The following is a 72,089-nucleotide window of genomic DNA, read 5'->3' on the forward strand; positions in this document are numbered from 1 at the left end:
ATGAAACAACAAAGTCATTGTATGGCAAGGCTGAAATAAGATAATCTACAGCTACTGCTCTGCAAGGTTTAAGAAAATTATAATTTGCAAATAACTTGAAAAACTCCAGAAAATGGACTTCAGCTTGAGGTGATTATGAAACCATAAACGAATATGATGTTCCTCTGTGACCTTGGGAAGGAAGGCTTTGCTAGGCTAGCATCAGTTTACTGCAGAGAAATGGATCTGATTCAGGAACATAAGGTATTAAAGCAAACTTTGTGGCTTTCAAAAAAGAGAGTCCTGTCTCTACATTTTTATTCTCATATTCTAAATATGTATTTGCACACTCAGATTGAGATTTTATTTTTAAATCATTGAGTCTTAGGCCTCATCAGGTCTGGGAACTACTGTGTTGCACAGGACTAGATGTGTAGGTGTCATTAACAATGATGGATGTTGCAGCTCTAATCCCAGCACCCTGAACTGAATATTTAGCTCACGTGGTCAAATCTTCCGTGGGCCTCTATTGTGTGCATGTTAAATTTATGTGCCAATTATTTGCACATGGGAAAACATTTATTTGTGGAAATATGAGCCCAGATTGTGTGGAAAAACTCACCCAAGTTCTTCTCACATCGCTCCCAATTTGGAATGAACAGGAGGTTCTGCCTCCAAATCCCATGGATCAATGTGAAGGCTTTGTGTCTTCACCCCACTTTTGGGGTCCCCTGACTCCCCTCTCCATCCACACACTGAAGAAATGCTGCAGCCAGCTATTCCCCTGCCCATTGCTGTCCCCCAAATCCTCTTTTAAATGCACCCTGAAATGAAGCTGCATTAATTTACTGCTGGAGATTAGAGGATGATCCACATCATGCTGGCTCCAGAACTTCCCATCCCTTCTCTTCTCCATGGCTGGATTCTGAGCTTCTTTCTTAGGGTCCTGGGCAGGGAAGGGTGGACACAAAACAGAGGCCCTTAATTTCTTTGATTTGAGAAAAAAATTGAAACCAACCACCTACTGCCATGCAGTCTAACTGGATAGTACAGTCCAGTGTCTCTCTTATTAAAAACTAAGTGAGATGAATGGCATTGAGTTGGAGGAAAGGGAGGGGGATCAGGCACATCTTCTTGGAGGAAGACAGTCTGAGTAATTCGTTTTCACCTTTTCTGGCGAATGAAGCAATTCAGGGTTAATGTACTGACAAAACAAAATCAAAACCAGAACTCACTGGATCTTTAAGTCATGCATCAGACTAGAGGTCAGCAATTAATTCCGAAGTAACAATTATAAGTTTTTATTAGTTGTTGGGCCTGATTAATTACTGCCCTGTGGGCTCTTTGTACAAGCTTCATCAGCACAGAGGGGCCACAGAGCAGACTTAAGGCCTGCCCCAATGTATATCATTGGCACAGCTCTTTGCCTGGTGCAGAGCTGCTGGGTCTGAGCTCCCAGGGAGACTTGGAATCCCTACATGAAAGGCATTTTAGCAGTGAAAGTATTAGATGAACAGATCATATAATTATACACTTTCACCATATTTAGGGCTGAATTCTGCCCTTAGTTACACCCCTGCAATTTCAGTGAAGTCAATGAGGCAGAATGAAAGCAGAATTTGGGCCTTTGTTTTTCCTCCCATTAACACACATTTTATCAGCTCCTTCTCAGACACGATGGGAGAGATACTTGGCCATGCTAAGGAGTGGGGCCAAGGAACTGTAGACATATCCTACCTGGTACATTTACACTCCAATAGAAGAGCCACAGCAAGGCAGCAGCTGGCCTGGGCCTGGCAAGGCTTGGGCTAGAAATTGTGGTGTCGATGTTCAGGCTCAGGTTGGAGCCCGGGCTTTGAAATCCTGCAAGGGGTCAGGGAGGGGTAGATCTCAGAGCCCAGATTCCAGCCTGAGTCTGAACTTCTACATTGCTTTTTCAGCCCTACAGCTTGAGCCCCGCAAGCCCACCTCAGTTCACACAGGCTCTTAAACGTGGTGTAGTGGGTTTTTTATGGCCATCTAGATGTACTCTGAGCACACTACTGTTGTATATTATATACTGTTGCAGGCCTGGAATGGGTTGGCAGTCAGGCCCAAGGTTAGGGGAAGTGGAGAGTCGGCTGACAGCTATCTATATATTTCTCTCCCACATCTATGCCAAAGAGTGAGACTATTTTAACATGGTTCAGAGGCCTATTAAGGCTGAGAGGGGAATATCGAGGACCATGATAACCTATTCTAGGTTTTTTTCCCTCCTGAAAATGCAACCCCCGAGAACAACTGCAAAGGGAGAGGAAGTGGTCCTGAGATTACGGCTTATTGGTGTAGAAAAACTCAGGATACCAATGCTGTCTAGGGCTTGGGACCAGAACTTTGAAGAGGCAAGGCTCTCCTCTCTCTTAGCAGGGGATTTACTGAGAGTTTCTCTGGAGAGAAGGGAAAATTTGATTTGAGGGCATATTTTTTTTGTGTTTGGATTTTAACCTTAGACTCTTCAGTGTGCTGTTCAAAACTTTGTCTACCAGATCTCAGCAAGAGTTTGGACTCCCAGCAAAGATGCCTAGGAGGAGAGGTGGTTTTCTTTAGCTTGAACTCTAACATTCAGTGTTTCTGTTTGTTTGAGACTTTGCCACCAGATCCCTGGGAAGAAAAAAATCCTTTTCCTTTAGGGGAGGATATTGTTTGTGGTGCTCTGTGGCTGTGTTAAAGAAAATGGTGATTGACAACCTGAGAGCAACCTTGTTATAGTTCCACAATCTCAACAGTAAAGCAAGCCACAATCAAAAGCTTCAAAGTCTGATTTTTTAAGGACTTATTTTCCCCTCCCCTAATAAATCATTATTTCCGAAACGGCCTCAGTGGGTATGTACAACTTAAATACTTCCTTGGAGAATCAGTTGCTTGGCTAGCTGCAGAGAAATGCAAAAGTTATTTAGTAACTTTGACTATTTAACTGAGCAATCTGTTGAGAAAAGATGCAACACCACTTGTGTTGATCTTGCTCTCTGAATGCCAGTAAGTCAGTTCAACTACTGGGGATCGTTATTCACTCCAACAACACTGTTTCTCAAACATTTCAGAAACCTGCTTCCAGCTTTTTCCATGGTCAGCTAAAAAGGGATGTTACTAAGACAATTTAAAACAATGAGTTAGTTGATCAATAAAATCAGTAGCTTTATTTTATAAGACTAATCAACTCGACTTGAGTTGACTGCAAAGGAGTTGTGAGAAGTTTGATTAAAAGTCAAACTATGAGCTGTTATCAACCAATCATTTGCTTGGATTAATGATCCAGTTACAGAATTTACTTTATGGCACAATTACATCTGTGTTAAACACAGGTAAGGGCTGTCTAATTTAGCTTAAAATATGTATAATCATAAGTATCTCAGTTAAACAAGGTCTAATTCAGCTGAGTATCATAGCAGAGGGTTGGTCTGTGTGTGTGTGTATATATATATATATATATGGTTCATCTATTGAAAGATGGTAATTGATATTATAGGCAAGCTATGCAATAACTTTACATTAATTGATATCTGACAGCTGAAAATGGAGCCGTAATTACAGTACAGTGGTAGAGGAAGAGAGAGATACAGAGAAGCAGCATGGTCTAGCAGTTAGAGTACAGGGCTGTGCATTAGAAGACTCATGCTCCATCTTGGTTCTGACTCTTGCTTATGATATGACCTTTGACCAGGTAGTTTGACACAGCTCTGTGGAGTAGCCACAACTCCATGGAGCACTGAAAGACATTCTGAATTTCTCCCAGAACTACCAGTGTGCAGGAGGAGCCTATTATACCCCTTCAAAATCATTCCCATCCCTTCAGCACACATGGAAGGGTTAGGCAGTATCCAGCCCTTTAAAAAAGAACTATTTGCCTCAGTTTTCCCACTTGTAAAATGAGGATAATAATACTAACAAAAGCTGCAGTACTTCACAGGGTGCTGTAAAGTTAATTAAGTAGGGCCAAATTTGAGGTAAACGTACTCTAAAGTCAGTGGAGTTACACTCATGTGAATCTAGAGTAAGTGAAAGCAGAATTTAGCTGTTTAATGTTTGTATGCTACTTTGATATCTTCAGATGGAGGATGATGTACAAATGCTGTCTTATTAATTTAATATGCATTTATGTAAACTGAAACATCTTTACAAAAGCAAAGCTAATTCAGTGCTGGGAATCTCAGTAACATTAAAATAATCTTCAATAATAGAACAGCATTACAGTCTATTTTACATATTGCATACAAAAAAACTATATTAAAAGAACATTAAGGGTGCAAAGTCAAACACTCAGTAGTTGGGAAATGCCAGAAGCAAGGTTGCTTGTGCACCTTAATTCAGCCCCCTTGTTTGATTGCATTACAGGATAGTTTTTAATTACACGATCACATACTATTTTTTCCCCACAGAGACCCCTGCCTCATTCAGTACATAGACTGGAAGAGGGATGTTACACTATAGCATCAGGGTATCCAAATGAATGAGAAGAGACCACATTGTCTAAAAATTCCATAACCTTTAACGTGGCCAGCACCCTCGCAGAGCAGCACCTGCCTCCCCTAGAGCTGAGGACAGGTGACTCCACTCCCCCATCCTCCAAAGAACACTTTGTATCAATTCTCATTTCCCAGGCTCTCTGTCATACCACACCCACCTGCAACCCAGCCAGCCGGGGAGGGGCTTACACTGTCTGCTCGCAGATACATTTGTCCCGGAATGTGGTGTCCTGCACTCCCACAATCAGGGCAGTAGTTCTAAGTCTATGACTCTGCAATAGTTGTCAGAGCTCCTGGAAAACATCAGTGTCAGAGTTCCTCCCTTTGCCTTCACCATTCTCTCTGCCAGCTATTCAGCCTCATTCGGCGCACAGGAAGGGTGGTGCTCAACTAATGAGCAGCTATTCAACATATCATTTGATTTAATTTCGTTTTGTCCTCATCATGCAATGTGTGGGTCTCGGCCGTATTTACGGCACACTGTTCAAACCCTGCTCTGAAGACAGAATTATTAACATTCTTAAGTGCTTTTTCTGTGGCACTCAGCACTACAGTAACTGAGAACTTCACAAACAATAATGAATTTATCTTCACAATACCCCTGTGAGGTGAGGCAGGTATCCCCTCCATTTCACCAACGGGGAGCTGAGACACAGAGACATTGATGTCAAAAGTAACCACTACTTTTGTGTGCCCAATTTGAGATGCCTGATTCTTCAGAGTACTTAGTATTACATAGCACTCTGTATGTTCAGAGCACAGTTCCCTCTGGTGTCAGTACCAAATCAGGCACCCAGTAAAAGGAGGACCACACAATTAGTGACCACCTGTGAAAAGTCTGGTTTAAGTGACTTGCCTGGCATCTCATAAGAACTGTGTGGCAAAGGCAGGGATAGAATCCAGCTCTTGAGGGCCTCATTCGATTGCCTAAACCATGATATAATTCTTTCCGTTCTTGCAGTCTCCTGCTTCAGTCACTACTCACCTTCCAACTTCTGCAACCAGTGAGGCAGGGGGCAAACAGGCATTGGGGAAGATTTTCAAAGGTACAAATGGCAGTTAGGCACCTAACTTCCATTGCTACCTTTGAAAACCTCCGCTAACAGTCTCGCTAAGGGCTTGATCCTGCCCCATTGAAGTCAACTGGAGTTTTGTGATTGACTTCAGTGAGTCAGACTCTTACCACACCACCCTGGTTCATTCTGTGAGCTCTGTTTATTCTGTGCACTGAAGGAACTTTTGAGTGCTTGACTTTGCAACCTTACTGTTCTTTTAGCATAACTTTTTGTGTGTACTTGCCTAGGTTTTTAAAAAAGCAGACTGAAAAAAACAGGGGTGCTGTAACAATTTTTATAGTGTGAGTCCTGAGGAAGGAAACCATGGAAACCATGTATTTGGTGTTTGTTATGACTACTTCAAGCCAGGGGGTGCAGGAGCACCCCCGTCTCCCTAGTTCCAGCACCACTGGAAAAAACAGAAATTGAATTGTACATATTGGCTACCACGTGGGTAATGAGCAGGATTAAACCTCTAGATCCACAGCATAGCTCTCTGCCACTTGAGCTAATATAGTAAATGATAGCAGTAGTAGGTTTTCATTCTCTGTGTGGACCAGTGGCTGTCACAGTTGTTTTCTGACAGCAGAGGAATGGCGGAACCCAGAAATTCTGGGTTCTAGTCCAGATTCTGAGGGTAGTGTACTCTAAATTTGGGTGGATTTTATGATGACAGCAAATTGTAGCCCCTTTTCCTCTCAAATGTGAAAGTGTTAGGATATGAGGTTAACCATAAGGGAGAGTAGTCTTATATTCTTTTCCTACTGGAACCTAGCTTATTCCCCAGTACGGGCTTGATAGGTTACAGAACGGCTGCGTTCCCACTGGAGAATTTGGATCTCCTCCTAAAAGTGAAAGATGCAGCTAAAAGACCCCTTTTTGCTACTCTTCATTCAGTACTAAAGCATTTCTCATTGTGATATATGACGTTATGTACAAAGATAAGCTATTGCTTTCAAAAATGATTATGGCAATAAAATGACTGCACTGATAATAAACCCTTTAGCAAGGATTAATAAAGTGACCCTTGCTGTTTTGGTAAAATCTAAGACCACAAGAACTGGAATTGACCAATAGTAAAGGAAGTTAAGATAATAGAAAAACTGGAAACAGTTTTTATTCTTAGTTCCATTTCCACCAAATTATTGTTAGGTTTGTTTGTGCCATATTTTTAACCCTAAGAATTTGATTATTTTTTAATTTGTTTCGTTGGCTGTTTTCCTTAAAACTCAGTGTGATTCTTTTTTGGCTCACATTAAGGAGCATCAATATTATATTCTGTAGAAAACTTATTTTTCCTCTCTTTCTGGCTCTCTAATGCTAACGGTCTTGTCAGTCAGTAAACAACACGGCCACCATAGAATAGTGAATGTGTTCTGGTTTTGCTTTCATACTGTATTTACTGTAATGTAAGGACCATGTTTCTCTGACCATTGCATATAGCCATAGCCCTAAAAGAGGAAAGCCCCATTTTTTTCTGCTGACAAATCTCTTTGAAAGATTGGATTTTGGGTTTGTTTTTTTAAAATATTACCACCCAGGAAAATACATAGATAATTAGGATATTTTTACAGGGGGGAAAAAAAGTAAAAGGGGAGGGGGGAAGCCTGATTTCTATCAACCTGACAACTGGAGTCACTTAGAAGTGGCACTTCGGTGATCAGCTTCAGTGGGGTGAGTCGTTTGATTCGTTATAAAATTCGTTATGCTAGTGTAGTGCTACCACCCACTTATATTTATTGTGCAGCTTTATTTTTGCTTGAGTAATATTTTTCCTGTGTTTATTTTAAAAGGTCTACATTTTGTGGTGACAGTCTCTCATTTTGCAAATTAACTGCTAGCAGATGTTGCTGTGTGGCACGAAGCACACACAGCAACATAAACCACTATAGTCTGCATACCGTTTTTGAAAAGTGTTGTGTTTGTTAGGCAAAATTCTTAATCTTCTATAAAATACTTAAAGTAGGATCTTATACTGAAAATAGATCAGTGTTGTTTAAAAAACTTTTAGATCTTTTTAATATTTGCATTACTGAAGCGTAATTGATATATACTTTCATTTGTGAAATACCATTTCATTCAAAAAGTGTCTTTCAGGAAAACTTAGGCTGCTGTTAAAGTAATTCTAGGCAGTGCAGGTAGTGATGCCTATAGATAAGTTTGACTGACATTTCCCATTATAAGTCTTTGTTTGAGTTGCTTATATCTTTACCAAACTTTAATTATTGGGGTTGAAATTTTTCTGTGCTGGGTATCTGCTTCAGGTTGAATTTTTTGAAATATTTCAGCCAAAACGGTGTAGCCATTTCAAGAATGAGATTAGGGGAAACATACGTTGTTTTGATCATGTTAAAAATTTGTACAACTGTTTAGTTGAGAAGCTCGGGTGCCTCCCTGGTTTGGAGCAAGGACTTACATTTCGGCAGACAGGTAGGTTGTCCTGGTGTGCAGGCTGTGCCTTTTGCCATCCCCAGGAAAATCCACCTAACCTTGACCAAGTTCTGAGTTTCTGAAAATCTCAGTTTGCACATGCTCAGTAGAAACTTGTTAGAGTTTGGCAGCTAACTAATCTACCTGCGCCATCTATACCTATAAATCAATTTATAAATTGTTCTTGTTTGTTGCTGTTACAGCTAATTCAAGACTGGCCTTGCGCATGCCTCATGCTGCAGTTTCCCTCCAGGAAAGCCTGAAGGTGCCACAGTTAAGAACACAGGAACTAAGTTTTAGCCACAAGAGTAAAAGCATACCTTAGATTAATTGATCACTAGATGTCACTATTGCTTTACAGAAATATGATTGCAAACAGCCTTTTCAGGCAGTGAAGCAGGAGATCCTTACAGGGAGAAATTGGGAAAGGACACTTACAGGTGACTGGTACATCTGTGTTTGCATCCATGTCAGCTTCTCTTCTATTTACTTTCCATCTTCCATTTTAAGGCTATAGTACTTTACATATAATCCACAGAGATCATTTTATCTACCACTGAAAAGCAGCCACCTTTGCTCTTAAGTGCAGCAACTATTTGCCAGCACACTAATGCTACACAGAGGTATAGGACAGGTAATGAATACTACTATCTTATATGAAATATTAAAACTAAGGGTAGGGAGAATGTAGATACTTGAATTGGAACTTTGTAAGGTACATTAGGGCTGATATTGCTATTCTTACAAAAAGTGCCATGGTTTCTATGTATTTACCACAAAGGGTGAGGATTTCTGTTTTCAGTCTTATTTGTAAGCCAACAGGTCCCACAACACAGTGCCATATGGCAGAGTGCTGGCACATTGGTTGGGTATTGATTAATGGCTTGAACCAAAGTCCATTGAAATGAATGTAAAGACTCCCATTGACCGCAGGGGGCTCTGGCTCAGGAGAGCTGTCTGTATCTACTGAGTCACCAACAAGAGGGTCTGACACACCTCCTGTACTTCTCCAATGCCCCGTCTAATTGCTGAGCCACCCCAGCTAAGCTTTGCTTAGCTTGTGATATCTTGTGGAATCACAGCATTGAGTGGGAGAGTTGCAGTGATTACCTGCAATATTTCAAGTAATATTTAGTTGATGCAAATACATTTAAAATGGATTTTCAGAGAAGTCTTTAGAAATACCTGTCATTTCATTATCTGCATGCAGCAAGTGGGACTCAATGAAGCTTCCCTTCCCATGAGTCCTGGTTTGATGCGGCAGTATTGGATTGAAAAAATAGACCTCGCATTTGAAATCAGAGTATTTCAGTGGTATGGAAAGGTAGGTTGTGCAGTTATATAATGTTTTAAATGTTGTTTAACTTAGCAGTTGATTTAACCACTGTTAAACAACCACTTCCTCCAGAAAAGTTTACAAATTTTTAGGATGATCTAACAATGGCTAAGACAACTGTTAAATTAAATACAATTAAAATATTATATGACTTAGGGCCAGAATTTCAAAGGCATTTAGGTACCTAAAGGGGCAGATAGGCACCCAACCTACACAGACACTTTTGTAAATTCCACTTGATGCCTAACACCCATTGAAGTAAATGGAAGTGAGGAGCCTAAACCTTCTTAGGTGCTTTTGAAAATCAGACTAGGCACTGATCTGTGGTTTCAGGTGCCTAAATACCTTTGAAAACCTGACCCACAGTGCCTGAGCCAAACCCACTAATAAAAATGGGATTGTTTCTTTAAGGGCCAGTTTTTTCATGAACTTCACTAAGCTTAGGACCAGGATCTTACAGCACAAAGACTTTGAAACTCTGATTTCCAGACCTTTTAAATAAGACAATTCATTCTTCATTTTTTGGTTTCATTTCTTTGTGAGATGAAATTTCACACAGAAAAGGAAATGCATAGACTTTTGTAAGATATTATTTTCCTTTGAAAATAACTATAAAAATATACTTTATATTAAATAATATTGTTAAAGCAAAGTATATCAATTAATATTAAAAGTTATTGAGAAACAGAAGCTGTCTCACACTGTTCTAACGCATGAATAGGACAAAGTGTCTCTTTCATTTCACCTAGTCAAGGTCTGACCATTTATACAATCAATAGTTGGCCTATAGTTGACCTTTTGTTGACTTATTTAATCATCTACTCTATTTCGAGAACAGGTTATAGGTATGCAGACATGAATCACTCACTAAAAAGGTCCTGTCATTAGCACTAAGACTTATACCTGATAATCTGCCTGTCACATAATATGCATACAGATGACAATCACTTACTGCTTTTATGATATAAGGCTGAAATTGCCTATAAATGAGGAAGAAAGCCATTATTTAATCAATAGAATTGCATCAATTGAGTAAAATGTGTCTCCAGTGTAAACAAATTGAATGTCTATGCGCTCTGTGAAAAGAAGACTAAATTACTTGCAGATCTCGCAGATAGAAAAAACACAGGAAGTGGACTAGCAGCCTGACACATTCAGGATTTTGGAATAGACAGGAAAGATAATTGCTCTGATAAAATCAGATTACTGACTTTGTTTTTGCGCAGTGTATATGCACCTTTATTTCTATAAAAAGTGAAAAAAATTTGCTGTTTTAAATTGTTTGCTGAATAGGTATTTTAGAAATGACTTTGGGCGATGCATGTTTTTTAATAATAAATGCATCAGTTGAACAAGTCAATGGCAAAACTCCTGTGGACTTTGGTAGGTTGAGGACTGAGCCTTACTACATCATGATTTGGCAAATGTAATGAATACCCAAGGTATTCATAGCAGCAGTGGAGGTCTGTCTAAGAAACATCAATGGCAGAGTTATCATACCCTCAGCACCCTAACAGCTTCCTCTTTGCAACCTAATACTTATATTGGTGACTACAGCAAATCACTTTTGCAGGAAAAAAATCCAAGTATCAAATTCCTAGAACTATTGTGACCCTTGCAATGGTTAATGGTTAGTCCTGTCTAGAAATATCTGTTTTGGAAATTGTGCAAACCACTTGAGATGCTGGAATATTAACATGTAGTTATTTTATATGCCCTCATGTTGTCTGAAGATTCAGTTGAAGGAAAACTTGAGGATGTTTTAGATGTATGTTTCTTATCTGTAAATATTTAAACTGTTGACTTGCTAAATTAAATGTCGATTGCATTTCCCTAACTGAATATAAGTGACCACCTGGAATGATATCACTCATATACATGACTTGATGGCCCTGGAGAGCAAGACCTTGTGTAAGTGAGTCTTCCTTACCCATTCAGAAATTGAGATAGTTCCATAAAGAAGCTTGTAAAGAGCAGCTCATCTGGGAATCAACTCTATCAACAAGATTTTCTGAAAGCCTCTATCATGACCCCCAGTCAGGGAGATGATTATTTAAGTCTGGAAGAAGAGTCACTGGAGGAAAGGCACATAAGGAGTCACGAGCAGCTTGGTTTTAGTATGTAGATCCCGAATCAGAAGGTTTCTGTGACAGCTCTTGTAACCAATGAATGCCTGGTCTGAGGTTAAAAGATTTAATAAACTCAGCATGTTGTAGGATTGGGCCCTAAATAAGACACAGAGCAGCAAGTGATGACAGACAAAGGGTAGTGGGAGGAGCAAGGGCTGCAGCACCAAAAGATTAGCTATTATTTAAGTATATTTAGCTATTTCCCCCTTCTTCCCCATTTTTTCTGAGTTGTTGAGATTATTTTAGCTATTATAGGGATTTTGTTAATAATCTGAGGAAGTAAAGTCCACTCAGAGGACAGGAATGATGGAGTCAGAAGCTTTATTTGCCATACAGATGTTATATACATTTCTGCCATTGCCAGTACCGTACTCAGTCTTGATACAACCAGCTTGTCTATTTATTATTAATTATTATTACTGTATTATTTTATTTTATTAATTTATATGTCAGTTGTGCCCACAGGCTCCAATCAGGGTCTAGGTCCCATCGTGCCAGGTTCTGTACAAAAAAGGGGTACGAGCCTTTTCAAAACGTTGGACTGCAGTTGTAGCAAATAGTTGAAAGTCAGTTAATTGTTCCTATGGGATGGTGATTGCGATACTCACCCTACCCAGATTTCCCAGTGAGATGAACACAGCAGGGTACAGGGAGACAGGACACATGGGATCTGTACCTGACTCTGCCACTGACTGTGGGACTCTGAGCAAGTGGCAGTTCGCTCTCTCCCACATACGAAAGCTCATGAGGAGGAAGGAATACTCCCTGAGGCTGACCTTGCAAAGATTCCACCAAGTAATTTCATTGTGGGGTAGGATTTGCCCCTTCTCTCTGCTGGAATGAGCAGGGGGTTCGGTCCCTAGAAGCTTCACATTCCTTGAGATCTGTGTGGATGTCTGGGGACCCACTGGTGGCCAAGGCAATCTACACTGGCTCTAGAGCTCCCTCCCCTGGTGCTGTCATGGACTCCCACACTCACTGCCCATAGCATGGAAGGGCTCCTAATCACAGTTATAGTAACTTTTAAATAGATTATCTGAGGGCTTGGTTGGGGCTGATGCTCACTCATCTCTCTCCTTTGCTCCTAGTTCACGCTCACATGCAGATCTCCAAATCCCTGGAGGGCCTTCTACAACGCTCAGCATGGGGGACAGTGCCTTAAAGGTGGCACCTTTCCTTTCTGTATTGGAGATCTGTGCATTGGGGGTCCCCTCTGCATGCGGATCTTGTGGGGAGGATATTCGGTTTGCCCATCTGTAAAGTGAATATGATAACACATGCGTGTTATGAGGCTTAATTTATTAGTGTCTGTAAAGTTGTTGTGAGATTCGTGGATGTAAGGTACTGGATCAACACATCCTGTCATGGCTTCAGAAAATGCCACAGGAAGATTACAGATAGATCCAGCTTCATTAGAGACCTGCTTTATGGGATACCATTTGCACTTGGAACTTCTTTACACTCCAGTTTAATGGTATGTTTATTTCTTTTAATGAAATGGGTTGCTCTGAATGTTTGTGTATATTTTCCAGTCATACTTGGAAAAATAAATTGCAAAAGGCTGTTTTGTTGAGTTTGAATCAAATATATGAATAACCGGTAAACAAAGTGACAATATCTTTGCGTTAACCTAAGAATCTGATTCCAATTACTTCTAAAGTTGAGTGCCAGTATCTTGTTTCTATTCTTTTATGATTTCAGGTAATTTGGTACCTTTTAACTGAGTTTAAAAAATAGCCTGCATTGTTAAATTCTGCAAAGCAAAGCACTCTGAAGAAGCAAGCTAGAGAAACCTGCACCTTGAGAGAGTATCATGTTGTATTGAGACTTCAGAAAGATTAGTTTTTAAAGAACTTCTTTATTTTTATTCTGAATATGATCCAGTTCTAGGGATTTAATTTTCTGCCACAGATCACTAATTTTGTATGTTTTCTTATTAAAGGATGAAAAGTTAAGGACTGAACCTGCAAAGCCTTTATCACACAATTTCTTCTTACTCACATAAGTAGTGCCATTGAAGGCAAGGCAAGACGTAGTTTCATCCCCAAAAAAAGGCTGGTTTTATAACACTATCTAGCTCTTATAGAGTGCTTGTCATCATTAGATCTCAAAGTACTTTACAAAGAGAGGTAAGCATCATTATCCCCATTTTACAGCTGGGCAAAATGCAGCACAGGAAGGTAAAGTGTCTTGCCCAACATCACCCAGTAGCAGAGCTGGAAACAGAAGTCAGTGGCAAAAGTGACGGCAGTGGTGCAGGACTGAGCTTACTGTCTGGGGTTTGTGGAAAAAGGAAGGCTAGTGATATATAGGGTCAAACAGCATTAGCAGATGAAACTGTAAGTTGTTTACGTTTCACTGCAACCCATCCAACCCTCTGTGTCCAGGGAATACACTGATCTTTCAGTTTTTGTTCAAAACCTCACCCCAGTTTTCCACCCAGACTCTGGAGAGTTTATTATTTCTGTACACTAGTCCCTAGACAGCTCCTGAGATTTGGAAACAGATAGATATATCTCTTGCAAAAATGCTGTGGAATATTTTGTGGGATTTTTATAAATTATATTTTTCTTTTTCTGTTTTTATTTATGGAGCAATTAAAACACTTAACTTTCCAGGAAATTAGTTTTTATATGTTCAAAGTCATAAATGAACGATAGAACATTGACTTGCAACTTATACAGGTGAAGAGTAACCACAGGAAATTGTCCCACGTGTATATGATATATGAAACAACCCTGCAAGACTGAAGTCTGATAGCATTGTGCAGTGGAAGGGCTCTGCAGGCATTTGGAACAATATATAATTGCAGATCCACTATCAAGTGCCATAAGGGTGAAACAGGAAGACTTGGCTTTATAATCTAAGAGCTCTCCTCTGAAAGGCTAATCCCTTGAAGGAAAATAAAATGTAAAAGGAAACATAACCTCTCAACTAGAACATTTACAGCGAGTCTGTATCTTACAAGGTAGCTATCAGACTGAATGATGTACTGTATAAGGGGAATAAGACACTTCAAAAATGCTGCTTTTTAGATGAAGTGACACTGCCCCCTACACCTTTTGTGTGGATAGAGGGAACTAGAGAGAAAAAGCCTGATTCTAGTCCCACTGAAGTCAATGGGAAAACTCCCATTGACTTCTGTGGGAGCAGGCACAGGCCCTAGGTCAGTAATGCAGCTTTGAAGAGCTCGCTTGGTGCTCTCCTCAATAGGAGATCACAGGAGCATGCATCTGGGGATTACAGAAGTATGTTCTCCTGCAGTTTAGAAGTTGTACTTTTAAAATATTCACTGCCACATAGTGGCCCTCAGTTTCCATGCAGAACTGCTGAAGTCAGTGGGAGTTGTGTGTGCAGATCAAGACCAGGAGTAGGTATGAGAGGTCAGATGTAGGTGCAATTCCCTGGGGCCTGGGATTTTATAATACCATGTAGTCAGGCTTCCTGGAGACAGAGAAACAGAAAAAAGGCTTCCCACTGCCAGAGTTTTAAAAATGAGATATTCAAAAGCTATACCCTACAGTCCAGGTTTCGAAAGGAAATTGATTGAAGGATGGCTTTGTGCTAATGATGCAGCCATAGTTCATGTACAGCAAAAACCATGCTTCCATCTAGCCACATGGAGAGTCAAGCTTCCCTTGAACAGTGCCAGACTCACCGCAGAAGGTGCGCTAGACCACGCTCACTCCCTGATGCAGTGGTTCTCAAACTGGTGGCAATCAGGCGTTATCCCGGTTTGTTGAAAGTATAACCTCAGAAAGAGAGTCCATTATAACTACACTGAGTAAAGTACAGAGGTGGTTCACCAAGTACTTCTGAGAGTTGGAAATGTGGATATATTAGGTCTTAAAATCTGAGAACTGCTGGTCTGGTGAGTAGCACATCAGAGTAGGAGTTAGGACTTGTGTGTGCTGTTGCCAGCTGTACCACTCATTCACTATGTGACCTTAGACAAGCCACTTAGGCCAAAATTGATCACAAATTTAGTGTGCCTTCATTTTTTGGTACTCAAAATGAGACACCTAGAGCCTAAGCTTCAGAGATTTTGATCACCCACAGTTCAAGCACCTCTGAATATCAGGCCCTTGTCATCTCAAATTGGACACCCAAAACTAGAAGATATCCTTGAAAACTGTCGGCTTAATCTTTTTGTGCTCCTGTTTTCCTGCTCCGTCCTATACAGCATTGTGAGGCTTAATTGATTGATGTCCGTAAAGCATTTTGAGATCTTTCAAGAGGTTGTACAAGTGCATATTATTTATTTTTATTAATCGTTATTATTGTCTTTTGGGGCAGTACGTTGTTCGGAGCAGCTGAGCCCATCCATGCTTCACTAATGGACTGGTCCTCTGACAATCCCTGTAGTGAAAGTATGGTACTGTGGTTTGAACTCTGTTCAGTGAGCAAGTGAATAACGCTTGCTCCCACACAAGGCTCGTAGCGCTTAAAGTGTGACACATCTTCCATAAATGACTTTAAAATGCAAGGTCCTGGTTTGTTTCTGTGTTCAGTTTATGCTGGTGTAACTCCATTTATGTCAACACAGTTACATTGGCTCAAAACTGGAGTAACACAATGATGAGTCAGGTCCCATGTGTGAAAAAGCTTGAAATTCATATGGCTGCATTAAATATTTGCACATTTTGCTGTGTTTCGATTACAGTTAAGGAAGAATCTGGAAGTTAACCAGTAGTATGACCAGCTAAGCAGGCATGGGATGAAAATGAACATGACTGAGGCTGAGGTCATGGTGGGCCAGTAGAGGTGCCACAGGGAAACTGGATGTGGAGATTAATGGAATATGACTAAACCAAACTGGCCAGTTCAAGTAGGTGGGTGGCTGGGTCATGGATAATGGCGAGCCTGAATTGGAGATACAGTCAAGACTGGGGAGTGCTGGAAGAATGTGGAATAAAATTTCCTGTGTTGTGTATGACAAGCATATGCCATTGAGACTGAAAGCCTGACTGTATAGCGCAATGGCATAACCCCAATACTGTATGGTGGACAAGCATGGGCACTGAAGGGAAAGCAGAATCAATGCTTACCGGTGTGTGAGATGAGATGTCTTTGCACAATAAAAGGAGGGGACAGATTGTGAAATGAAAGCATTAGGATGGAAGTCAAAGTCTGTGATGTTGCTGACAAAATCTAGGAAGCATGACTCGGCTGGTTTGGGCACATGCAGAGAATGTACCAAGAGGATGAATACAATATGGCAGGAAAGGGTGGCAGAAAAGAGACCCCGAGGAAGTAATAGATGGATTGCATCAAAGAAGACTGTAAGCAGGTGGACCTTAGTGCTGCCTCAGACAGATCCAGATGGTGGATGCTTGCATGACCACCTGGCCCCAGATTGATGGGATAAGGGGAAGAAGAAGAGGAGTCTGGAAGAAACTTAGAAGTCATACAACAGCTGAGTTGATTAAAAATAGGAAAAGATTAATTTAAATGAGATTTGAACCGACATATATAGGAAAGAAATAATTCAGTTTCTCTCTGGGTCCAAGAAACACCACTTCCTCCGAAACTTCCCAACAGTATATCAAAATAGAAAAATTAATGTTCCCATTCTGCCACTTTTATTTGTATTTTCTCTGTGATTAGTCCCAAGGATTTCAGTTTGAGTAAGGGTGACACAATTGGACCCTATATCAAGGCAAACATTTTTTTCCGTTAACTGATCATATTCAGAGACCAAGATGTTGCTTCTTTTCAAATGAACCCTGTCATTATCTATATTGTTCTATAGAAATTTCAGGAATCCTTGTCTTGTGTTCTCATTTCTTTTCTCTTCCTCAATCATAATTCAAAATAGATGATGATGATGATTTATTTTATGTATTACCACAGTGCCTAGGAGCCCCCATCACACAATGGGTCCCCATTGTGCTAGGTGCTTACAAATACAGAACAAGAAAATGGTCCCGGAGTATCTTGTTTGTGTTTGCATTGGTTATGCTAGCAAGACCAGTCAAATCAAAGGTTATCCCAAATTCTTCCGTGGTAGAACTCCATTTCCTGTACACCAGGGGTGAATTTAGCGCTTTGAGAGTGTATTTTCTTGACTCTTTTAATATATATATTTTTTGAAGCAATGTGACTTGCCAAGAGATGCCCTCTGGGCTGTCCATAAACACTGTTGTGATTACAGTCAAATAAATAAGAGCCCAACCAGTGAATGTGATACATTTTAGCTGGTAATTTGATAATTTATTTTTCATGAAAATGACCCTGTATAACAAATATTTCTCCAAGAGTGAATTCTGGTTCATCAAAGCCTGATTTGGTGCTTAGATAGGTTCAGGTTTCACAGGAGAATGAAAAGTTGATCAATGGGATGTAGTAGGAAGGTATTGCAGTGTGTTAGCTATAGCTGAGCCAACATAATAAATGACTCTCAGTATTTATTCCTGTCATCTATCACTGTAAACCATATCACTGTCAGCATTTCTACTATTTCTAGCTTGCATTTAACTTTCCAGTAGCTTGGGAACCTTTTCCACTGATAACCTGTTTGTCGACAAACAACAAAAAATGAAGATATTTAAAATAACAGAGAGCCAGTTTGTTGTTCCTTCCCCATGTGTATGCTGCAGTCTCCAGGGAGAGGAATGCAATGAAACAGTAGACCCTTCTTCTAGGGAGTCACACTGAGCTGCTGACAAGTTCTTCATGGGCTGTGGGCAATATACCACTATGCACTTGTGTCACACTGCAGGGCTTCCCATTGATGCTTATCCTTTTAGCTTGACCTCTGAACTCTGCTGCTTGCCACACTTACTGAAATAGCCGTTCAAGAATGAAAGCAGGGGCAAGGCCAATGGCATTTTCATGCACTGTACTTGCCTTAGCTAAAATTATTTGCCTTTCATAATAATAAATAATCTTTTATGGCTTTCTTATTTTGATTCAAAACCCAACGTCCAGCTATGTATCAAACTACAGAATGACGTTTGGTTTTCCTACTATCAGTTACGTGAGTGTTCAGCCTAACATCAGTTTCTGTCTATCAAGGTTAATCTAGAACCAACCCCTACACACTTTGCAAATATACAGATCCAGATCCTAATTGTGCAGTTTGGGCCCACCTGCAGTTTCTGTCTCTTGTAGAGCTGTCAAATTCATGGTCCATTTTGGTCAATTTCACAGCCATAGGATTTAAAAAATAGTAAATTTCATGATTTCAGCTATTTAAATCTGAAATTTCACAGTGTTTTAATTGTAGGGGTCCTGACCCAAAAAGGACTTGTGGGGCGGGGGGGTCGCAAGGTTATTGTGTGTATGGGGGTGTTGCTGTACGGCTACCCTTACTTCTGTGCTGCTGCTGGCGGCGGCGCTGCCTTTAGAGCTGGGCAGCTGGAGAGCGGTGGCTGCTGGCCGGGAGCCCAGCTCTGAAGGCAGAACTGCCACCAGCAGTGGGTAAAAGACCAGATTTCACGGTCCCTGATGCGTTTTTCATGGCCATGAACGTGGTAGTGCCCTACTCATACATTTTAGTGATTTTGACACAATGATATTGCACTGAAGAAAGATGAACATTCCAAGCAAGCTTCAAATAATCCAAGTAGCAGTGATTATGAGTCTGAGCACATGCCTTTTTGTGGGTAGCCTCAGACTCTCCTGGATGGTAATTTTCAGAAATACTATTATTGTTGTTTAATATACCATGTTAATCTTGAGCTCTACAGTGGTGATAATGACATGAGTTTGAAACCACCTCACCACTTCGTTTCCCATGTACAATGATGAGAGTGAATTGCTGAGGGAAAGCTTCACTTTAAAAGCCTCCAGGTATATTTATTTATTTTATTATTGGTTCACCGCAGCACTTAGAAGCCCCAGTCTCGGACCAGGAACCCCTTATGCTGGGGGCTGTATAAATTCAGAACAAAAGCAAAATAATTTTTCCGGTCTTGGGTGGAAAAACAATGCCAATGCCCTCTTCCACTTTTGTGTTTGATGCTCTGTCGTGATTGAGCAATGGTTTTCCCTTGTTGCCCTCCTGCCTGCCCCAAGTGATCTTCCAGCCAGCATCAAATCAAAGAGTAGAGCCAGAGAATAAAGAAGAAAGGCAGCTGAATCAGAGAACAAGCCTTTAGGATTCGAAGGATCACATCTTTCCAATGCAGGGCAAGCTCCTCAGCCAGTGTAAATCAGCATAGATCTGGTGACATCTATAGATGTCTGTGGAAGGTCTATGAGGGTCTGGCCTATTATTACAATCAGACAGGCCATCTCAAGGAGTTTCTAGGACAGGGGCTTTAAACTATGGAATGTGTCTTTCCTGTCTGGTATCTTGAATTTTTGGGATACTGTAAGTGAGTAACTCGGTGTCTGTGTCCTAGCTCTCTTTTCTACCTGAGTGAGTGATGGAGGCACACCCTTCATTTTAAGAGCTAGCAGTCCAATACCTTTATTGAAATTAGAATTGACCTAATTTTAAAAGAAATCAATTAAAATACCTAGGAAAGATTACTAAATAGCAGCTGAAAAAGGTGTCCTAAAATCTCACAGTAATATTCCTGTCTTTTATTTTCAAAAGCACCAAAGAGGTATAGGAGCATGAGTTCCATTGAAAGTCAATATGATTTTTGCTCCTAAATACTATAGGCAGATTTGATAATTTCCCCCATGTGCATGCTATGTTATTGTGCATGTAAAATGCTTAGTTTGGAAATGTAGTATGCAGAATTTAGACCAGGAAACAGATAACTTGGCCTACACAGTTAAATTCAATTATTAATGTCAATGTTGCCAACGCTTGTGATTTTATCACAAGTCTCACAATTTGGGGATTTTCTTGGAGCTGCTGGAATCATGATGTTACCTGAAAATCTCTGCATTCATTTTTTTTTAAAAGAAAATTTGTAGGCCTGATGGCTTAAGAGGAAAGCTTGAAAACATGAACTCTAAAGTGTCTAACTCCAGAAGGCAAATACCTCCCACCCGCTTTATTATTTTTTAAATCTCATGATTTTAAAGCCAATATCATAAATCAGGTGTGCGTGTGGGGGGGAACCTGCTTTGTGATTTTTGCATGATTGAAGTTGGTGATACTGTAAATTACAGTGAGGGACTGGCTCTCCTTTGCACTGTGACCCTTTTATACCTTTCTGGCAATGTGCAGTGTGTTAGTGTAAGTGACATTCAGGTCCAAAATGTCATTGTGCTGATTAAACATTCAGGTCACAGTGCTGAAATGAGGCCACTTCTTGTCCTTGCAACTTAAGTTAATGCTATAATCAAGTTACCTTAATTTGATTCTTGGTTCCATTAGAGTAGAAGTGCTCTACTGCACCAAACATTTCATCCCTTTTTGTGTTCTTCAGTGAAGTAGAAAGGTCTGCGCTTAAAACAGATAGATAATGGGCTGGATCATTCAAATGCTTATGAACATACATTGTCATAATGAAGTCAGTGGGGCTATTTCCATACATAAGTACCTGCAGGATTTATAACTTGCAACCTCAAACTGCTACAAACCTCCTTTCTAGTGGACAGATTCGTAACAGGTCGTCGTGTCGTGTCCTGTCGTGTGTTGTCGTCCGTTCCACCCCCCCACCCCACCCCGGGATCTGTAGGCTGTGAAGGAGCTGAAGGTATTATGATTAGACAGTAAATACATCATGAAGATTAAGCTGATAAATGATCAGTTCTGGCCCCAGGATTGAAATTCAAGTAAACTGTCTGCACAAAAATGTGTAACACCATATATAACAGACATTTATCTCTTTTCAGACCTTTCAGGGCTGTGCATGAGATGAAAGCAAGCAAATGGGTAATCAATTTTATTAGTGATTCCATATTTTTTACTCTGATAGGAATAATTTATAAGGAGGTAGTGTCTGGCTTGCGGTGTGTATTTCCCTATGCTAGATGGTGACAGCTTATAAGTGGGTGCCCTAGGTAAGGGTATACAAGCAGATTCCCCCCTCCCCCCTCCCACATTCTATGTAAGGGCCTGCCCAACCACATCCTTGTGCTGAGGGCTGGCTCCTTCTGGTGGCACTCAGAGGTATATTTTGCTCAAAATGGTCCATGGGGAATATACTGCACATGCTGAAGCCATGTAGTAGTGGGCACACTTCCCCTGTTCTATTCTATTCTAACAGGAAGCCTCATGAGGTGTACTTCAATGGCACAGCTGAGTCCCCAGAGAGTTATTTACATATAGCCTTAAATAGGAATTGCTAAAATATAGAAATCAGTCGATACAAGATCCAGAAATCTTTACTTCGTGATTTTGAAGACAAAATTTAGCAATTATGATGGCACATTATTCAACAAAGTTATTAAATCAAAATGTGACTTGCCTTGAGAGTGGACCCATCCATAAGATATTACCTTTAGGAATTCAACCATCTATGTACTTTTCAGTTTGTTCATATCCCCTCTGGTAATTTAAAAAACAATATGTTAGGAGGCTGAGTACCAGCAAACAAAGCTGCATGCTGACCTACGCATGGGCTAACAATAGAATCATAGAATATCAGGGTTGGAAGGGACCCCAGAAGGTCATCTAGTCCACCCCCTGCTCGAAGCAGGACCAATTCCCAGTTAAATCATCCCAGCCAGGGCTTTGTCAAGCCTGACCTTAAAAACCTCTAAGGAAGGAGATTCTACCACCTCCCTAGGTAACGCATTCCAGTGTTTCACCACCCTCTTAGTGAAAAAGTTTTTCCTAATATCCAATCTAAACCTCCCCCACTGCAACTTGAGACCATTACTCCTCGTTCTGTCATCTGCTACCATTGAGAACAGTCTAGAGCCATCCTCTTTGGAACCCCCTTTCAGGTAGTTGAAAGCAGCTATCAAATCCCCCCTCATTCTTCTCTTCTGCAGGCTAAACAATCCCAGCTCCCTCAGCCTCTCCTCATAAGTCATGTGTTCTAGACCCCTAATCATTCTTGTTGCCCTTCGCTGGACTCTCTCCAATTTATCCACATCCTTCTTGAAGTGTGGGGCCCAAAACTGGACACAGTACTCCAGATGAGGCCTCACCAATGTTGAATAGAGGGGAACGATCACGTCCCTCGATCTGCTCGCTATGCCCCTACTTATACATCCCAAAATGCCATTGGCCTTCTTGGCAACAAGGGCACATTGCTGACTCATATCCAGCTTCTCGTCCACTGTCACCCCTAGGTCCTTTTCCGCAGAACTGCTGCCTAGCCATTTGGTCCCTAGTCTGTAGCGGTGCATTGGATTCTTCCGTCCTAAGTGCAGGACCCTGCACTTATCCTTATTGAACCTCATCAGATTTCTTTTGGCCCAATCCTCCAATAAGCCATAAGTCTGCTTCTTAAACAATTTCTGGTTGCAGCAAACAGTGGTTGAAAATATAAATACATGATTGAATTCCTACAGGTAAAACCATCCAGATGAGACCCTTGGGGGGTTGGTTAATGGGGTGGCTCAGTAGTTTTGACAGTGCTTCTTTAAGAGGAGCCCATGTTGTTCAATCAAGCACTAGTCCTAGATATATTTTCTAAAGGTGAAGTTTGCCACTGCTCAGAGGGCCTGCAAATGGCCTATTTATTAGGCTGAAGTGGGACTTGATCAGTGCTTAGGCCTTCTGCTGGTGAATTTCACTGTAACTAGATAGACAAACTCTTTTGACAAGTTTTCAAATAGCCTCCAAAGCTATAGATGCACGTTTTGTGCAGGCATCCCTGTGCACTTAGAAAACCTGCAGTTTTACAAATAGGCATTTGCATGTACAAATTAAGTAGATAGACATACAGTTATCTGATTTACACATGTTAATGGCTGTACATCCATTATGTGTATGTTTCAAGAATATGGCTATGGATTGTACAAGAATGGACGGCTTTACTTTCCAACGTTAATTGTTATTATATTAAGACAGGAATTAGCTCCATTTTTCCACAATACTAATCAGTTCAGGCTTTTCTGAAAGAGCCTTGTGCACTACAGAAATTACTTCCAATTAAGTTAATTTGAAATAAGAAATGAAATTGTTAAGGCTTCACTTTTAGAACTACAGGATTTTAAAAAGGGTGACCATTTTAGCAGGCCAAACTTAGACCATCTTAAGGGCTGCTCTAAATTGTTCTGGGAGGCTAGATTGTTCCCCGTAACAGGGAAACAGAAACATGGGCTGTAGCCATTCCTCCTTCCAGCACTTGTCCTGAGTACACCGTGGCCAGATCCAGGAATAGGACCCCAAATTTCTTTTTTTGATCTCTAACAAACTTGTCCAATTTTTTCCCGTAGCTCAAAGGCAGCCCTTCAGCCCACACATTGACTCTAGCTGTATTCAGACCAGTACATTGTTATGTGCCTTATTTTATTTTATTTTATTTTATTTTATTTTATTTTAAATGCTGTGGTTGGCTTGGTTTCTTAGTGCTGCGGTGCTTTGTGTTGGCATATGGGAAATACAGGTTTGAAAACAACCTCAGGCATTCCCATTTTCATGGCAAATAAAGATGGTGGAGATTATGAACTTTATGCTTTTCTGTCAGGAGGGGGGTAATAGTATATTTATTATTAATTATTATTATCACTTGTATGCAATAGCACCCAATCATGGATCATGGCCCTGTTGTTCTTGACATTGTACAACCCCATAACAAAAAGATGAGAGCATTGCAATAGCTCAGCTTCTTGATTCTTATGAGCTGCCTCTTTTTCTCGCTGATGGACACTTTATAAAGTAGACAGCTCCATGATCACCAGTGTCTAGAAAGGACATTAGAGTTTCACAGCAGGATATTTGTAAAAGGGAAAGGGATGGTGTATCGGGAATTAAAAGGTCTGTAAAACTCGAGTCTCTCCCTCCTAAAGTGACCATTGCAAGTCAAGTGTATAGTCTGTGGTTTTCTGTCCTGACCACTGAGACCATACATTCAAACCAGTGCATTCGGAGAAGAGCCAATATTGGCCCAATATTCTGAATATTCTGAATGATTGTTCAGTTTGACCATGTTAATAACGCTTATCACTAGCTACTAACAAACTGTAATGCAAATGGGGTTTTGGCTGTGATCCAGCAAAGCTCTTAAACATGTGCTTAACTCCAAGCATGCTAGCAGTCCTTTTAAAATAAATAAGACTCTTCCCAAGCTTAAAGTTAAGTGTGTGCGGAAGTGTTTTACTAGATCAGGGCCTCGGTTATCATGAATATTTAGGAAAAGGCTGTTCCACACATATTATGGAATGAATAATAAAAGGGGTTCTTGAGTGAACAAAAGCATTCATTGTTTGCTATTAGGTTTTTGTTATTTTTCATTCATTATTCTCCTGGTTAAATGTTTTTCTTGGAGCAGAGGGACTTTAGTAAACAATCGTGCCTCAAAAGTACTGGGTAGGGAGAAGTGAATAAATGTGTAAACTTCCTAATAGCCTGGCCTTTGTTTGCATAAACTATTACGTGAATACTTACTAAAAAGGAATATATTCAAAGAAACCAGAATCAGTTAGTGAATAGTTCTGAAACAGGAAAAAAATACTAAGGCTGTGGCTACAGTACCAAAACATGTTTTTGTTTTTTTTTTTGATAGGATAACTAACGTGCATTAGCCATGTCACTGTAAACCCCTAGTGGAGACAAGGCACTTCTAGGTTTTACTGCAAGGTAGCTAGGTGAGGTCAGCATTATATCCCATACCTATGGTTGCCCTCTCCTAGTTTACTTCATGGTAAAACAATAGTGCTTTATCTCCACCAGATCCTTACAGCAAGACGGCTAATGCCATGTTATCCTGTGCTACAAATACACATGTTGGGCAATGAAGACAAACCCTAACCACAGCAGATCATTTATTTGCAACAATTAGTTCAACCAGTTCTAATTCTAAGAATTCAGTGGTACAGGTTGGATTGGTTGGATATTAATTTCTCAGATAGTAGCCAATTCCCTGTTATAGCTGAATTTTTAAAAGTAAGAACACAAATGAAACAAATACCCAACTACTGCTTGCAATAAAGATGTATTGTGTATGGGTTGTTCAGTTACATTTTCCAATTATTTTATCTCTCTATGTAAATCTTTTGCCATCAGTGGAAGAGGAAAGTATCACTTCTGAAGATAAACAGGATTTAAGTAGTACCGCTCTTCCCTGCTATCTTCAAATGAAGTGTCAATTTCCTTTTGGCAAACTCCTGTGGATAGATAAGAGACAGTGGTTGCCGGAACAAAGGGCTTTTATGACAAGGTGAGAAAGAGAAAGTTTCAGATTAATAGGAATTTCTATCTTTGCTGTACTTTTAATTTCAGTTTTAAGTCATAAAACAGATTTTCAGTGATACATGAACTCTGTAAACTAATGTCCTGTGGTATTCCGATTTCACCGCTCTGGCTCTCTAGCTTCAGAACCAATTCCATCAGCCGGAACAACCATTTACAATCAAGTTATTCTGACCACAAAAGCTCAGGCCTCTTGCCTATAATCATGAAATAGGAAGAGTTGTTTCAAGAAATGGATTTAAAATTAAAGGCTTAACATAGTAAGACCCATCTTATTTATGCCTAGATGACGAGTAACCATTGTTTTTTTTCCTGTTAGGGCTGCTTCCTTATGAGGGTGGGGAGTGGTAATTAGAAGCCTCTAGTGTGTTTTAAACATATATAAAAATTGTGGAACATTTCCCCTCAACTGGTTTACTCCCTTATTATCTTCTTCTACAAAAGCTCTTTAAATCTTCAAATTTCTTCTTTCCCCTTTGGGGGTTAGGTGCCTAGGCACTTACTGAGATTTTCAGAAGTGCTTATCTCCATCTTTAGCTGCCTGCACTAGATTGAAGCTGTTTGTTAGCTAATTAACAAATCTTTTTCTTTAAACGTCCATTTTTAAACTGTACGTGCCTCAGTGGCTTCAGGCCCCATTGCTTCAGAAGTTTTATCGGGAATGGTCATCTGAAAAGACATCTGAAAACTCCTGGATTTATATCTTTTTACCCCACCATGGAACACGCTGTGATGCTGGAGATGAAGTGGCACAAACCTGCAGCATTACACAGTGAGGATGGACAGTATTATTTCCATTTGCTCTTTCAGTGGAACACTGCCAGGTTAAACGGTGTTCATTTTTTAAATTTGGGAATGAGAAACGTGCAAAACTGCATTCGTCCCCCTCCCCAGGAGGCAGAGGAAGGGTCTGCCAAAGGCTTGTTGGAGCCCACCAAGCTTTTCTCCACTTTAAGCCAACCCAAGCTGGATGCTTCATGTCAAAGTCAACATCTTTCCACTTGAAGAGGAGTGGACAGGATTCCCTCCAGAGCCTGTCAATGCTTCTCCTAGAATTGCCCTGTGGGGATGCAGCTGAGTGATAGGAAACACTCTGTTCTCTGAGGGTTTAGCAAGCTGCCCCTCCACATCTTCAACCCTCCTGCTAGCACATTGCGCCTGAGACCAAGAAACAAACTCAGGCCTTTGTGTAGCACTCCAACGCACCACTTACGCAAACGGGCCAGCGCACTGACTTCTCATGCATTTGCCTCTTACAGAGGGACATTGACATTGGGGAAAACTTTCACTCTTAACAGATGTAGAAATGAAAATGTCAGGAACAGCCCCACATTTGGGAAACAACTTGGATCCAGGTTTCTAGCCTGGGCCCATTTCTATTATAAAGTATCTCATATATCTCATAGCTACATAGGACTTGCCATTCTGGACCAGACCCGTGGTCCTTCTGGTCAAGAATCCTGTCTCAGACAGAGGCAGAGCTGGTGGCTTCAGAAGAAGTGTGGCTCGGTGGACTAGATCCAGAGGCCCCCTGCTGGAGGTCTCATGGCCCTGCATCACCCTGTCCCAGAATAGAGCAGAGGGAAATCCTACAGACAACCTACAGTAACTACAGAGGAGTGGCCAATCAGAGGGGCTGATGGAGCAGCCAATCCGTGGCCAGAAGGGCCCTATATAAGACAAGCAGCAGAGAAGTTCAATTGCTGTGTGGAGCTTGACAAGGGAGGAGCAGGTGCCTGGCTGGCTAGACGAACAGCAGGACTGTGGATAGCTCACTGCAGAAAGCTCACCAGACAGAACTGAGCCCAGCGGAGGCTACCAAAGACCGAGTGCTTGGCTGGATGGATAGAATAGCAGAGCCATCAAAAAGTCAGTGCGGGCAGGTTGAGCCTAGGGGACTGAACATAAAACCTGGCCAGACCAGACTAGGGTACCGAGATGGACACTGCTGGTCTGGTAGCAGACTGAGCCCAGGGAGGGCTGCTGAAAAGGACACCTTTGGAGGGTACCAAGATGGGCCCCAGCTAGATATCTGAAGAAGGCAGTGCCTCTGGGAAGAAGCCTAAGAGATATGGTCCCATACCAGGGCTGTGATAAGAATTCGGGACTGTATACCCTGGAAGTGGGGACAACATGTGCTGGTTGGCCAGAGGGCTGAGCTGCCAAAGTCTAGCTGAGAGAACCACTGTCCGGTGGGGTGGGTGGGTGGGGGGGAGTTTTGCCATTGACTTCAGCAGGATTTCACCCGTAAGGCTGAAATTCTGACATCAGGTGCATTCCATTAATTGCTGAAGTGGTGAGGAAAATCTCATTCAAACACTAATATGTGAAATAATAAACAAAGGAGCGCAGTTAGGTTTTCTCTTTGTATAAATATTTTCCCCATGTTTGCTACCATGTAAATGATCCTTTTAAAGGACTCCTCAAAGTAAGCAGGTGCAATTTCCATTGAAGTCAACAGTTGTGTTGACTTATGCCAGGGTTAAAACTGTCGCTGAATGTTTGACTTACTATGTAACAACGTTATAATATGCTGTCATGTTTTGGCCTTTGAATTTATGAAGTGATGATATGATGTGCTTTACAAATTTACAAAGTCTTTACAAATCACACATTGTTTTTGTATCACACATTGGCAATGTTCCCCAAATGAAGCAAGCCAAATGGCTCTTGCACTGCATTTTCCATGCTGTTCTTCAAGCTTATGTCGAGGTGGGAAGCTCATCTTTGTTCTTCTATAGATATTGTACTTTCAAAGGGCTAGATTGAGCCACTGTGCAACTCATTGAGTATGGGGAAGTGCAAAGCTGCACCATCCCAAGAGGAGCCCTGGGAAGGACTCCAGGTGAACATTACTCCCCTCCCATGCCCTGCCAACATGACTAGCTTTTGGGGCCCAGGAGCAGAAGCTCATCCACTCCTGCCCTCTTTCCATCCCTTTCCTGCATGATCCAAGTTTTCAGGTTTTGTTCTGGAGACCAGGACTGGGTTCTTCTTTCAAGCAACTGCTCTATTTTTAAGCATAACTACCAAAATGTGGCTTTGTCATGTAACGCAACCACTTTGGAAAACTTTGAAACACAAAGAGGCACTCAGATACCATGGGGATGGGCAACCTTAGAAAAACTTGGTAGACAGGAACACCTAAATGGTTTAATTTTGTTTTTATTTTTTCCCTCCCCTGTAGTGTTGACAAGGGCAGAATGCAGAAAGGTATATTGGACAAGAGAAGCCAGATGGGAAATAATTTTTGCCACTGTTGTTGGCACCACATTTTAGAAAAATCCTTGTTACTGCTCAGAAGGCAGCCACAGGAGTTGTTATCCATCTACTGTGTTTGACTGCTGCACAGTGCTGATGATTCCTGTGGGTAGTTGTGTTTAACTGGATAAAAAACAAAACAAAAACTGCCCTCAGCTCAAAGCTGAAGTTTGGTCTTTTTTCATGGAAGGAATTTTGCTTCCTCTGAATTTGAAGATTGGCCAAGGTTATTTTCTGAGGTGAGGGTCTGACAAATTTCCACCAGATCCTTGTACTCCAGAAAGGTTTACTGAAAGGACTGTGGTGATGCTCTGTGGCATTCTGATTATTTTTCCTGGTGAAACTCACTGTATAATGTTACTGGAATTGCTAAAATAATAATAATAAATGATAAAAGGTTGCCTCCTATTTAACAAGTAACTGATAGAAAGAGGGACCGAGAAAGGCATAATACACCTAGAAAGAAAATTAAGTTTAGAATGACCTCTCTTGACCTTTACCATCAAACAAGAGGACTGAAGTTCTTAATGTCCGAGTCTAGTTAAATGTAATGCATACAATGTCTACTGTATTCTCTTGAGGGAATGCAGTGCCTGACTAGCACACTGTGTTCTCACGTTAAAATGTTCCGTCAGCATTGCTGTGGGCTGTGGGGGATATTAGCTCTGCCAGTCTCATTGCCTCTCCAGCTTAAAGAAGAGGCCAAAGATCACCATTTTCATTAATTCAGTCAGGAAGAGCGGAAAGTAAGAGTAAACCGAGTATTTGTTTTCACTGACTGTCCAAGCTATACTCAATAGTTTTCTTTTTCCTTTTTCACTGCTAAGAACAAAAGGAGAATAGGATTTTAGTGACTGGGTAAAATGACCTGTTACTTAAATTGGAAGGAATCATTTTACCACATTCAAGTATCTGCTGTTGTTTAAAGTTTATTTTTTTTTGGTGTTGTCACTAGAATTACATGACACAAAGAAAGTTTATCTGCCTGATTTGTAATTTATAAGCACATGCTCCTTATTGGTCATAGTTCATTATTCTCAGGAAGTTTGATTATTTTCTTATTCTAGTAGAATACAGAGGGCAGCTGAACACAGAAGACTGTTCAAGTTTGACGGCCTGAATTGCAAAGCTCTGGATGCCTGAGAGATCTCTTTCTCTCTGTGACCACGATCCCTATAACATGGAACAATTAAACCATTGGTCAATACGGGAAGTTGTGTGGTCATGGGGTACAAAACCCTCAGAGAAGCCAGATCCAGACTCTGAAGTTCACAGAAAGACAAAATCAGTATGGTCATTAACTTCACTACATTCCCCCATAGATTTACCAGTTAGCCCTAGCTTTCCCCCCAGCTCATCTATAAAAATCCCATTTTTATATATTCAAAATAGATTGCATAATTGTTTTAATTATCTTAAACCTGCCTTTCATTGGTAGGGATGGAAGAGAGAGAGAGAGAGATCCCTGTTCTTGTCTTTTACTCTGAGATGTGCTCAGATACTACAAGAGAAGAACCTGGTACTACAAGAGAAGAACCAGATACTACTAATGCAAGAACCTGGATAGATAACCAGACGGAGGAAAGGAGAAAAGTTTCACCTGCTTGTGTATATTACACACTAGCAAATGTGTAAGAGATTACAAGGTGTAAGAAATAGAGGACAAGGCTGGACTAGAAATTTCTGGAGGGTTGCAATAGCTAGCTTGTTGTATTATAGGATTCAGTAGTTCATGAAAGATATTGTGGCTGCTTCTTGTGGGTTTTCCCTGGGGGAAAACTCTTTTATGGTATTAGTTTTATAGTAAACTTGACCCTGCTTAGTGATAAATAGAAATAGTTTCCTTATATGGAGTGTGGCTGTAGCTGTGTCAGCAGGACGGGCTCTAGGCACCAGCAAAGCAAGCATGTGCTTGGGGTGGCACAATTCCAGCCCCCCCCTTTTCGTTTTGCTTGGTCTCGGAGCTTGGGGTGGCAAATTTTTTGCTTGGGGCGGCAAAAAACGTAGAGCCAGCCCTGCATGTCAGTCCCTGGATATTAGAGAGAGAGAAGAGGGGGTGCGGTAATCTCTTTTATTGGACCAACTTCTGTAGGTGAGAGAGACAAACTTTTGAGCCACACAGAGCTCTTCAGGTCTGGGAAAGTTACTCAGAGTGTAGCAAGCTAAATACAAGGTGGAACAAATAGTTTAGCATAAGTAGCTCGCTTGTATTGTAAGAGACCATCCGAAGTGAAGTGGCCAGTTAACACTCCTGAAGTCATAGGACAAAAATGGGGGGGAGGGAAGGAGTTCATGGGTTGCAGATTGTTACAGCTTGTAATAAACTGATTACAACAATCTGGAAAGTTTCTCTCTCTCTCACCATCAAAACTTGGTCCAATAAAAGAGATTACCTCACCCACATTGTCTCTCTAATATCCTGAGACTGACACAGCTCAATTCCACTGCATTTAGGCTCCTAAGGCATATTTGAAAATGGAACTTAGGCGCTTTTGAAATTTACCCTTAAACTAAATTCGAGATGTATTGTTTTCTTTCCAGCTTGGAGATTATAATGATAACCTAACATTTAGCTGATACCTGGCTGCAGCACAGCGGACAGTTGCAAAGCTCATTTCCTGAGTTGCATCTTTTTGTTTTCTTAACATTTAACAAGACTTTCTGACTCCCTCTTGATTGGATTCCAGATATTTCCTGCCATTTGAAGGAACCAAGAAATGTTGCCTTAGGGAGGTAGCCAACATAAATATAATTTTACATGGTGACGTAACAGCCAGCTTTTTGTTTCACAAAATTCAGATTGATTAAAAACCCGAAACTCTCCTCCCTGCAACCAATCTCTGGCCTGAAAACTCTTTCAAGCTTCCAATGATGTCAGTGATATCAGATTAATCAGTTAAACCCCATGTCCTCCAACTTCTTCATAGAGTCCAAGGCCAGAAGCGACCACTGTGATCATTTAGTCTGACTCCTGTATGACACAGGCCATAGAACTTCCCCCAAATAATTCACAGGACAGATCTTTTAGAAAAAATATCCAATGTTGATTTAAAAATGGTCAGTGATGGAGGATCCACTATGTCCCGTAGTAAATTGTTCCCGTGGTTAATTACTTTCACTGTTAAATGTTTGTGCCTTATTTCCAATCTGAATTTGTCTAGCTTCAACTTCCAGCCATTGGATCGTGTTATCCCATACTGTTGCCTGTGGGCAGACCCCTCCATCCACATGGAACACCACTGACTTAAGTGGGGCTTCACACAAGCAATTTCCCACATGCAACAAACTGCAGGATTGGGCTCTTAATTTGCCTCCTGTTCATGTAACGGTTTGTACCTGTCTTCCCAATTTAACAGTAGTTCCTCTCTTTCTTTCTCACCCATGCAATTATTATTTAATGAGCAACAATGGAACTGAAAGGTACTTGGCAAGCTGAAGTTATCACACTGGCTGGCAGCATGGCCCATCAAATAAGGCCCTATACTACTTTAGCACCATGGTGGTATATGGTACCCCACCACAACCTCTTCTGCCATGACAGCCTACTTTCTGCCAACCTTCCTCTAGATCAGATTGTCCCTTACAGGACCTTTTTCCCAGCATGCATATTCTGGGACTTGCCCTTTAAATTTGGCAGATTGCAGCAGCTGCAGCCCTAAGGTGGCCATTTTGCAATTGTCTGCTGCTTGCTGCATCTCTTGTTGTTCCAGCTGTTATATTGTCCCCTTATTGTTTCTGAGGAGATGGCACATTCTCACAACCAGGTGTCAGGAAACCTGGGTTCTATTCCCAGCTCTGTCACTGTCAAATAATAATACAGGTCGTCCTAAGTTCTCTACTTTAGGTTGACCATGAAGTCCACATGCTCATGTTGGTTTATATGATAACAGTGAAATCCTAAATGTCTAGACTATGACACTGTTACACTGTATTTCTGATATCCATATGTGATATTTGGCATTTAGTGTTATGCGGGAGCAAACCATATAAAAATGGCATGTCAGGATTGGAAAGAGCCTGTGTTTTAAAGCAAATCTCAGTGTCAGTATTTTCATAAGGTTACATGAAAGCCTCGCAAAAGATAACATGGAAATATGTGTAAGTCTAAATGTAGCTGAAAGTCATCCCCTGTATTGTTACTGTAAGTTACTGAGCACTGTCTGTGTATAAACAAGTTAGAAAAATCTTTTTAAATTGATGACGTCAAAATCAGCTACAATTCTTTTTCCATCATAGTTACTGACTTTTGTTGCTCGACTGGGGCATAAATTATTTGAAGGTCAAATTTCCTCTTAAGTTATCACAGTGTAAATCCAGAATTACTTCACTCAGCTCAATGGAATTATTCTGGAATTACATTAGTGTAAAATGAGAACAAAATCTCGTCCCGAAGCTGTGAGTAATGGTGGTATTGGTGGTAGCAGTTTAAATGAGGGAAGTGTCATGGTCAAGTTGTCAGGTCGAGAGAGAGACCAAGTGGAATCTATGAGAGAAACCAGTGTGGTTGGTTTCAGGGAAGAGGCCCTACTGAAAGAGTCAGGATCAAGGAGCATCACCAAGGGATTCACCCCTGAGAGGTTCAGCCAAAGGACTTGAATCCTGGAAGATATTCGGATTTTTTTCCCTATCCAGTGTAAGATTAATTTACAGTATTGGGGGGTCAAATTGGTGGCAAGCTGCCCAAAGCCAATTTATCTCCTTTTATCAAAAGAAAAATAAACTTTCATCTGCTTTTCTGATTTTTTGCCTTAATATGAAATCGGGGTAGTGCGAACCAAGTACAAAACTTGCTCCATGGCAATGAATTTTTATCTTTTTAAAAGTTATTCTCTGTTATATTGTCTATATATATTAAATCAGGTTGTTAGGATTACTCAGATTTACTAACTTTGACTTGACTTTGGTTTCAACCGAAAATTAAAAAGCTCAGTGAATTGTGGCTGCCAACCAATTATTTTCTAGTGGTCAGTGTTCAGTTACCTCTTGGCTCTCTCTGCAGCTTATGTTGATTTGCTGCTTGTAGGCCATCGTTTAATTCACTTGGTTTGAGTCTCTAATTAAGTTTTTTACAGCAATTTCTTGCAGCCCTGTTCATGCATTTTTTCTACAGTGCAAAAGCATTCTAGCTCAATGACACTTTGTTTTCTGATGCAATTTATTGGTAAAATGTGCTAGGACTGCAAAATCTACCCACTGACTTCCTCTCCCTGTGTGGCTGGTGTGAAACCGGACTTCTTTCAGGATGCCAGGATGCTCAGTCTACATATTATGGGTAGAGATGCTAACACTGCCTATTATTAAGGTTGCCTGACATTTCCCCTCAGAAGACTCTGTTTTCTGCTATCATATGTATATACATGGAATGGGAATTTTGCAAAGAATGTTTATATTCAAATTATTATTTTGTGCAGCAAATTTTGTGTTCTTGTTTGAGCAGAACACCACATAACTGGATGAAGCATAATGCAGCTTGACTTGATTTACTGTTCCTGAAAATCTGTAGACAAGAATAAAACCAACACTCTGTGTTATAAGAATTCAGGTTGCAGACATTTTCTACTCAGAGCAGCATAGATTAACATAGGCATCCCATTATTTGTTGGAAGCTCTCTCTCTCTGAATTCGTTTGGATTTGGTTGAGTTGGGCTGATTTGCTAATAGCTCTGTTGTTCCGCTTGTTTATGGAATTTTGTTACACTAATTCTTTATGATGTACAGCTGCAAAAGAAACATAGTAGAGGAAAGTACTGTTATTATTTGACAGACAGGGAAACTGAGGCAGAGAACAGTCAAATGTTTTGCTGGAGTTTACTCTGTTGATGACAGATGGGACTGGGACTTGAACCAAGAAGTTGTAATGCATAGTCCCTTGCTCTAAACATTAGACATCATTGCTATGAATTATACAAAGAGAAGTTTGGGGACCTGGGGGGCCCCTCTGAGGCATTTGTTTGTTGAAGAAATGAGAGTACACTACTGACAGTCACAGAAAGTGAATATTTTAAGGCTCATTTCATTAATGCAAGAATAGGAAAATCTAATTATGTTGTTCTTTAGATACGCTCCATATGAAAATCATGTCTACGTTTATATTTGGACTAGGTTCTATTCTGTTTATACAAAACTCCCATTGATAGGAGTGGGATTTCTGAGTAAGAAATAAGGATGGAATATTTTATTTTAAATCCACATTTGTCAGATAAAAGGGTTTATCATTTATTAGGATAACTATTTGTACTTTTAGCACAAATAATTTTTTTAAAAATTACAGATCTTTAAGAGAAAAGCATTGGATGAAGAAATATTGTTAAAAGAGCACATCTGTTGCAAATCCTTATTTGGGGGAAAAAACACATGTGTTTTTATTTTAAATTTGTGTGTTGTTATCCTTGTGTTAACTATTAGGTAAATAGAAGCATTGAGAATCCATTTTCCGGTGAAGTTTGGTTAGAAATATTTGTACACATTGTGTGGGAGATAATTTGAAAGCTAATTGGAGCTTTGTGATATGCCAATTCCCTGCAGATTCCTTAATTCAAAATACCTGCCTGTTGTGTACCAAATGCACGTATTTGTTTTGGATATGAAATCACTTTACTCTTCAATGTGCATTTTTGACATGCCTTCCTAGAGTATTGCATAACTCAGCACAGTGTCACATAATGTGCTCCAGCATACCAAACACAATCCAAGCAAGGGCTGAACTTTAAGGGAAAACATATTTGTTTGGGATTTATTAGTTACGTATATGCAGCCATAGTCAGTTTAGATACTGTGTTATGATGTAATATTGTAAAGTTAATGAGCTCCCTACTGAGTACAGGTTTCAGAGTAACAGCCGTGTTAGTCTGTATTCGCAAAAAGAAAAGGAGTACTTGTGGCACCTTAGAGACTAACCAATTTATTTGAGCATAAGCTTTCATGAGCTACAGCTCACTTCATCGGATGAATAGTGTGCATCTGATGTGGATGTGGAATCCACAGTATGCATCCGATGAAGTGAGCTGTAGCTCACGAAAGCTCATGCTCAAATAAATTGGTTAGTCTCTAAGGTGCCACAAGTACTCCTTTTCTTTCTACTGAGTACAGATGGGAACTTTTTTCTTATAAGGCTAGATGTGTGTATAAAATAGGGTGACATCTTGGCCCCATTGACATAATTGGTGAAACCCCCTTCCTTCACTGGACTAGGGGTTTCACCCCAAAGTTTTGGATTGGTCCCCTACGTTGCTTCCTACCCCTTCTCAAAGGTTCGTGGTAGAAGGGTGGTGAGCATGTATCTTAGGCCATGTCTACAATGGGACACTCAGGAAAGTTAAAGGGAGGTAACTAACGGCGTGAAGTCAATGTGCATAAGGGCGTGTCTACGCTTGCAGCCCTGCCGTGGCACAGCTGTACCGGCATAGTTGCACGGCTGCAGCTATGTGCTGAAGACACGCTATGCTGACCGGAGAGAGCTCCCCAGTCAGCATAAAAAACCCACCCCCATGAGCGGCAGAAGCTGTGTGCTTCTAGCACTTATGCCGGCGTCACTTATGTCGCTCTCGGGGTGGAATATTCACACCCCTGAGCAAGGTACGTTTTGCCAGCATAAGTGGTAGCATAGGCACGGCCTAAGTTAGAGCACATTCACTCTGTTAGGGTTGCCATCTGTCCGGGTTTTCCCAGGATTATCCCTTTTTTGAGCTGGCTGTCCCAGGAAATCTGTCAGCTGAGGCACCTCTCGGGCTGCTGCTTGGGGTGTACGTCTCTTTCTGCTCTGCGGTGCTGCTGCTCCTTCTCCCACCTGGCTGCTCCACTGCTCACCAGCAGGAGCTGTTATGCAGCAGCAGCTGCTGATTCTTGCCTGACCAACAAGCCTCTGAGGGCAGCAAAAAGAGCTCCAGACGGCAGCTCCACAGCACCCTCACCATGATGGCAGCTGCTCCGCAGGGCCCTGCTTCCCCTTCACTCTTCTATTCCCACACTCCTTCCGTGCTCCCCTTCGCTAGCTCAGGGATGTCCGTTTGTTTTGTACCTCAGAGGTGGCAGCCAACCCTTGTGTGGACACTCTCGTTCAGGAATGAAATGGCCTTAGTTCACTGTAACTTGGAGAGGATTAAGGGCTTGTCTACAGGGCACGGCAAAGGGCATGAGAGGGGTGTGATTTGTAGAATGCTCTAACGTGCTGCGGTGTTACTGCCCGGTGTAGGCCCTGAAAGGTACCTGGAGGAGGGTAGTAACAAGGTAGGTGCACATCCTTCCACTCCACCAGTGGGCCCTTTGAGATCCAAAGGTGGCCAGTGCTGGCTAGAGGAGGGAGAGTAGCTCTACTTCGCTCCCAGGAATGCTCCCTGAGGACTATCACGTAGGATCGGTTTAAATTGAATGGACTAAAAAAAAGGTTTGGATCCTTTTTCCAAAACTGGGTCCCCCGCCCCTCCCCCAAATCCAAACACGAAAAATCCAACCACTACCACAATAAAAAACAACACGCCCCACACCAATCACTCCAAACTAGCCCATCCAAATAATTTCCTCAGACCTTAGACTAAATAGGGGAAATTTCAGGCCAAAAGGAGTTTTGTCTTGTATTTTGAGAAAGGTAAATGGGACATCAGGCTTAGAATGAAAACAAAATTAAGAATTTATTACAATTACTTCAGTGAGGGTAGGGCTATGACATTGTCTCCTTTACTGTTCTACTACTACAAAAACCCTAACTCTACCCCAACCCTAGAATTCTGTTTTTAGCATCAGAGTCATTAGAGAATTCTGTTAAACCTCTAACTGCTGCAGGGGGAAAAAAAGGGAGCGGGGCGTTGGCCCAGAGTCTTCTCTCAAATATTTTTGCCCTTGGTGCAGAGGAGGAAGGTTAAAGAAAAAAATCTTTGTCTGTAGTCCTTGCGAAATAGGAACATTTTTTGTGCTTGTACAGACCCTCTTGGGAGGTGGGGAATAGTTTGATATCATAAAAATTCACAGGCACTTAAAATTTATTAATGTAACTGTTATCTTTACTCTCGCTTCGTTCTAAATCATATAAAAATCAGTGGTATGTACATGCTGTAGTATTAATAACTGTCAGATCAGGTATAAAGCTGAAAATGTTTTGACTGTTGGAAAGAGAACTGTGCAAAAAACTATCAGTTAAAGGGCAATCGTGTGTGGTGTCTCTAATGGTAAATTCTTCTGCGTGAGAGGACGCCTGTGCCAACGCTTGTGAATTTCAGTGGGGCTCCACAAGGGATCAGGGATGCTACGTGGAGTGAGTCACATGACTGGGGCCCAGCTAGAGAAAGTGAGTACATGCAATATCTGCTTGAAGACAATGGAGGTAGTTTATGGCAGGAGTCAGAGAACACTAGAGGGAACTAATCAGGGACGGAGAAGAGTAAGAAGATGGTAGAGCTATTACAATTTTATGAGTTTGCTTGGGTTAAAAATCCAGCTGATGTTTACTGACCACCTCACATACTTAAGTCAATATACAGCCCTGACAACGAGAGTGTGAAATCCTGTCCCCATCAAAGTCAATGGGAGTTTTGTCAGTGATTTTAATGGGGCTAGGATTTCACCCCAAGTCTCTCAGGGCTGGGTTTGTTTACATTTGTACTTAGACTTCCACGCAGTCACTCCTGAGATCCAGTGTTGTGTCACACCTCCCTGGGTTTCATGTTAAGATATAGGTTTATTCAAGCCCAACGTGGCAGAAGGGAAACTCTGAGTAAAAGTGGGAAAGTTACTTTTAAACATTTTGCATTATGTGCAGGGTAGTGAAAGTTCACCAGAGTTGGCTCATTTAATCCAGAAGACCAACCGTCACATTTTTTCATGATGAAACAAAAACCAATCATTCTTGAAACATTAATAACTACTCTGAGACAGCAAAGTGTGAGGACTTGTTGCAGATGAAGAGATGGTGGTCTTGACTGCGCTGATATGGCTACAAAGAGGATCACCCTCATGTATGGTTGATTGGTGAGGGACGACTGTCAACTAATTGACTGGTGCTCCTTCCTGAAATGACATGGCAGTATAAGACATACTGATTACTGCTGCAGCTGACATGCCTAGGAATGGCAACTTCTAGTGTCAGACCAGCACATTAGATACTTTAGTTTTTGAGAAAAACAAAGAGTGGATATACATTGAAAACTACAATCAAAGCATTTTTGTTTGCAGGATCTTTTTAGTCTAAACATTTTTTTCCCCAACACCATCTATCCCTGTTTAAGAAGTCTGACTACTAGATAAAAGGTTACAGCTGCACAACATAGGAACACAGGATTTGCCATATAGCTATTCCCAGAAGACTGTGAAGCGTCGCCGAAATGCCGCCGAGAAACGGCAATGCTTCTTGGTGGCGGGGTTTCCTGCGGGCGCAAAAAATGCCCCGGTGGGCGCTATGGCACCCACGGGCACCGTGTTGGGGACCCCTGCCATATAGGATCAGGCCTGAGGTCCATTTAATCTGATAGCCTGTCTCTAACAGTGGTCAATACCAGATGCTTCAGGAGAAGATTCAAGGACCCTGCAGTAGGCAGTTATGGGATAACCTGTCCATAGGGTAAATTTCTTCTGAACCCCCATTAGTTAGAGATTGGCTTATGCCCTGAATCATGAGAGTTTGCTACTAACAGTAATCATTGATGTTTAAAGATTATATAGAAGATTTTGGTAAAAGAATAGTTGAATGTGACTATTAAGTTTGGACTATATCTAATATTACATATTTAAAGGGATTTTTTGTTTTGTTTTTTAAAGTAAGTAGGGCCCAGATCCTTAAAAGTATTTAGGCTCCTAATTTCCACTGATTTCAGTGGAAGTTAGGAGCAGAATAATTGAGGATCTAGGCCTATGGCTTCTGTTTCTTAGTTTAAGCAGCAAAGCACTGAAAAATATCAATCTGTTTTTTCAGTAACTAATTTTTCTTTGTCTCCAAATTCTGTGTATTTGGATCTGTGCTTCACAGAGCTGTCTCTCCTTGTTACTTTTGCATAGTCATTGTTAATTTTATGGTACAGACTGGGACAAAGGAGAAAAATGGAGAGTCCAAGTCAATACGGTTGAATTAATTGAAAAATGCTCTTAAAATTAAATTTATTATGAATGAGAGAGATGCCAGAAGGGCCCAGTTAATGCTGTTGAAGAGTTGACAGCACCAGCTTGAGGGAGGCATAGGGAAGCCAAGTTCTCTGAAGACTTTGACAGCTCTGCCCTTGCATCTCTTTCATGAATTGTAACATGATCCTCATTGGCACTTCTTCAGCTGAGACCTGAAATTGTACCCAGATTTGATTCAGAAGCCAGTGTACTGAGCCCTAGTGTGACATCCTCTTGGTGTTTTTCATTTCTCAGGCCAGGTCTACATTACAGACCTATATCAGTATAACTATGTTGCTCAGGGGTGTGAAAAAATCACATCCCTGAGTGATGTGCAATAGAATCTCAGAGTTACGAACACCAGAGTTACGAACTGACCGGTCAATCACACACCTCGTTTGGAACTGGAAGTAAGCAATTAGGCAGAAGCAGAGACAACAATGAAACAACAAGCCCCCCACCCCATCAAATACAGTACAGTGCTGTGTTAAACGTAAATTACTAAAAAAAATAAAGGGAAGGCTTAAAAAAAGATTCAGCAAGGTAAGGAAACTGTTTCTATGCTTGTTTCATTTAAATTAACAGCATTTTTCTTTTGCATAGTTAGTTTCAAAGCTGTATTAAGTCAATGTTCATTTGTAAACTTTTGAAAGAACCATAACGTTTTGTTTTGAGTTACGAACATTTCAGAGTTATGAACAACCTCCATTCCCGAGGTGTCTGTAACTCTGAGGATCTACTGTAATTATACCGACCTAACTCCCTGTGTAGACAGCGCTGTGTTGGCGGGCGAGCTTCTCATGTTGACAAAGCTGCTGCCTCTCGGGGGAGGTGGATTAACTACGCTGATGGGAGAGGGTTTCCTGTTGGTGTAGGAGCATCTTCACTAAAGCGCTACAGCGGCGCAGCTGAACCGGTCGCAACAGTGCAGATAAGCGGGTTTGTCTTCATCTGAGAATCTGGATAGCTGTTTCTTGCCATTGTTGTTATCTTTGTGTCCAGGAGCAGCGAAGAGAGTAATAGAACAATCTTGACAATTGAAAGGCAGATGCCCTTAAAATGGGGGATGTCAGTGTTTTTCTCTTCCCACTCTTGCCATCTCTATTTTACTTGGATTATGGTCAGATATCAACTGGTCGTAAAGAGGAAGCCAAAAGACAGTTTCCTTTTTGTAACTGGTGTTCTTTGAGATGTGTTACTTATGTCCATTCCATTGTAGGTGTGTGTGCTCACCACATGCACCGGTGCCAGAAGTTTTTCCTTCAGTGGTATCCATAGGGGACTGGCTTTGGTGCCCTCTGGAATGGTGTGTGTATGCACCAATATAAGGGGAGCCACGGCTCCCCCCATCCTCAGTTCCGTCTTGTCGGAAACTCCAACAGTGGGGAAGGAGGGTGAGTCATGGAATGGACATGAGCAATACATCTCGAAGAACAACAGTTACGAAAAGGTAACTTTCTTTTCTTCTTCGAGTGCTTGCTCACGTCCATTCCATTGTAGGTGACTCCCAAGCAGTACCACCGGTGGCGGGTAGGAGTTCATGGATGTGCCAAATCCAGTGTCATCTCTGTATTGCTGGGTGATGGTGTAATGCGTCAGTAATGTGTGTACCAAAGACCATGTTGCGACCCTGCAGATGTCCTGAATAGGGACATGCACCAGGAAGGCAGCTAAAGACACCCGAGCCCTAGTCAAGTGGGCCTTCACTATCAGTGGAGGCACAGACTGCACCAGCTGGTAACAAGAATGTATGCAGGTGCTGACCCAATTTGAAATCCTCTGAGAGGACACCGGAAGGCCCTTCCTCCTGTCAGCTGTCACAATAAACCAGAGGAAGGGCTTGGTGCTCTCCAGGTAGAACACCAGGGCGCGCCAGACATCCAGAGTGTGCAGCCACCTCTCCTCATTGGCTGACTGAGGCGTCAGACAGAACACTGGGAGGAAGATATCCTGGTTGACATGGAAATGCGACACCACCTTAGGCAGGAAAGCCAGATGGGGCTGCAGCTGGACCTTGTCCTTGTGGAATACTGTATATGGAGGCTCCAAAGTGAGGGCTTTAATCTCGGAATGCACGCCTCACTGAGGTAATCACTGCAAGGAAAGCAACCTTCCATGACAAATGGGAAAGGGAGCAAACAACCATTGGCTCGAAGGGTCCCATTGGGGGACCAGGTCCTTGACTGGCAGGAAGAGACGCTCAAGGCCCTTAAGGAACCGGATTGACATTTAGTGTGAGAGTACTGATTTACCCTGGACGCAAGGGTGGAAGGCTGATATGGCTGCCAGGTGCACCTTGATAGAAGAGAAGGCAAGACCCTAGTGCTTTAAGTGAAGCAGGTAATCCAGGATGGACTGCAGAGATGATTCGGTTGGGGAGATGTTGCACTCCGATGTCCAGCAAGAGAAACGCTTCCACTTTGCCAGGTCAGTCACTCTGGTGGAGGGGTTTCTGCTTTTCAAGAGAACCTGCTGTACCTGACTAGAGCAGGCCTGTTCCTCTGGGTTCAGCTATGCAGCATCTAATCCGTGAAGTGGAGAGTGGTAAGGTTTGGGTGCAGGAGCTGACCGTGATCCTGTGAGAGTAGGTCTGGGCAGTTGGGCAGTGGCCACGGTGCGGCCATGGCCAGGTCCATGAGTGTGCTGAATCAGTGCTGGTGAGGCCACACCGGGGTGATCATAATGACTCGTGCCTTGTATCTCTTGATTTTTGAGAGGACTTTGCTGATGAGCGGAATTGGCAGGAAGGCGTACATCAGGTCTCCTGACCATGACAGGAGAAAGGCATCGGAAAGGGAGCCTGTGCCAAGGCCTTGGAGAGAGCAGAACTGACAACTCTTTCTGTTCTGTCTGACGGTGAATAGGTCCACGTGGGGAGCCCCCCACTTCCGGAAGAGCGCCTTGATGACCTCAGGGTGGAGTAACCACTCGTGGTGAGAAAAAAGGACCCACAGAGGTGATCCACCAGCGTGTTCTGGATGCCGGAGAGATGTGAGGCTTCCAGGTGGATCGCATGGTGATTTAAAAGTGCCACAGGTGGAGGGCCTCCTGGCAGAGAGCTGATGAGTATGCCCCTTCCTGTCTGTTGACATAGAACATTGAGACTGTGTTGTCCATCAGCACCTGCACCACCCAACCGGACGGCTGCGGAAGACACCGCAGGCAGACACCAAGTTGGATGGCCCTGAGCTCCCTGACATTTATATGTAACACGAGATCCTTTCTAGACCATGTTCCTTGAGTCTGCAACCGAGGTTGGACACATCCGATATCAAGGTGATCGTGGGTCATGGACTCTCAAACGGTACTCATTCCAGCACCAAGCTCGGATTGGTCCACCACTGCAGAGAGGTAAGTACCTTTGGAGGGACCGTGATGACCTTGACTGAGGTTGACCCCTGAACCTATGGGTCTGTTGTGGCTTAAACTACTTCCTTGCTGGCCCCGGCATGTACAGGCCCAGGGTGCGCAAGATAGCCCTGGAATCTTTCAGGCCATGCAATTTGCTGCCTGACTGTTCTGAAAACTGTGCCAGACCATCGAGCGGAAGATCCTGGATGGACTGTTGAACCACCATCGAAAGGCCCGATGACTGCAACCAGGATGCCCGCCTCACTGAAATTGCCGAGGCCATGGTTTGATGGACTGTCCTGGCTACTGCTCTGCCCTCATCCAGGATCACCAGCAATGCCTTCCTGGGTTCCTCTGGCAGTGCGTCTGAGAACTTGGCCATGGACTGCCAAATATTAAAATCACAGTGGCCAAGCAAGGCCTAGTGGTTGGCCATTCTCAGCTGGAGGCTGGATGTAGAATAAATCTTTGTACCAAAGAGATCGGCCCTCTTTGCCTCCTTGTTCTTGGGCATCAATCCCAGTTGGCCCTGTCTGTTGTGCTCATTGGCTGCCAACACAACCAGTGAGCTTGGGGCAGGGTGGGTATAAAGCTACTCATACCCCTTGGTGGGGATGTAGTATTTCCACTCTGCCCGCTTGGAGATGGGGGGGCAGCAAGGAAGGTGTCTGCCACAGGGCCTTAGTGATTTTTGCCACCCCCTTGTGCACCGGCAATGCCACCCTGGCTGGGGATGCCACCCTGAGTACGTCAAACAAGGAGTTTGAGGGCTCTGCCAACTCCTCGGCTTCCAGACCCAAGTTGGAGGCAACCTCTTTAAGAGCTCCTGGTGAGCTTTGGCATCGTCCTGGGGAACTGGGTGAGAGGGTCCCACTATCGCCTCATCAGCTGAAGATTAGGAGGAGGCAGGTATGGGCGGTATCTGCCAGCTCCGCTGCTTCTGCAGTGGGAGCCTCAATCGAGGCTGGCTGAACCTGGGGAGCCCCCTCTGACTCCATGTCTGAGTCCAGGGACGGGCAGGAGACTGTCGCTGACTGTTTGTCGGATGTCTCTGAGGCCAACCTATTTCCCAGTGATGGTTGCAGAAATCCCCAGGGGTTCCAGAGTTGCCAGGGGGCAGGCGGCTGGCCCTGTGGCCATACTGCCACTGGTGGCTCAGTGGGAAATGCCAATGCCCCGATGGGTGGCCCTGGTCCGTGGGCAGAATCTCCTCATCGCTGTCAGAACCCGAGGAGGGGGGTACATGTCTGGGGGACCAGGACAGTGCCGAGGCTGCCTGTCTACCCCGATCCTGTTAGCTCTAGCCCTGAACCTTTGCTGAGGCTCTGTAGGAGGGCGATGGCTACCGGTGCCACGATCCTGGTGACTGGTGGCGGCGTTCGGCAGATCTGCAATGGTACCCCAGCGATCGATGCCTTACGCGTAGAGAGCAGTGCCACTCCGTAGATTGGGAGCGGGAATGGGAGCAAGAAGACCGACGTGTCAGAGACCGTCGACGCGCTTGTAGTGAACTGAACCGGCGGTCTGGCAACCAGTGACGGGGCTCCGGGGGCTGCTGTCTCAACCTCTAGAGTGGCGCCATGCGCTGGGAGAGCGGCTCGGGTGCTCCCAGCACTGGGGCTCTGAGGCCTGGGGCTGTGCCTCTGCAGGTATGCGCCAACCCACTGGCGATCGCCACTTCAGGCCCAAGGAACACTGCCTGGAGTCCGTGGACCGATGCCGGCGACTCCGGCAGGCAATCCGACCCGCGTCCAGGGACTGGTGACGCTGCTCAGGTGAGCGTTGACGGGACACCCCCTGTGGCGAGGAGCGGTGCCGCACTGATGGGGACCATTGGAAGGGTCCCAAGCCTGGTTTACCCCTCAAACGGGGCACTTCCGTAGCCAGCGTGGGCGGCACTGGCAGGGACAGAATGTCTCTCGCAGCCTGAAAGAACTCCGGCATGGATAGCACTGCCAGGTGCCGAGTGCCTCTGCCACTCCCCAGAGTGGAGGATGGGTCTTGGAGTGGGCTCGACCACTCAGCTGGAGTCAGAGCCTGGCCACCATCCAGGGGGGAAGAGCTGCGCTTCATGGGTCTTTGCTCTCCTCTGGCCCTCTCCTTCCCTTTACGGGACGTACGAGAACATCCCCTCCCGGCCTTTCTTTGCTTTTTAGCCGGTACCGGGGATGGGGATCAGTGCCGGTCTGCAGCTGGTGCTGGCGGCGCACTCCAAACCAAGGCTTCGGTGCTAGGAGCAGAGTCCTATCTGGTCGGCTCTGAGGCTGGTGCCAGGGCCGATTCCATAAGGAGCACGAATGTCCTGCTCCTTTTTGGTCTGAGGTCTCAAACTCTTGCAAATGCAACACTTGTAGCTAATGTACCTTCCCCTAAGCAGTGGTGAGCTGTAGCCGGTTTGCACTGGTTCACTAGAACCGGTTGTTAAATTTAGAAGCCCTTTTAGAACCGGTTGTTCCCCGAGGAACAACCGGTTCTAAAAGGGCTTCTAAATTTAACCGGCCAAAAGTGTCGCCTTAAGCGCTGACTCCATGGGTGCTCCAGCCCTGGAGCACCCAAGGGGAAAATTTGGTGGGTGCTAGCTCCCCGCCCCACCCCCAGCCCACCTCCACTCCCACCTCCTCCCCTGAACGCGCCGCTCCACTCTGCTTCTCCGCCCCCCCAGGCTTCCCGTGAATCAGCTGTTCGCGCGGGAAGCCGGGGCAGGCGGCGGCTTCACGCTCAGGCCCAGGGAGGTAGAGCATAGGTGAGCTTGGGCGAGGAGGGTAACCCGGGGGAAGGTGCGCAGGGGAACTGCTCCCTGACCCAGCTCACCTCCGCCACCCTCGGCCTGAGCGGGAAGCCGCGGACTGCTTCTCAGTTCTCCTCGGCTTCCCGCCGAACAGCTGATTCGCAGGAAGCCGGGGGGTGGGGCGCAGAGAAGCAGAGCGGGGTGGTGGGTTCAGGGGAGGAGGTGGAGCGGAGGTGAGCTGGGGCCGGGCACGGGGTGGGGAGCTGCTGGTGGGAGCTCTTTACCCCCACCAATTTTTCCCCATGGGTGCTCCAGCCCCGGAGCACCCAGGGAGTCGGCACCTAAGGGCGCCACTTTTGATGTGATCAGTGGGGGAGCGGTCGCTCCCCCTGCTCCCCCCCCAGCTACATAGACTTTGGCTACTGAACATGTTGCCATTAAAGTGCAAACCCTGTACATACACACCAGTGCATTCCCTGCTTATTAGCAACCTGCCATAAATCTCTGTTGACGTAAATATTGGTGATGCGTAACCATAACACACATTTTTTAACTCCTGCATTAAGATTCTCAGTTTCTTGTGAATTCAGTCACTATGGTATTTTCCTTTTTAAACTGTTTTTATTAATACCTGTTTGATCTGTACGAGGTGCCTGACAGACTTATTATCCACTTTGGTGATGAAAAACTCCTGACGAGGTCCAGGAGAACAGGATTCCAAGGATCAGCATGATGTCTGTCTTATAAAGCTCTCATTCTTCTGGCTGACCATCTGTGCGTGGAAAAGGGCCGCTACTGCGCAGCAGTGGTTTTGTTGAGCTTGGCCTTGATTTCTTTTTTCCAGATCCTGCCTAGTAAAGGGGGGGGCTGGGGATGTTGGGGGCAGCCGGGAAAGGGTGGGGCGGGGGAGAAACCTCAGAGAGAATTTCATTGGGGAACAGTGGGGGGGAGGCTGAAAGTTTAAAATATGACTGACGGTAGACGAGTACAGTGAAGTCAGTGAATAATTTTAGTGTCCTGGTCTAGCAGCTTGGGAATGTGCCATATTAAACAATAACATCTTCCAAGTAAGTGAGAGAGAGGGGCATAGGAAGAGGAGGAGTGGGATGAAGGGCAGACTGAGAAGGGGGGCAGGAGAATGATTGAATCCCTGAGTACAGGCACTGCCAGTTCTTGGATTGGCTACTTTTTATTTTTCTTACTTTTTTTTTATTAGATATTTGACAGAATCCAAGCCCAGGGTATAAAATCAGTGTTGGTCTTTTACCAGGGCTTGACAAATAACACTACAGGTAGGCTGCTGCTCCAAGTTTTATACAAATAAATTAAAGAGTTATTGCTTCTTTGGAGCCTTGTGGACCTCATCTCTATAAAGTCCTATTAGGGCATTTAAAGAACACTAGGGCTAGGCTTACCGGGACGAAGGGACCCATGTCTCAGGTTCTGGCTTCACCAGGATTTATGGAGTTCGCATGGGGCAGGGGCTGCTGCAGAAGGGAATTTTCAGCTCGCTGGATGTATAGGGTCTGTGTTCTGGCAGGAAGGGTCTATATAGAGGACTGTGTGTGGAGCCATGGGCAGTCTTGATTTAGGCTCACATGAATGCAGTGTCAAGGATATATCTGTTTTGGGTAAACTGCCGGTGTGCCTGAATATGGCCCATAGTACTTAGTTTCATTAAAAAGAAAACCTGGCCGTAGCCTCCAAAGGGATTGATACACCATATGGTAAGAAGATATACTGTATGTAGAGAGTGATATATGCGCATGCAAATATATGCTCCCAGTTACCAATGCACAGAGGATTTAGGTATAGAGCTTCCGTTGGAACCCCTGCTGGTTTCGTGCATAAGCCCTCTCTTCCCATCAGTGGCTGAGTAGATCTCACAGGGTGAGCTTCTCTGCAAGACCCCAGCAAACTGTTTACCAGAGACACAAGTTTCAGCTGCCACGTAAGACTTCATTATGAGTCTGAAATCAGACACTTTGGGCTTCCAGTGAAGGGGAGGGGCAAGAATAAAAACTGCTGTACAATGCATTTTATAGGGTCACTCGGAAATTCAAACTGCTTCAAGGGTTTGAGCCAACTTGCGATGGGAGGCAAGTCTGAGACCAGACTGTACTGGTGAGAGAAGGAGAGGGAAGGGGAAAAGCATGGATGGAGCATGGAAACAGAGCTTTTTATAAGGCTCTTTCTTCAGTAGTTACTATAGCTGAGAACCATCAAAGAGATCAGAAACCTTTATTCACTTATGATTAACACCATTTGACAGGTGCTAGTGCCTTTAGGAGCCTGAATACCAAGAAGGGTGTAGCCAGTTTTCAGGAAAGGTGTGGACAGTATGTGAGGTCTTGCCATAGAGTAATTGGTCCTTTCTGCCTCCTATTTAATTAGAAAGTTGCAGTGAGGGAAGAGAAGGAGTCTATATATCCCTGATCAGACACTGAAAATAGTCACTTAAACCTCACACATATGGTACTACTATTGTATATACACAGTACCAAACAACTGAAAGAGAGGTTTTTGTTTTTGGAAAGTTGCTTGGTAGCTGGCTTCAGGTATAGCTAGGGTGACCAGACAGCAAGTGTGGAAAAATCAGAACGGGGGTGGGGGGTAATAGGGTATATAAGAAGAAGACCCAAAAATCAGGACTGTCCCTATAAAATTGGGACATCTGGGGTCAACCTAGGTATAGCTTCCATGGAGCCACAGCAAGGATGAAACTGGCCGCATGTCTTTCTGACTAAATACTTCTGTGGATGAAGAAAGATGCCTGCCCAATAGCATACCATAGGGCAACCTGTGCTTTTATCTGTACTGGAACGAAGATCCATCTCAGTCTCAAACGTCATTAAAAATAGAGAAAAAGAATGATCACAGTTAATGCTGTGGATGAAACTCTCATGATCATATGGTTTGGGAAAGCCAACTAAATCTTAGTAGAGAGTCATGTTGTTGCTGATAACATTGCTGCTGATGTAGTTCCTGTATCAGCGTCAAAGAGCCAAACCAGCATCTCCCCTACTGAAGACAAATGTATCTGTTATGAATGTCAGGATGTTGTCAATTGTTACACCATACTGACTTTTCCCTCCTTGTACTGCAATGTTACCAAGACCTGAATATTCCAGTTAGGTATGTAGTGTGTGTGGAGGCAGAGAGCTTTATTGTACCACCTGTTCTTGGTTCTAACCACAAAATGCTGCTTGTGAAAAAGGGTAAGAATCCAACGGTGAAAAGAGCCGGGGAGAGAGGGTGGGGAACCCCAGGCGATGAAGTATATGTGCTCTGATTCCAGCTCAGAGGCTGTTATAAAGAAGAGATGACCAAAATAGTTTGGATAGAAAAAGCACTCAGGCATTGGCCTAGTTTTGAGCATAATTTGAAATGAACCTGGGTTATGATTCTGAAATATTTTAATACATCTTGTTTTTTTCCCCCCACTTCTGATTTCTGTCCAAAAGTGGAAGTGCAGGAAATCCCTCAAGAAAGTCTGTTCTGGAGATTTCCAGCCCAATTTGGGTCTCTAGAGGATCAGATAGTTCGGATAAGCCTATGAACTTTTGGATGTTTATCTGAACTGAACCTGAACTCTGAGCCTTTTAAGGTTCACCAGTCTCTATTAGGACCAGTTTAGCTCGAGTTGAAGTCAGTGGGAGGCAGGCTCATAAAAAAGATGTTTTTTAATGTTCTTCTCTCTCTTTGTCTTCAGCCGTCGATGATTCCACTCCCCTCCCCCAGAGAATTTCTACTTCCTGCTGAGCATTGAACAAATAGAAAATGAAATACAAATGTACCAAATATGTACAGCCACACATTGCATGCAACACTCCTGTTCCAGCTGCTATCCATCCTGCTTGTTACTTGCTGTCTTTGTAAGAGGATTTAGCCAGAAAGAGAAGTCCATATATACCTATGATTTTTTAACCTGGCACTGCCTCTCCTGATACTTGTTTCTTTCTTGACTGGAAGATGGCTGACCAAAAATATCAGGACATTAAGTTATTGATGAATAGTAAACAAAACAAAACAAACAACAACAAAAAAACCCAAACCATCCAAAAAACTCCAAGTAAAGCAGATGTTTCTTGGTTCAGTATAATTTGTAGAGGTGAATATGGTAATGCTATTTATATGACCTCATCACTGTAGGATATGAGTGGCTCCCATTTATTTATAGATTTATCCTCCCGACAGGCCTGTGATTTAGGGAAGCAATTTATAATCCCTTTTATGAAGAGGAGGAGCTGAGGCACATAGGTGATGACATCCTGACAAAACTTCTATTGACTTCCATGGAGCCAAGATTTCACCCATAGGGATTGTCACTTACCCAAGGTCACACAAGAAGTCTATGGCAGAGCTGGGAATGAAATCCAGATCTCTGAGTTTCAGTCCAGTGTCTTAACGACAAGACCAGTGTTTCTCAACTGGAAGGATGTGATCCTCCCAGGGAGTTCATGAAAAGGTAATCGGGGCACTGCAATGTGTTGAAAACTGTATTGCAATCTGAAGCAAAGAAATTCTCGCTTCTGCACACCCATACTCTTGAAGGTCAAGTATTCTCTGTCAGCGTCTTGAAACATACTTAGACATAAATTGTATAGGCGTAACATTGTTATCACTGATACATGTTTTACTGTTACATGTACAAGAAATGTAAGGAAGTCATGAAAAGTTTTGACTTCGAAGAAGGGGTCACCAATATGAAAAGGTTGAGAAACATGCCACCATCATTGGAGAAGGCTCCTACTTCTGAGACTTTATCATGGATGATTGTAGCTTCAAACCCACCAAAGGCAGCTGCTGCATTGGGACAGTGGACTTCTGGGCCTATAATACTGTGTTCCTGGTGTGTGACCAAAGTGGTGCACTGAGAAGAATATGTTAAGTTTCTTGTATGAAATCTCAATATTAACAATGCAGTAACAAGGGCAGAGGGGGTTGCACTTAATTTTAATAACTTGATGAGATTAGAATGTTTTTGTCTGAAACATTTTCTCTTCACATTCAATATATTAGAAAAGTCATACTTCTATTGACTGTGTTGCACATCAGTAGTCCTATGACTTTTTTATATTGTCCACTGCTCTAGAGGAATTTTTGGAGGCCATATTTTATATACAATAGCCCAGATTTTCAAAAAAACTCAGACACAAGCAGCTCTCATTCAGGCTCGTAAACAAGTGACTGTATTTTCATAAATGAACAGCTCTCAGCAATTTTATATTGCTCTTAATGGCCCTCTCAGTGGGAGCTACTGGGTACCAAGCACTTTTGGAAATGTAGCCACTTCCTTAAAGTGCCCAAAACGGGAGCTCGGCTCTCTTGAAAGTCTGGTCCTTTAGCCGTGCTAAACTACTGTAGCAGTATCAGTGGTGGGTGAAACTTTGGGCCAAGCTCATTCAAAAGGTTTGTGAACCTTTCAATAAGACTTGCAAGCAAATCTGGGCTAATTTATACTTTTGAATGGGTGCTATATGGAACACCGCAATTTTGTGGGATTCCCCAAATTTGGAGATTTTAGTTGTGTTTCACTTTCCCTGAATTTGGGTTCATTCAGACCTGAAATCCATGTGTATGGATGCACAAGGATAAAGCCTTAAGGAATGATTTTCATGAATCCCTGTAAACTGAAACTGCTAGTTTTACACATCTGCACTATGCACCTAACTGTATGGCAGGCAGCAATTCTCAAATGTATATCACCTCTATTTGAACAAAAAGCTATGAGAACCTATTCTGCTTCCATGATACCCTGTTCATAAAGGAACCCATCTTCTCTCCTAATAAAACTAATGTAATAAAGCACTGAATGAGTTCATGTACACAAATCAGGCAGCAGTAATGAGTTAGTCAAAATGTCCATAGCAGCAGGATGTAGGAATGCCTTCTAGATACACTTAACCTGGTATGCACAACTGTGTTTATATAGCAAACCAAAGAAGATTAGCTACTATACACAAGGTCCAAGAAGATCTAAATCAGAGGAATTATGCTTATTCCAAGGATATGGTATACCAAATTTTTTATGATCAAAGATTGCTTTGGGGGTTTTCCCACAGATTGTACTCTTAACCTGAACTTGAGATATAACTATAAAACTAACTGGTTCACATGTTCACTATCTGAATAATTTTCAGCTTATCTGAGTACATCTTCGCTGCCTCTGTCTCATGTAACTTCCTTAAATTAACAATGGACATTGTCACCCGCAGCTTGGTTATGATGTATTTTTGAAACAAATGTATTTGGGTAACTTTTGCACAATTAAGGGGAGACATTTTCAAGTGGGACAAGTAATATATTTTGTTCTTAAAATGTTTTAAAGAAGTTTAGTTAAAAGCAGATTCTCATCAGCAGTGGCATATTCTAGCAGTGATGCGGCTTTATCTCTCACGGAGAGATAAACTCTGGGCAATAAATGGATGTGATTATTGGTGAAAATGAAAACATTCAGTAGAATGAAAGCATAAGAATAAACAGTCCCACATTCCATCAAAAGAAGAACTTTCAGCTGGAGGGAACTTCAGCTGAAAGAACATTTACTTAGATGAGGTGAGCCAAATTAACTGGATCCAACTTCTCTGAACTTTGGGGGCATTCAGATTTAGGGCTGGATCAGAACATCATGGCTTGGACCTGTCTCTGTGTTGGGTAGAACCAGAACTTTGAATGTAACACAAACCCAAAGTTTGGGGAGTTTAGATCCATTCCCCATCTGGGTTAGAATGTCACAGTGCAGGGCACTTAATAATTGGCTGAATGGGAACATTGAATTCAAACACTAGCAACCTTGGGGAAGCTGGGCTCCACATCTAATGCTATATGTAAACAGCATGGCTTTGGTCCAGTTTATCCCCAAAGCAATTTAATACAACACCATGGTTCTGCATTCCCTTGTTGCTGTTATTTATTTCTGAATCATATACTTCTCCCTCAGGTCACAACCTAGTTTCTTTTCCAGCTGAAGTCTGAGGATAGTGATCAAAAATCTTCTGTTAATTATTTCACAATCAGTTGCCATGGGAATGACTGTGATGTTGCAAATTTTGTGTTAAGTATTCCCTGCTGGAATAAAGAGGAGCTGGAGGAAAAATTGGGGCGGGGGGAGAGGGGGAGGAAAGAGCCTTATGTCAAAGGTCAGCTGAGGTCAATCTCTTGTCTTGAGGCTGAGTTGGTCATTGTTTTAACCTGTCTGAAAGTTAGACCACTCATTTAGCTGCCTCAGTATGGATATTGGCATTTAACTTCAAACATAATTTTTGAGAATTTTGGCCATCATATTGTTTCTGCTCCCTAACTGAAACTTCTTAATGAGGAGAATAAGAAAGGATGGATGTTGAATAACAAATAAAACACTGTCCATTATGAATTTTCAGATAAAAATCATTGGTGCAAAAATTATGATATGCTTGGGATTCATGAGCAAAGTTCACAAATTTTGCTGGCGTTTGATGCTTGTCCAAACACTTGAGAACAACTGGTAATGTCACCTCGTGAATCACAGCAGACTGATCTCACCATGTCAATTGCAAAAGTATTTGCAAATCATTTCTTGCATTATTCCACCAGTTCTAGTCAGAACCGAAGCCATAATAGGGCTTCAGAGAGCAAAGGCAACACCTCAAATTGCACAGAGAAGTTATTGGCAGGGCCGTCGGGGGGTGGGGGGAGGCGTGACATAGGCACTGAGTTTCTAATCTGTCGGGGGGGTGCTCCCACCCCTGGCTCTGCCCAGACCCCGCCCCCCACTCCACTTCTTCCCCCAAAGCCCCACCTCCACCCTGCTTCTTCCCCCCCGTTCTCTGCCCCCACCCTGCCTCTTCCTGCTCCTGCTCTATCTCTTCCCCGCCTCTTCCACACCCAGTTCCGCCCCCTCCCCCCCGAGCGTGCTGCGCCCTCACTCCTCTCCCCTCCTCCCGATGCCATGAAACATCTGATTCGTGGCAGGCAATAGGTGCTGAGAGGCAGGGGAAGGTGCTGTGGGAAGGAGGTGCTGGGGGAGGGGGAGATTCTGGTAGCGGGGGCTCGTCCTTGCCTCCTCGACCGCCTGCTTGCCTGCTGCTCGCCTCCCCGTTTGCCTCCTCACCCGGCTCGCTCACCTGTCCGCCTCCTGCCTCACCTCCCTGCCTGAAGCGCGAGCGCCCCAAAGCGTGGGGCCTGGGGCGGTTGCCCTGATTCGCCGTACCCAAGGGACGGCTCTGGAAAAGTCTGGCTTTTGGAAAAGTTTGGCTCCTGGAAAAGTCTTCAGAGAACTGGTGTAATAGGTTCCCTGTGATGGACAGTACCAGGCAGCCAGGCAGCTATATTCTGTGACAGACAAATATTTTCTATAGTTTTGTGCCTCAGTTTTCATTGTATCATGCAAAGAGCACTTCCTGCCCTGGGGCAGTCATTGTTCTCTTCATCCCTCACAATTTAAACAGCTACCCATCAAAATGTCCATAGATTCTGCTCAGGGACCTAGTTGATGTTTCTCAGTAGAAGCGCTGTTACTAGTGGTGGAGAAACACCATAGCAATCTAGTGGTCCGAGTAAAAGATTGAGCAAGGAATTCAGGTTTCATTACAATTCTGTCCCTGGTTGGGGGTCTGAGGGAATGGGAGCCAGATAGGAGGATCCCCCACCATGTGTGGAGTAAGGAAATGGCAGTAGTAACAGAAATAGTAGTATGGCAGTCAGTGATGCAAGTAGAAATCATTTCTTGTTGGGACTGCACTCATCGGAGAGACACAAGGGGAGGCATGTGACCTCCCCATGTGACCCTCCATGTGACTCCTCCCCACCCTGCCCCCAGCCAGGGGCCCCTACGCTCTCCCCATTCCCTCTGACACCCCCCCGTTACCTGTCTAAAATTTTACAACTGCATGTGTTAAACAGATGCAGTTGTATAATGATGCTTTGGGCCCCTGGTGCCACCTGTGCTTCCAGGTGTCATTGAGGATCCAGCAGCACCCCAAATTGAAAACTTCTTAAATGAAAGAAGGATAGGAAGGACAATCACCCCACTTTCCCTTGGAGGGATAGAGGCTGTGTCATAGTTTGTCAGACCTAGATATTTGATGGTTTTCTAAAAGCCCCAGCTGCTGGAATCTGGTTGTTAATGAATATCTCAGGTTTCATTAACAAATAAACAAACAAAAACACCCCAGACTGTTTTGTCAGCGACTGTGACCACTCCTTTGAAGTATCGTGGTAGCTGACAAGCATTCTGGTGCGTGTTTTGCCTGAGTTTGCCAGAGAAGAAAGTTGGGCTGTAAGAAACAGACAGAAGAGAGAGTAAAAAACGGGAGGGTGTTTATGATTACCCTGTATCCTAGCTCCATGGGACAGTGCTAGGAGCATGCACTGCAATCCACTTAACTTCCCCTTGAGGGGAAAGCTTGAGAACAAGAGACAGATGCTGGCAAGTCCTAGCAGGGACAGAGAGACAGAAAATAAAAATGGGTGCTTGGCTGCAGCTGAATGGTGAATTCCATGACAAAAATGCGGAACACCATGAAATACCAGAAGAAAAAGTTTTGTTCTGTGGTTGTGGGATCACAGGGCCCTTGACCGAGAGGAATCGGCAGTTCACGTTTTTTAGTGCTATTGTTTCAGGCTGTCTTCAGCTTCAGACAGGCTTTGCTACCAACAGTTTTTAGGTTTTCTCTGCAACCAATGAGGGCAAGAAAGTAAGAAAAAGGTTAGATTGCCATGACCCCAATGGGATGAGCATCCTGATGTGTGTGCACTCTACCTTTACGCTGGGGAATAGGAGAGACTGTGCCACCCACCCAGCATGGGCCTATCCCTGTCCTGCACAGTACAGCTTTTGATTTTTTTTTTAAATGCAGGTTTTTATAAAACCTTGAATTTCTCAAATTCATCCTGGTAGCTCTGTAACCATCAGACATGGGACTCAGGTCAAAAAGTTCACAAAGAGTTGCTAAGGCTTTTTATTTTATTTCTCTGGGCCCTCTGTGTTTTTAGACCTCTTCTCTGCTTGTTTTGCTTCTGACTCTGTGCAGCTTTTAGGTTGTTCTGACTGAGCTGGAGGACTTGCTTGGCTGTCTTCCTTTCCCCTTTTCTGTTTTTGCAGGGGTGTTCTGTGATCTGTTGGGTCTTTATTCAATCCTATTCTGACACCATGTAGCAATTACAGAGACACAGAACCCCAGGGTTGGGGGAATACAAGACTGTCTTCATTTCCTGTTTACCCAGACTCTTTCCTCCATGTTATATGTGCCCTAGCCGTCATCCTGAATTAGTGGCTCTAAACATGCACAACTAACACTAAGTCTAAGGGTGTGTTTACACTTCAATAAAAGACCGGCGGCAGTGAGTCTCAGAGCCTGGGTCACTGACGTGGGCTTAAGCTGCAGGGCTCTGAAACTCCATGGCGAGGAGGGTCTCAGAGCCCTGAATGTCTACACTGCTATTTTTAAGCTCACAGCCTGAGCCCCGCAAGCCGAATCAGTTGCCCTGGGCTCTGAGACTCGTCCCATGGGTTTTTTTTTATTGCAATGTAGACAGACCCTAAGCTGTGATATGAGCGAGAGAGAGCTTGTCATGCTTTATGGCAGAAAACTTGCACGCTTTTGCCTTTATTAAGACAAGACTTCTTTTGGATCTGCTCCTGCGGAGTTCAATTGAAGTTTTGCAGCCTTCCACGGGAGACTTCTGTTGGGCTTTTAGTCTATGGTATGGTGTGTTTATCTGCAAGGAAAAGAAAGTTGGTGTATATAATTTGCTGTGTAATGGTTATATTTTTCATGAATTCTGTGCCTCGCTGAAAGCAGATGGGAACTAATGAGGACAGGGAGGGCTTCTGAAGGGAAAAATGTCTCATAGAGACATGTTAAAATGTCCCATAGAGACATGTTAAAGTCAGTCCAGAAGTGAATTGATGATTTTGCAAACCTCAAACCAAGTAGCCCATACCATTTTTTCTTATGGAATTGAATCATATTTGAAATATGAAGAATGTATGCAAGACCTTCATTTTAGCTGCCATGATTTATAGTTTCCAGAAAGAGGAAGGTATCTCAAGAGGAAAACTTGTGAGTGAGTCAAAAATTAACTATTCTGAACAAAATCTACATATGTGGGATTGCAAAATGATTCTAGGTCTGACAAATCCTGAGTGAAACCAGTTTAACCACAAAAAGTCTGTGTCTTCCTTGCTCAGATTTTGCACAGTAAGTGTCTCATGAACTCAGGCTCCAGAATGGCTGAGGTCTCTAACTGACTTTTGGTGAAGATGTGTTTACTTTCTCTCTAAAATCACTGCTTGAATTTTTTGCTGCCTTCTGTGTGCTGTGCTTGGATTTTGCTGTATTGGTTTTCTTTTAGTTGCTGCATCATGTTCTCTTGGTTATTTTCTTTGGCGACTTAAAATGACCTAACTCCTTTTTCAAGATTATTCGGCAACTGAATTTGGAAATGTTGTTGCCCTGTTCTATTAAATGTGCTTTCATTTAAAAATAGGTATGACTGAGCGGAGAATTTTTTTTAATATTTATAATTCAACATGTGCTTCCTCCATTTTCCCAACCATCCTGGGCAACCTTTCTCTCTGCCCTGCAACTCCCCGTCTTCATATGACAGTTCTGAAGCAGGCAGGAGAAATGACTGGACCCAACAATTTCATTTTTTACTCCAAGATACCATTTTAATCTCCTGCAGTCAAAAACTCCTGTGCTGAAAATAACCTGATAATATAAGAATGGCCATACTGGGTCAGACCAAAGGTCCATCTAGCCCAGTATCCTGTCTTCCGACAGTGGCCAATGCCAGGTGCCTCAGAGGGATATAACAGAACAGGTAATCATCAAATGATACATCCCCTGTTGCCCATTCTTAGCTTCTGGCAAACAGAGGCTAGGGACACCATCCCTGCCCATAATAGCCATTGATGGACCTATCCTCCATGAATTTATCTAGTTCTTTTTTAACCATGTTATAGTCTTGGCCTTTACAACATCCTCTGGCAAGGAGTTCCACAGGTTGACTGTGCATTGTGTGAAAAAATACTTCCTTTTGTTTGTTTTAAACCTGCTGCCTATTAATTTCATTTGGTGGCCCCCTAGTTCTTGTATTATGAGAAGGAGTAAATAACACTTCCTTATTTACTTTCTCCACACCAGTCATGATTTTATAGACCTCTATCATATCCCCCCATTAGTCGTCTCTTTTCCAAGCTAAAAAGTCCCAGTCTTATTAAACTCTCCTCATATGGCAGCCACTCCATATCCCTAAATAATTTTTGTTGCCCTTTTCTGAACCTTTTCCAGATCCAGTATATCTTTTTTGAGATGGGGTGATCACATCTGCACATAGTATTCAAGATGTGGGCGTATCATGAATTTATATAGAGGCAATATGCTATTTTCTGTCTTATTATCTATCTCTTCCTTAATGAGTCCCAACATTGTTTTCGCTTTTTGGACTGCTGCTGCACATTGAGTGGATGTTTTCAGAGAACTATCCACAATGACTCCAAGATCTCCTTCTTGAGTGGTAACAGCTAACTTAGACCCCATCATTTTATATGTATAGTTGGGATTACGTTTTCCAAGGTGCATCACTTTGCATTTATGAACACTGAATTTCATCTGCCATTTTGTTGCCCAGTCACCCAGTTCTGTGAGATCCTTTTGTCTCTCTTTGCAGTCTGCCTGGGACTTAACTATCTTGAGTAGTTTTGTATTATCTTCAAATTTTGCCACCTCACTGTTTACCCCTTTTTCCAGATCATTTATGAATATGTTGAATAGATATGAATTCAATCATTCATATCATTTATGAATATGTTGAACAGACCCCTGGGGGACACCACTATTTACCTGTCTCCATTCTGAAAACTGACCATTTATTCCTACCCTTTGTTTCCTATCTTTTAACCAGTTACCAATCCATGAGAGAACCTTCCCTCTTATCCCATAACTGCTTTACTTTGCTTAAGAGCCTTTGGTAAGGGACCTTGTCAAAGGCTCTCTGAAAATCTAAATACACTATATCCACTGGATCCCCCTTGTCCACATGCTTGTTGAGCCCCTTAAAGATTTCTAATAGATTGATGAGGCAAGATTTTCCTTTACAAAAAACATGTTGACTATTCCCCAACAAATTATGTTAATCTATGTGTATGACAATTTTGTTCTTTACTATAGTTTCAACCAATTTGCCCGGTGCTGAAGTCAGGCTTACAGCCTGTAATTGCTGGGGTCACCTCTGGAGCTCTTTTTAAAATTGGTGTCACATTAGCTATCCTCCAGTCATTTGGTACAGAAGCTGATTTAAATGATAGGTTACAGATGGCAGTTAGTAGTCCTGCAATTTCACATTTGAGTTCCTTCAGAACTCTTGGGTGAATACCATCTGATACTGCTGATTTCTTATGGTTTAGTTTATCAATTTGTTCCAAAACCTCCTCTAATAACACCTCAGTCTGGGACAGTTCCTCAGATTTGTCACCTAAAAAGAATAGCTCAAGTTTGGGAATCTTCCTCACATCCTCAATTGTGAGGACCAATGCAAATAATTTATTCAGTTTCTCTGCAATGGCATTATTGTCCTTGAGTGCTCCTTTAGCATCTCGATTGTCCAGTGGCCCCACTGGTTGTTTAGCAGGCTTCCTGCTTCTGATGTACTTAAATTTTGTTTTGCTATTACTTTTTGAGTCTTTGGCTAGCTGTTCTTCAAATTCTTTTTTGTCCCTCCTAATTATATTTTTACACTTCATTTACCAGAGTTTATGCTCCTTTCTGTTTTCCTTGTTAGGATTTAACTTCCACTTTTTAAAGGATGCGTTTTTGCCTCTCACTGCTTCTTTTACTTTGTTGTTTAGCCATGGCGGTTCTTTTTTGGTTCTATTACCATGTTTTTTAATTTGGGGTATACATTTAAGTTGAGCCTCTATTATGGTGTCTTTGAAAAGTGTCCATGCAGCTTGCTGGGATTTCACTTTTGGTGCTGTACCTTTTAATTTCTGTTTAATTAACCTCCTCATTTTTGTGTAGTTCCCCTTTCTGAATTAACTGCTACAGTGTTGGGCCACTGTGGTGTTTTCCCTGCCACAGGGATGTTAAATTTAATTATATTATGGTCACTATTACCAAGCGGTCCAGCTAAATTCACCTCTTGGACCTCTCCTCTTGTGGGTTCCAGGACTAGCTGCTCTAAGAAGCAGTCATTTAAGTTGTCAAGAAACTTTATCTCCACATCCCTTCCTGAGGAGACATGTACCCAGTCAATATGGGGTGTGACAAAGTTCCTCCTCTACCTTGGTGGGTCTTGCGCTTATTTGCTGATTTGCTCGCCTCAGAGCTTCATGGCAGCCCTCACTTTGGCCGTTTTTGTGAACCCACAGTCCAGGTCAACTCCTCCTGTGTCTGACCAGGAGTTGGGAGGATTTGGGGGGAAACCTGGGCCCGCCCTCTACTCCGGGTTCCAGCCCAGGGCCCTGTGGAATGCAGCTGTCTAGAGTGCCTCCTGGAACAGCTGTGCAACAGCTACAACTCCCTGGGCTACTTCCCCATGGCCTCCTCCCAACACCTTCTTTATCCTCACCGTAGGACCTTCCTCCTGGTGTCTGATAATGCTTGTACACCTCAGTTCTCCAACAGCCCGTGTTCTCACTCTCAGCTCCTAGTGTCTCTTGCTCTCAGCTCCTCACACGCACACCACAAACTGAAGTGAGCTCCTTTTTAAACCCAAGTGCCCTGATTAGCCTGCCTTAATTGGTTCCAGAAGGTTCCTGATTGTTCTGGAACCTTCTCTGTCACCTGACCCAGGGAAAAGTGACCTACTTAACCTGGGGCTAATATATATGAAATCCCCCATTATTACTGAGTTTTTTATTTTTATTGCCTCTCTAATCTCCCTGAGCATTGCACAGTCACTATCACCATTCTGGTCAGATGGTTGGTAGTACGCCTCTACCCCGATATAATGCGACCCGATATAACGTGGGTTTGCATACAATGTGGTACAGCTCTGACACACTGCTCTGAGCAGCATGTTAAGGGTGCTGGGCCGGGCCAGGGCTGAGGGGTTGGATAAGGGGCAGAGGGTCTTGGGGGTGGTCAGGGGCTCCCGCCCTCAGTGTCTGGGAGGCAGGAGCCATTAGGGGGCACTTTTGGGGGCCCCACAGTCCCAGAGTGGCCTGGGGTATTAGCAGGGGGCCAGGAGCAGCTCGCTCTGCTTCCCTCGCCCCAGCCCCAGCCACGTCACTCGGGGGAGGGGCTTGAGGGAAGGGATCCCCCCCTGCACTCACTGGCAGCGGTGGAAGCGGAGCAGCCCGGCCCCAGCCCTCTCCACTCCGCCAGCTCCCAGCCGCAGCGCTCTGCTTCCCGCCACAGGTGAGTGCGGAGGGAGTCCTTTCCCAACCTCCCTGCACTCACCGGCGGTGGGAAGCAGAGCGCCGCTGCTGGGAGCTGGTTGAGTGGAGCAGGCTGGGGCCGCATTGTTCTGCTTCCCGCCACTGCCGGTGAGTGCCTGTCGGGGGGGTGGGGTGTGTGGATAGGGGTCAGAGCAGTCAGGGGGGTTGGGTAGGGGGTGGAGTGCTGGGGGTGATTAGGGACGGTGGTCTCTGGAGGGGGCGGTCAGGGAACAAGGAACAGGGGGGGGCCAAAGCAAGTTCGATATAACACGGTCTCACCTATAACATGGTGAGATTTTTTGTCTCCTGAGGACCACGTTATATCGGGGTAGAGGTGTATATCCCTAATACTATATTCTTATTATTAGCACATGGAATTACTAGTGCATAGAGATTCTATGGTACAGTTTGGTTCATTTAAGATTTTTACTTCATTTGATTCTACGCTTTCTTTCTCATATAGTGCCACTCCCCCACCAGCACGACCCATTCTGTCCTTCCGATATATTTTGTACCCTGGTATTACTGTGTCCCACTGATTATCCTCATTCCACCAAGTTTCTGTGATGCCTATATATCAATATCCTCATTTAATACAAGGCACTCTAGTTTGCCCATCTTATTATTTAGACTTCTAGCATTGGTATATAAGCACTTTCAAAACTTGTCATTTTTTAGCTGTCTCTCATCACCTGAGGTAATTGAATGTGCCTTTTTTTTGGATGGTTTCTCATCAGATCTTACCTGTATTTTATCATCTTCCATCCTTTCCTCCTTATCAGGACATAGAGAATCTCCATTTATAGATCCTCCCCTAAGGGATGTCCGAACCCTGTGCTCCTCCGCACCTGTTGGCTTTTCCCCAGCTCTTAGTTTAAAAACTGCTCTATGACCTTTTTAATTTTAAGCGCCAGCTACCTGGTTCCATTTTGGTTTAGGTGGAACTATGTCAGCCCATCCTTCCTGCATAGGCTCCCCCTTTCCCAAAAGTTTCCTCAGTTCCTAATAAATCTAAACCCCTCCTCCCTACACCATTGTCTCATCCATGCATTGAGACCCCGCAGTTCTGCCTGTCTAACTGGCCCTGCGCGTGGAACTGGAAGCACTTCAGAGAATGCTACCATGGAGGTCCTGGACTTCAATCTCTTACCTAGCAGCCTAAGCGATTTGGCCTCCAGGACTGCTTTCTTGTCCTTCCCTATGTCATAGGTACCTACACGTACCATGACTATTGGCTCCTCCCCAGCACTACACATAAGTCTATCTAGATATCTTGAGAGATCCGCAATCTTTGCACCAGGCAGGCAAGTCACTGTGTAGTTCTCCCGGTCATCACAAACTGAGCTATCTATGTTTCTAATGATTGAATCACCCATTACTAATACCTCTCTCTTCCTAGTAACTGAAGTTCCCTTCCCCAGAGAGGTTTCCCCAACATCATCTGGAAGGAGGGTCCCAACTATGGGATTGTTTCTGCTCCAGTTGGATGTTCTCCTTCCCTGAGGCTTTCATCCTCCTAAACAGCGCAGAGGCTGTTAGACTGGGGGTGGGACCATTCTACTGTGTCCTGGAAAGTCTCATCTATGTACCTCTCTGTCTCCCTTAGCTCCTCCAGCTCAGCCACTCTGGTCTCCAAAGCCCGTTCACCAATTCTGAGGGCCAGGAGCTCCTTGCACCGAATTCACACGTATGCCAGCTGCCTGTAGTTCAGGTAAATCATACATGCTGCATTGGGTGCAATAAACTGGGTAGCTCCCATGCTGTTGCTGGACTTCTGCCTGCATTCTCTTTTTACTCCTGAAGCTTGTTCCTGTGTTGTTGTTTTGTCTTGATCAGGGGGTGTTTTGGGGTTTAAGTTTAAAGAAGTTTAAGGAATGTTAAGTATATGTAGCCCCCCGCACACTCCCCCTATAAAGTGCCTAGAAAACTCTCCAGTTAACTGATCCTGTTTGCTAGCTCCTCTAGTTGCTTAGCGGTGGGCTTTTAAAGCCCTGGTCTTCCTGAGTAGTCCCGTCCCCTGGCTAAGTGTTGATGGGTGCTAAAGGGCTTAGGGATCAAAGCCTTGTTAAGAGGCTCTCAGCCTTGCCTAGCAGGCTGCTAGTCTCAGCACCCACACGGTTCCCCAAACAAACAGATGACACGGTATAATTCGGTCCAGCAGCAACATCACAACAAACAGAAACACACACACACACCAGATAACAAACTTACCCCAAGGGTCATGTAATCGCTCTTCCTTCACCTGGAGAAGTCCCTCACAAACTCCCCTGTTAGCCACTCCTGTTCGCTAGCTCCTGACAGTATGGTCTTCAAAGGATAATATAATAGTTTTTGTTCATGAACATTCTGTAAACATGACTTCTGGGTCTTAGTTTCCACCAGTACTTGCCCACGGGCCGCATGCGGCCCATCAGGGTAATCTGATTGTGGGCCGCAGCTCCCATTGGCCAGGAATGGCGAACCACAGCTACTGGGAGCTGCGGGAGGCTGTGCCTGTGGATGGTCAACGCCAGCAAAATGTCTCGCAGCCAGCAATCAGATTACCCAGATGGGCCACATGTAGCCCACGGGCTGGAGGTTGCCCACCACTGCCTTTTAGTCTCTGAATTTTAGTTTACATTGAGCCTATATCTTTGTTTCTATCTCCTCATTTTATCTGTGCTGTTTTGTGAGTCATTAAGTGCATCAAGGGGAATGCATGACAATTGCAATGAACTAGATTACATTACATTGCATTTTATGTAGTGGTTAAGATCTTTGGGCATGGTTAGTGATTTTGCATGCCTCAATTTTAAGGTGCCCAACTAGAAAGGACCTTATTTGCAAAAAGTGCTGAGCACCCAACCTCTTAAAATCAGCCCTGTTTTAGGGTGACTGTTGCAGGACACCCAAAATCACTAGTGACTTTGAAAATTTGACCAGCACCTTTAATATCACAGCTTTGAATATGCATGTCTAGGGTTGTGATATGTCGAAGCAATATCCTATAAGCTATAAAGAAGTAATGAGCTGAATCTACAGCAAGGGAGATTAGGTTAGATATTCGGAAAAACTTTCTGAATGTAATTTGTAGAATGTTGAGTGTAGTTAAACTCTGGAATAGGCTTCCAAGAGAGGTTGTAGAATCCCTTTTACTGGAGGTTTTAAAGAACAGGTTGGACAAACACCTGTCAGGGATGGTCTAGGTGTATTTTGGCCTGCCTCACCACAGGTGGGTGGGCGTTGGCCTTGTTGATTTCTTGAGGTCCCTTCCAGCCCCACGTTTCTATGATTCTAAGATAATGTGCTACATGAGCATGAAACATGTCTCTGAGTTTACTATTAAAGCATAATCTGAATGGTGCAGAGCTAAGCTCCATAGAGGATACCTCAGCAGCAGCTGCGGGGAGTGTTTGGGAGTGGTCAGAGAGAGATGTGAGGAGAGGCCTGGAACATCCTGACTGAGTAATGTATGGATCAGATCCATCCCTGGAGTAATTTCACCTGTGGTGAGTTTGATGCTCTATGGGCTCAATTCACCATTGCCTTGTGCCTTGGGTACTTACTTACCAGAGCTGGTCTATTATTTTGTTGAAACATTTTTCTGGCACGATTTTCTGGTCAAGATTTTCCATTTTTGTGATGAAAAACCAGAAATCCATTTTTTTTTGTTTAAGAAATTGGTTTTCAGTCAATGTTTCAACTCTAACCCCCATTTTCTTCTCTCTCCCTACCATACCCTACTACTTATGGTCAGTTGGAGTGAGTCTCTTCTTGGTCTCTAGGTTTGGTCAGCACCAGAGGTGGGCAAACTTTTCACAGCCAGTGGTCTTCAAGCAGTAGAATTCCCTCCTGGAAGTGGTCCATGCTGACTTGCAAGCTGCATGTTCCATCTGGATGGTGTCCCTAGCCTCTGTTTGCCAGAAGCTGGGAATGGGCGACATGGGATGGATCACTTGATGATTACCTGTTCTGTTCATTCCTTCTGGGGCACCTGGCATTGGCCACTGTCAGAAGACAGGATACTGGGCTAGATGGACCTTTAGTCTGACCCAGTATCGTTCTTATGTTTTAACTGGCCCATCCTTGACTCTCCTCCCCTTCCTGCATCCTGTTCTATCAATTGGGAAATGACCCCTTTGTGGTGAAGCAGTTTGTGTTGACTGTCTTTGAGTTTCCTCATGTTGGTGTCTTCATTCTGTCTGGCTGCATACTGGGGCTAGTCGGTACACTCTGATTGTCTTTAAACATCTTGTAGTTTGATTTTATAGTGCAGTGCTTAGATCCTTTGTGACAGGTGGCCAATAAATGAGTTGAATAACATGAACAGGCATGTATCTCTTTTGACTTATCTACAGAAATCACTCATGTCTATAGAACAGGGGCGGGCAAACTTTTTGGCCTGAGGGCTGCACTGGGTTTCTGAAATTGTATGGAGGGCCGGTTAGGGGAGGATGTGCCTCCCCAAACAGCCAGGCATGGCCCGCCCCCGCCCCCATCCGACCCCCCGCTGTTCTCTGACAGCCCCCTGGGGACCCCTGCCCCATCCACCCCCCCTACTCTCTGTCCCCTGAGCGCCTCCAGATCCCCCACCCCTAACTGTCCCCCGCCACCCCATCCAACCCCCCCTTCCTGATTGCTCCCCAGGGACCCCTGCCCCATCCAACCACCCCTTCTCTCTGACCACCCCCGGACCCCCTGCCCCTAACTGCCCCCACCACCCCATCCAACCCCCCCTCCTTCCTGACTGCCCCCACTGGGACCCCTGCCCCATCCACCCCCCCTGCTCCCTGTCCCCTGATCACCCCCAGAACCCCTGCCCTTGACTGCCCCCTGCCACCCCATCCAACCCCTCCTCTCCTTTCTGACTGCCCCCCCAGGACCCCTACCCCCATTCAACCCCCTGTTCCCCACCCTCTGACCGCCCTGCCCCCTATCCACATCCCTGGCCCCTGACCACCCCCCGAACTCCCCTGCCCTCTATCCAACCCCCCCGCCCCATGCCCCCTGCCCCCTTACCGCGCAGCCTGGAGCACCGGTGGCTGGCTGCTCAGCTGCACCAGGACAGGCAGCCGTGCTGCGTAGCACAGAGACCGGGTCAGGCCAGGCTCTGCAGCTGTGCTGCCCCAGGAACTCGCCGCCCCACCGCCCAGAGCATTGCGCCAGTGGCACAGTGAGCTGAGGCTGCGGGGGAAGGGGGACAGCGGGGGAGGGGCAGGGGGCCAGCCTCCCGGGCCAGGAGCTCAGGGGCCAGGCAGGAGGGTCCCGCGGGCCGGATGTGGCCTGCAGGCCGTAGTTTGCCCACCTCTGCTATAGAAAGATAAGCTTTGAAATAGTAGATGCCACCTGCTTTTTCTGTGAATGGTGTTGTTAACAGAGAGAACAAATCTTTAATTTTAAAGTAAATTGAAGTGCTTGTAAAATAGGCTTGACTGATAGAACTGAAGTGACTGACTGCGAGATCACTAAACTTCGTGATAGAGACGGAAGTGACATATTTAGCCACAGAGAAGGAACACTACCAACTTCACTGCACAGAAGTCTAACACAAAACGTATACACTATTTAAGCCCCATTTAAGCCCCGGTATAGATTGCTGAATGCAATATGGATACCTGTCCACTGAGACCAGCAATTCATTTTTCACAGGTCATGATACAACCATCAGATGCTAACAACTTGCTGTGTCTAACAGTCCCAGCTGAATCTGAACCAGTGATTAGCAGTGAAAAGTGATGTATCGAATTGCTGGTCTCTTTAGCAAGCCAGTCACCAGTGGAAATGAAGCTATAATTTCAAACAGTGCAACGATATACTGATTTTATATGCTGCCCTCCTATGAAACCATTTTTAGTGCCTAATCATCCTATAAAGAATGTTTTTTCCTCACTCAAGTTATACCATTCTAGGGTCTGCTCCTGCTCCCATTAAAGTCAATGCCAAAACTTCTCTAGGCGTTCACTGGAATTTGATTAGACCTTTCGTTTAACAAGATAGTTTTTCATTGTTTACTGGATTTAGGTCCTGATCTGGTGCATATTCAAGACAATAGAACATCTGCCACTGGGTTAATTGGGAACAGGATCAGGCCTTCAGGGTGATTTTAATAGCTAATGAAAGAGGCATTAGATAATGTGAGAAGAATATGAACATGCAAAATTATTTATTTTTCTCTGTATATAAATTACATATAACTATATGAGAAAATTATTATCTGATGTGCTCATATGTTTTTAATATTTTGGGAATACACAACAAATGTTTTAAAATTTAATGTTAAATTTAAATGTTTTCAAAATATTTGATGTTTTATTCTGTCTGCTCAGTCCTCTTGAACGTTAGCCAATGTTAATTCAAGCCCAGTTGATCCTAATAAGTCACTAAGACCTCATTTCATAAACATGTAATTCCAGATTATTATTTCTGGCATGGCTGTTAAGAAAAACTGCTACCCTTAGAATTACAGAATTAAGGGATTATGGGAAATTGAAAATCATGAATAATGCATGAGTTTTCCCCATAATGGCAATTCTGGCTGTATAGATAACTGGCCCAATCCTACCAACCCTTACTCCTGCGAGTAGTTGATATGCACATGATTAGTCCCACTGGAGACAATGGAGCTATTCAGGTGAGTAGGGTTTGAGGATCAACCCAAATATATATAAGGCCCTCTATTAATAAGCTCACTGAGACAAGGCTACTGTACTTATGCGTTTGCAGCTGCACTAAAAGTTATTACTTATTCATACATATCCTGATATCTTTATTCTCCCCGTAAAATATATTGACGCCAAAAATATATTCCATATCTTATGTAATTCCCATTAAATTGTTATTGAGAATGAAAGTATTATTTTTCCTTAATATGGCCATTAAAATCATCTGGAAAACATCTCCGCTTTCTCTCACTGAGTTAGTCTTCTGTCTGTATCTTTCTGTTGGATGTTGCCAATGAAGGCATTTGTTTGTGTCTTTGCTACAAGACATTTGTGTAAAATATAGATTATAATGTGTAGAATGTGAAGGTCACTGAAGTGTCACAGTCTACTGAACTGGGTCTGGAATCAATAAGGTGTACATCAAACTCAATTTTATTTAATTTTCATTACTATGTACAGTAAAGTTCTGCACAGTTTTACATGAGTGGAAATGAAAGATGAAAGCTCATCTATACTCTAGAAACAATGGTTTAACAGCCTACAGATAGAGCTAAATAGGATTGCTGAGCACATCACAGCATTATCACTAATATTTTTTTCATTTTGTAATCAACAGACTTTGTGGGCAAAGCAGAAAAGACATGAACATGTTACAAAGCCAAAGAAAGAAAAACAAAGCATTATGTGGTCGTTTACTAGCATAGCTTCTATCTCCTTACATCCACCAGTTATCCAGCAAATCGGTTTGTGAAACTTTGACATAAAAGAGAAAAGTAAAAGAAAGTTAATGAGATGTGTTTTATTATCTAAAATCCAATTATATGTGCCTTCAGATTAAAGCAACACAGAATACTGTGTATTCTGCAAGAAAGCAATTTTTAAAAAGTAATTACATAATTACGGTCACATTTGAAATCACTTTTCTCTCACTGTCCTCTGTTTCGGCACCTTGTATGAAAAATAGATACTACAAATGTAGGCAAATGATTATCTGCTTGTAATAGAAAGGTGATGAGTTGTGATTACTTCTCCTGTTGGCTAAGAATTGCATACATCTTATTATTTTTGTTACCATGTATATCTCACCCATCTACCCAACCCTCATGTTTGCCTCATCCATGCATTATATTTTGTTTTTTAGATTGTAAACTCTTTGGTGACTGTCATTTACTGTGTTTGTACAGTGTCTAACAAAACGGGGCCCTAAACTGGTTGACCTACAGACACTACTGCAATATAAACATTGATCATTAGAAAAGATATGAATATGTCCCCCTCTGCCTTCTACTGGATGGAATCAGAACTGCTCAGCTGTATGTCATAGGACCTGTACTGCTAACAGCTAATAGAGATTCTTCTTTAGCTCAAGTGTTGGGGGACTTTCAAGCAGGAGTGTCTGAGTTTTCTTTGCTGGTGCAGTGAAGTTCTGAGTGGCCATGGTGTACAGCAGTCGTGAGCAACCTGCAGCTCGTCAGGGTAATCCGCTGGTGGGCTGCCAGACAGTTTGTTTACATTTGCACAGCCGCCTGCAGTTCCCAGTGGCCATGGTTTGCCATTCCCGGCCAATGGGAGGTATATGTGCAACCCACATGAACTGGAGTCTCTCCAGACCCGACCAATGGAAGCTGCAGGAAGCGGTGGCCAGCACATCCCTGCGGCCCGCGCCACTTCCCACAGCTCCCATTGGCCAGGAATGTTGAACCGTGGCCACTGGGAGCTGCAGGCAGCCATGCAAATGTCTGGTGGCCCGCCAAAGGATTACCCTGATGGGCCATGTGTGACCTGTGGGCCGCAGGTTACCCACCACTGGTGTACAGTGTAGTGATAACTGTAAACAATCTGCCGAGGCACAGCTATGTTAAAATAGTTATAAAAGACCATGTGATGGGACATGCTCCCATCCCACTGGTAGGAAGGCTAATGAGCATTCCTGCACTCAAGCAGCTCCAATTAGGCAAACCTGCAGAGCAAGCTCCACCTGGAGTAGTGAACTGAAAGTGGCCACAGAGAAGGGGGAAGTTTGTCCAGCAGCAGAGGTGCTGCTAATTGGCTACAGTAGCAAGGGGAGCCTAACCCAAGGCAGTGGTTAGCCTTTCCTTCCTCCCCTGTCCCATTGGTTGGGGGCAGACTGACACTATGAACGTGACATGGGCAAGGGGCCCTGGAGGGCTGCTTCCTGCCAGCGACCTGTGGCAGGACCTGGGGAGTGCCTCCAGGGAGTACAGACAAGTGAATTGTAGTTGGACTCTGAAAAGACTCAAGGGGTGAGTTGCACTTGTGCTGGGAACTGTGAGATTGCCCAAGAGTGGATGCTCCTGTAGGGAACTCTGGGGGAAGAGGCTCAAAAAGTCTATCCCAGCTGGGGGCTGGCTGACTACAGACCCACACGAGCAACTGAAAATTAGGACACTGGTGATGTCACTTCTCTGGGAATGGGAATGGGCCCTAACTTTTGTGTTAAGTTATGCGGTTTAGGGTCTGTCACTCTTTCCCAAATGATTACTAATATGTTTACTGTGTTATGCTCTCTTTTTCTTTATGTGCAATAATCATTTTTTTGTCAGATCATCTGGAGAAAATGCTCTGCACACAACCTTTTGTGGAAAACATTCTGAAAAGACCCCGTCAGATCATAATAAAAATCAGGTGGGTTGCTGTGAAGTTATGGGTCAATAGCAAAGCACTAAAAGCGTTTTTTTTTTAAAAAAAAGCTGAATTTAGGCTTTTAATTTCGAAGCAAAATGGGAGGTATGTGTGCAACCCACATGAACTGGAGTCTCTCCAGACTCATCGAACACAGTGGGAGAAGCCTTTTCAAACATATGAAGCAATGACATTTTAGTGGTCAGTGAAATGTTTGATTACTTTTTCCATAGCTTAAAAAAATTGGAACTTTCCTCTGCGATCTCTTTCCCATTGATGAGAGGGAATGTATAACCTCACCATGCATCTACTATCAGAAACATCTCCAGGGCACCATGCTGGGCTGTGGAAAAATGGACAGCGAGGTCTCTAAGCCCCTCGGAGAAGTTATAGACCCATTCAGCTGGGAGAAAGATGAGTGCAGAGACACGGAAAAAAGTATAAGGAATCAAAAAGTGTTTAGGCTAAGATGTGGGTCTAAGCCACAGCATGTGTTGGAGTGGGGCGCAATGGCGTGGTGTTAGAGCCATTGCTCCAGGGACTACAGGGGCTGCCCTTTGCAGCGTCAGCTTCCTCTGCCACTTGTTGAAGCAGTGCGGCATGCATTCCCTCCAGGCCAGGCCAGTCCTGTGGAAGGGGTAGGAGCATAGCTCCATTGTACACTTCCAGAGTGCAGCACCATCGGAGGTGCTAACAGGGACCATTGCCTCTGCCCCTCAACCTGATTGTGATTAGCCCTTACACGGGGATACAGAGGGAGAGAAGTCTTCTGCAACTCTGTTTCCCCATTCCTAATCTCTCTCTCTCTCTCACACATACACTCACAGAGGGCTGGGCACAATCTAGCACTCAATATTTTAAATAAAAGCAAGCACATGATAACATTATAGCCATGATGCACTGCAGCTCCCTTCAGACCACGGCATTTTTTCTTGACGTAGGAGAAATTCGCCACCTTTTGGGGGTGGGCTGATGAACAAGTTTTGTCTGAGTGGCCCCTCTACAACCCCACTGACAGGGTGAATGAGAACAGAGTCTATTACAAGATATTTGGATTCCTTCCTGTGTGTCAATATATGAATAGTAGGTGAATAATATAGAGGGGATCTTGAAATATATGCACTCAAAAGAGATTTTTAACATCATTTAATACCTAATGTTGGGAACTGGCCCTTCACTGTTTGGCATGGCCTCTTACAACAAAGCTCATTTTGTGAAATAAAAGGTGCTGTGTAGTTTGCACTTCAGTGGTACTAAATAAAAAATTATCCTTGGCATATAGGATATGTATGGTCCTATCACAACGGAAAAGCTCACATACATTATATTATAGTTATTTATTAGATATATGATAATAGCACCTGGTC

This window comes from Lepidochelys kempii, chromosome 3 (assembly GCF_965140285.1).
Source record: "Lepidochelys kempii isolate rLepKem1 chromosome 3, rLepKem1.hap1, whole genome shotgun sequence".
In the NCBI taxonomy this organism is placed as follows: Eukaryota; Metazoa; Chordata; order Testudines; family Cheloniidae; genus Lepidochelys; species Lepidochelys kempii.